At 45.3% G+C, this 72,089-nt stretch overlaps 1 protein-coding gene across 2 annotated transcripts; it reads right to left on the reverse strand.

Annotated features, from left to right (window-relative positions):
* Positions 1-2,091: 2,091 nt before the first annotated feature.
* On the reverse strand, positions 2,092-55,294 carry GATA3 (GATA binding protein 3). 2 transcript variants are annotated; one of them, XM_063308574.1, is made up of 5 exons: positions 54,993-55,294; positions 46,903-47,439; positions 14,641-14,783; positions 5,927-6,052; positions 2,092-3,478 (listed from the first exon to the last, which is right to left on the reverse strand). In XM_063308574.1, exons 1-5 carry the CDS (start codon positions 55,231-55,233, stop codon positions 3,194-3,196), a joined length of 1,332 nt encoding a protein of 443 aa, XP_063164644.1. In that variant the 5' UTR covers positions 55,234-55,294; the 3' UTR covers positions 2,092-3,193. The 2 variants fall into 2 exon arrangements, with proteins under 2 accessions (XP_063164644.1, XP_063164643.1); XM_063308573.1 differs by having other exon boundaries at positions 14,641-14,786.
* Between the last annotated feature and the right edge of the window lie 16,795 nt (positions 55,295-72,089).

The following is a 72,089-nucleotide window of genomic DNA, read 5'->3' on the forward strand; positions in this document are numbered from 1 at the left end:
ATATGAAATATTCATTCAGACCTTCAAAACTCAGTTGGTACCCTTGGTGGGAGGACAACAATGATATATAGCGTTAGAAAACTAGTCATCATTAATAGCCCAATTTTTCATGGATTTATTTGGAAACATCTCAAGTGGTGGCCATCATCACGTCTGAGGGCAGCAAATTTGAGTTTAGCGGGCCCTTGGCATAGATTCCAGAATGAAGTATAGTGCATTGGGCACACAACTGATAGAAAATACTTCCAGATTATGTCCCGCCATTCCAATCATCCTGCAGCTAGTAGCCACAATGATTTTGGGTGATCGAAGTCATAGTGCAACTCAGCAGCAGAACACCAGGTTGAAGAATGCTGTTCTAAATAGACCTGATACGAAGACAAGAGGAGACTTATTGGTTCAGCTGACAGGCCCATCTAATCCAGCATTCTCTCTTCATGCGCCTAACCAGATGCATTCAGAAAACACAACCAGGAGAATAGCAGCCTTCAACAGTTGCTTCCCACAGATTGTTATCCCACACCTTCAAAGTAGGTTTCTGACAGGAGCAAACAGCATTTTTAATTTATTTTCTCATGTGCTTTTATGCTACCTCAATCAGTACAAACTGAATGAGTGAAGGCTTATTTTACAGCTACCAAGACCACTAACCATTGATCTAATTTTGATTATATCCAGTAAGTTTCCTTTTCCCAATTCAAAAGCATTACCCAGGAAGAAATGGTATTCTACAGCCCTGCCTCTCCCTCTTTCCACCTATAGAAACATGTTAGGAATGAATGATCATTGACAGGTTGACAGTTTCTTCATTAGTCAACACTCTTTGAGAACAGGCATGTGATCCAATACCACATCATCTTCAGCAGGAATACCTTCCATGGGTTCTATACATAGCATGATAGCAGAAGAGCAAGGGGTGAGCTTGATGACCCTAGTGGCCTTTTCCAACTCCATGATTCTAATTTGGCAAATAACTGACCTGTCCCAAAACCACAGGCAGCTGATGGGGTAGTCTCAACATTCCTTGATCTTGACAGAATTAATGTCAATTCTACAGTGTATTGTCTTCTCTTAAAGTTTGCAAGAAGCCAAGTCAACTAACAAATGCCTTATCAAGTGCATAAAAGAGTCGTTAAGAGAGAGCACAGAATGTAGCAGTTCTGGGATCCATGCTCATCTTGATGCCAAAGATCAAAAACCTGTCATTCTCAGCCAAGGGGAAAAAGTCCTAGAAAGCTATGCAGCAGTGGTCTTGGGGAACCTGAAAGGCCAGTGAAATTGCTTCATTAAGAGCCTGTTAGCTAGCTAAGACTCAAGATGGGTCTGCCAAACAACTGAGGGTTGATTTGGAGGGACAAGGTAAACAAGAAGAGCTATCTGTCTAAAAAGGCCATTAATGTCCACATACACATAGATGTGCACGTGCACTGGACACAAGATGTATTCCCTTCCTGTTCCTAACTTCTTACACATTCCAGAGATAGAGATGAATGAATGCTAGGAACTTGGAACCTGTCCTTCAGTCACGATTGCCTGCACAAGGTTTCACCTGGCGTGTTTTTCCCTGCCTTGCAAAATTTACACACTATCCAAGCCAGGGTTTGGCACCTGGAGGAATTCTATGTTGTGCTTTACTGCAACTCCTGGAATCCTGGGAAATATGCAAAGGGATGCTGGGAATTGTAATTTGCACATGAGCTTATTTTTAGCAAATCTTCCCCAGCCAAAAAGACAATAAATGTTACTTATAAGGTGCAAGGACCTGAAAAATAGGGAATTTATCCTACCTGGGCACAGAGTTTGAACACGGGGTTTAAATGCTTCTTATGGTCAAAGGAAATTAGCACACATCCAATTATTTCATAGAATCGTAGGCTTGGAAGGGACCTTGGAGGTCTTCCAGCCCAGCAGCCCCCTGCCCATTTCAGTGGCCCCAGTCGCTAAACCAATCTTGAGACCCTTTCGCCAGGTAGCAAAGGCCGTGTGGAATTGCCACAGAAACGGAAACCCAGAAAAGACTTCCCATCACTCCAAACCACAAGCTGACATCAAATCAACAGAATTTAATCTAGTTTATTCTCCAAAAAAAAAAAAAAAGAGAGGAGGAAAAATATGAAAACGAAAACCAAAGCGCAGTTCTTAACACTAGCAGTAAGTAAAATTTGTACAACCATTCAATCTGCATCATAGGATGAAATAAATCTACATCTTATCTTATTTGAGAGCTTTTGAGTTATACATACAAACAACAATTACAGGAACTGGTTCACAACGCGGACAGGCCTTCGACAAACTGGCTGCGGCAACGAAGCTGCAGGTCACACCAACCGCCCCGAAACCGTTCAACCGCTCCGTTGTTCAGAGGCCCCTCGCCTGGAATGGATGGTTTGCTTACAACTTGGATGTAATTTATCTTTAACGCATCAAAATAATCTCAGCCAGTATGTGAAGAGAGAGAGAGAGAGAGAGAAACAGCAAAAAAGCATAACTGGCAATTTGTCCATTTGCCGGTTTGACCTCATTCTTCTCAGACCGTACCATAAAATGCTTCGCATGGTACTTGACTTGTACTATCAACATCTCCAAATCTTTTCCTTTCCTGTTTTTTCCCCCCTCTTTTTTTTTACAGCTACCCAGTCGTCAGAGTCTTCCTCGAAAATGTACAATATTTCTTACAATATAAGTTATACAGTGTTCAGCAACTATCTGCTTTACTTTGGGCAGGGGGCAAGGGGGGAAGAGGGTGGGCGGTGTGGTTTTATTATTATTATTATTATTATTAATATTAATATTATTTCACAGCACTAAAAACCCAGTTCAACAATGAAGTTGCGTTGCAATGATTTATTCACAAATGGGATCCCGATTCGGTGGTTGAGAAGCACAAAGACGCTTGAGAAAGCAGCCAACAGTCAACTTTCCACATTAACGTTTGCTCGGTTTCTTTTGTTCTGAGGACTTCAGCCAGCTTTACAATTTCCATTTTCTTTTATTTTCCTGTCCTGTTTCTCCATCTGCAGCCAAGAGTTTTGAAGGGCAAGAATGCTTGCCTCAAATGAGGCAAGTATATAAAGGTACCTCTCATTTTGAGAACATTAAAAAGGGGACTTTTTTTCTTTTCTTTTTTTCTTTCTTTCTTTTTTTTTTCTTTTTCTTTTAAGCAGGAAAGTCTCTTCTCTCTGAGATATGCTCCTTAGCCCATGGCGGTGACCATACTCGATGGGTGGTGAGGTCCGAAAGACAAGCTGGAAGATGGGTGCATGGGGGTGGGCGTGGTGAGCATGTGCCCCGAATGGCTGAACGGCGAAATGTGGCTGATGGAAGACATGTGTCTGGAAAGGGTGGCCGGGTTGAAGGAGCTGCTCTTGGGGAAATCATCCAGGCTGTCGTGAACCTTTTTGTTCTTTTTTGACTTGCTAGACATTTTTCGGTTTCTGGTCTGGATGCCTTCCTTCTTCATGGTCAGGGGTCTGTTAATCTAAACAAAAATCAATTAACTTTTTGTGGGCTGCTCACGTCTCCTGCTTTTCCAAAATCTCTCTCACACACACAAACACACCAAAGTTCTAGGGCAAGGACTGGCAACCTTTTCTGTGCTCAGGGACCATGCTTTTCCTAGCTACATCTTCACCTCTATCTACATTAAGCTGCAGAAGAAGAAATCCCAAAATACAGTGATGTATTAGTTGGAACAAGGTCAACGAAGTTTTGTCTTTGGATGACTAAAGTTTTAAGAGTTGCCAAATAGGAACTAAGAGCCGTTGGTGGGCTACAGGTTGTATATCTTTTTTTTAAGGATCTATCAACAAACCAAGACTGGCTCCAGATTTGATAGACTTTCAACCAAACCCCCTCTCTGGAGCCCCTTCTCCTTCCCTCTCCCAGCTACAGATATAGAGCACCGCAAAGATTCTAATATAAATACACATTGTAGACTTTAAATTGTGAGCCCCATGATTGATTGATTGACTGATTGATTGTCCTGCGTTTGCTGCAGCTGCTTAGCCCGATAACTGAGCTGACACAATATACTAAATCATAAACCAACCAACTCTTCAGCTGCTTTCGCACATCACACCAACCCAACAAAAGAAAAACAAGCCAAGATAACTGTGTTGTGCTAATACAGTCCCTAGATCTTCATCTAACCTATTGACAAGGTTTGGGTGAATTCCGGGTAGCTGTAGGGTGGTGGCATTTCTTTAGGGTTTTTAGGGTAGAAAATAATAGTAGTAGTAATAATAATATGGCTTGGTAGCATCTTCTTTTCTCAAAAGGGACTTGTTAATGGAAAGTCCTAGGTAATTTCAGATCCCTGCATTAAGCACTAACTTTGATGGTCCAGTGGTGGCAAAGGTAGTATCTTCTACGAATACAGGAGTGGCACCCTTGCTCAGACATTTTGGATCCCCCTTGTACATGAAGGAGAATATTGGGAGAAAAAGGAGAGAGTGGTAATGAATAAACAAGTGGGACCTGCCCTGAGGATTTCTTTCTTTGCCAGAAAAACATGCCATCATTTTTTTAAAAAATTAAATAGCTAGAAACATTAATGTCTATAAAGATGTATACTCCAGTTTTCTGCTGAGAAGGACCCAGGATGGCTTCCGATCATGCAATAAAACTCAAGTGTGCCTTCATCTTGCAGCTTCGTTTGATCAAACCTGCATATTTTCGCTATGGCATACAACAGAATATTGGGAAAGGCAGAGAACTGACAGAAGTGGAATGGAATCTCCTTTCAGGGGCATAGCCAGTTGGCTGGCACACTGTGCATGATTATCCTACACTATGAGATTTTTCTTTCAGGCCCCTTTGGTGGCCTGAAAGAAAGATTTAATTTCTTCCTCTTTCCTAAGATTTGATAGTTTCAGCAAAAGTATAGCCAAGTTATTCCTTCTGTAAATCAGATCAATTTCACTTCTTTTGAGTCACTGCTGGTGCCATGTAAAGCCAATGTAGTACTGGTAGTCCTTGCTTAACAACCAATAATGTTGGTTCAAACTTACAATGGTGCTGAAAAAAATGGCTTGTGGCCAGTCCTCACACTTACGACCATCTCAGCATCTCTGCAGTAACATGATCGTGATTTGGGGACTTGCCAACCAGTTCACATTTATAACTGTTGCAGCATCCCATGGTCACGTGATCACCATTTTCAACCTTCCCAGCCAGCGTCTGGCAAGCAAAATCAACGGGGAACCGCGTGATTCGCTTAACAAGCACTGCAAAAAAGATTGTAAAATTGGGTCGGATTTGCTTAATGACTGCTTTGCTTAGCAACCGAAATTTTGGTCCCAATGGTTGTTAAGCAAGGACTACCTGTAGCTATTTTTCTTTTTCACCCTTAAAAGGCAGGGACATATACCAAGGCATAATATATAAAAGTCTGTGTGTTGCTCTTGAAAAAAAAAAAACCTTTGTGAAAGTAGGTTGCAGACTTTTTCCCCAGTAAGGCTCTTCTGCTGGTGGTAGTTATCTGATGTGGAGACATTTAATAGATGACTTTATTCTTCCTGCAATGAAGGTCTTGTGATAACAAGGTTTAGCCTGCCTCTTAGCTCATTCTGCGTCAGAGAACTCTTACATGCGTGTGTGTCAAAACCTAAAAGTTTCTCTGTTCTCTTTCTGAACAGAGGGGATTTACTTTGAGTTAGGTATGGTCAGTGATGATGGGAACTGTAGTCCAGCTCTATCTGGAAGGACAGTGCTTCCCTTTCTTGAGCTAAACCTTGTTAGCCCAGCTTGATTCAGGATGCTTCACAGGTCATCAGACAGCGTCAACATGTATTGAAATGCCCTGCCTTCGATCCAAAGAGTCTGCAAGCTGAGTTTGAGCAGATCGAGAACAGTCTATCTAGCTTTGCCATGTCACACAACCAAACCATCTCTGAGGATCAGCTGAGAGTGTGACTAGCTCACTTACATTGTGGAGCTTATAATACAGCCCACAGGCATTACACACTGGGTCGCCATTGGCATTCCTCCTCCACAGGGTAGTGGTTGTGGTCTGGCAATTTGCACACGATGTCCCAGCCCTCCTTGCAGCTGACTGGGGAAGAAGAGAGAAAGCAAAGTCACATCACCAATACATTGAAATGAGGGATTTTGAAGACCTTAAAACATCGGCGTGTATCCAGAGAAGCAAAATAAAGCCAGCCCATTAGAACAAACCGTGCACCAATTCAAACAGTCCTTCAGGGGTAAGGTCCAAACGTAACCATATAGTCACCCTTGAATGAATGGGTCTTACACTAGCCCAGATCCTGTGGATAACAGTGGGTGTTGTCTATGTAGGATTGCATCTTTCTCCAGCAATTATGCGTGTGACAACATCAGATCAAAGTGGCATGATGCTGATGATGAAACACACTAGATTATAATAAACAAAAACCTCACTTGCAAAAGTCATCATCTGTAACTGATAAGCCACACAAAAATAGTATTTATTCATTGTGTTTGTGTTTCTCATGGCAACTAACCAGAAGCCAATGAAATTGAATCCTTGACAGACAAAACGAAATATTTTTTATATAAAGCCTAATTAAACTTTGGAATTTGCTACCACAAGATGTGGTGCTGGCTACCAGCTTGGGTGGGGTCAACAAAGGGTCAGACCAATTCATGGAAGTCATGAGGATCAGTGGCTATTATCCTTGATGGTGGTGGGACTGCCTCTGAAGGCCATCTGCTGGGAGACCGGTGGGCTTCCTTGTGCAGTTGGTTGGCCACTGGGAGAACAGACAACTGGATGGGCCAGGGGTCTGATCCAGCAGGGCACTGCTTATGTTCTCCATCCATAATTTTTCAATTTATAAAAAAATAGAGTCTCCAGCTATGAACAGTCAAGGAAAAAAAATACAGATGAGCAACAATCCTGGATACATTATTATTGGGGCTCTCTAGAACCAGTGAGACTATTAATCATTTGTATCTCAAATGGCAGCATCATCAAGCCAGAACAGATCCACCTAGTTCAGCCACTAAGCCTTAAATCAGGAATTAAACTTGAGCCATGTTAAGAGTTTAATCTGAGCCTGGTTTATCCCTACAAACCATTTACAGTGTCCGGGACTTTTGATCCTGTGCAATGGGTTTTCCTACCATTCAAGATCCAAGAGATAGAAGTCTTCACATATTGGGGGCAAGGGCCAAATTTCCATCCTACTCAGTGCTTATGATCAAGTATCAGTGCCCATCCACCTTTCACTTTTGACACTTAAACCTTGAAGTCCTTAGCCAAGCTCTCTCCAACACTAGCCCATCCATCCTTTTTCCTACCAGATACCTCACCCTCATCAAACGATGGTCCATATTAATAGAAGCACATTTGCTAAAATTCCCAGAGAAGCATATTAATGTCTTTGCAAGATTAAATGAAAACATTATGCATAACTGATTCCAGTAAAAGTAACGTATTCTACAAATGGCTAATACTGCTCTACCATTTTGTTTATGTCCTTAACTAAGGGGGCATCAACAAAATACTTTGCGTTAAGTGCTTCTGTTCAGGTTACTTTACTGCCCTTGTCCAGTTGCAAAACAGCCTAACAAGAGGCTTGGATCAAAGTACAGGTACATCTGAAAGCACATAGCGGTGTCCTACTTCTTTCCATCAAGGTCGAGTAGCTGTGAGGCTTCACTCAGTAAAAGCATCTCTCTCTCTCGGATCCCCAACCTTCTTATGGAATTTTGAGAGCGTGGCACTCTCTCACAAAACGGCTGCCCTCATAAAACCCCATAATGTGGGGTTTCCTATTCATAAAATGGCAGTCAAGATGGCTATGGGGAGAGCCAAAACGCACATTTAGCAGAAAGCAAACCAGCAGGCCTGCTCCACACGACCTTCTTAGTCCTTCAGGGTCCTCCCTGAAACTCCAGCTTAGCTTTGCCTTCCTTCTCTGGGTAGATGGGCAAACATCCAACCAACAAACCAGGCTATAGCCCCCACATCTATTATTTCTTTAAAAGGCCTGCGGGGGGCTGGAACATTCTTTTGTAAAGGGTATTGAGATTGGCACTTTGATTTAAAGCTTGCCCAGTTTCCGCTGTAATGTATTTTTACAAATTAAAAAATGGAAACCGGATGGACCAGGGAGCCTGACGGATGCCAAGGGAGGCGTCCCTTGCACGTTTTGACCACTCAAGGGTAGTTGGATGATCTGGGTAGGTAGAAGCACTATCCATCCACCCACCTACGCTTCCTTCAGTTGAATTTGCTCCTCTTATGGACAACCTGGCCTTTATCCCACCAACCACCCCAGGACCATACATTGCCTAAGATGGAGTTAATTAAAGATGCTAGGCATTCAAAGCTGTTCTCCTTGACATCCCTCTGCATGTTCATCGCAGGCTGGAGCCATGTGTTATGCAGACAGCCTGTAAACAAATGTTCAACCATAGTCCACCCCGAAAGATCAACCAAGTCAAGTTCTTGTTGCAGCACACCATGACTAATAAACGTCATCAGCAGCTAATGCACTTAGTCAGGCCATATGCATCAACTTTATCCCGTAGAAAATGCTAACATTCTGTTCTCTCGGACGTGGTTTTTCCCCGATCCTGCACAATTGTTTCTAAAGCGTCTTCCCAGAAAGCATTAATAAGATTTTCGTAGTTGTGTGTTTTAACGAGCACATGCAGGAATGAGCGTGGTACTTTGTAGCTGTGAAATAATGTCAGAGCTCAACAATTTAGTTATGATCTTCTGTCCAAACAGAGTGTCCAAACATCAGGATCAGATTAATTATGATGCTGTGTTTAAACACATTATTTCTTACGCTGGCAGGAAAGGAAACAGAATAGAGTTATGTATGCCACTGAGGTCCTTTTGCCCAAGAACTGGAAACCCTGGGCACGCTTCCCAATATCTCTCCTTCGTGATTTCCCAAGGCACTGCCCCAGTAATATTAAAGCTTATCTTTCTGACTTTATGGACTAGCAACATGCTTTTTCCTAATGAAATCTGAATGTTTAAAAGCACTGCCCCAAAGTATCCCCCGTTTTGCTGAAGTAATCAGATAATGATAAAAAGGAAACCTACATTAAATATCTACATCAAATATCTTCTTTATTTTACTTCCAGGGAATAGTGCAGTCAAACTATGCCTGAGCTGCAAACAGTGATAACTTTCCTGCTGACAGCAGTAGAATCTAAACATGTTTCACTTTGACTAAACTGACTCTGTGGTGCCTGCTAATGATTGTTGTGTCAATTTCGAGCTGATTCATACATCTTTTTCTCAGTGGATTGTGCCGTATCTTGGAATTCTCAAATGCTGGCTTCCATTCCTCACCAATGTGGTCCAATGTGCAGTTGATAAAACGCCTGCATCTGGACAGAACCACCGAAAATTGGCAAGCCTGCTCAAGACATCCACATCACTCCATCAGAATTAACAGTGGTGCTTTTGTGTGGCAGCACTAAAAGGAACAGGTGGCCAACTGGAGGGGCAACAGAGAGCAGATTTTTATTGCAGAAGTCTGGAGCTTATCCTCTGAATGTCTTTTAAAAGCTAACGCTGTATCCCTTGAAGAGAAGTAATACCCCCAACGAAAGGGGTGGAATAAGGTAGCAAACAACCCATTGGGTAAGGATTCAGCAAGTGATATGGACACCAGAACTGTCAGCAATTCCCTAGCAAAATGCCCTTCAAGGATGTTGGACTTCAGCTTTTATCATTCCCAGCCAACTTGAGAGTCTAAGTCCAAAAACGACACTTGGAGGCTGTCGTTTTGACTTGCTCGTGGAGAATCTGAGAAGGTGAAACCACTGAAACATCAGGCTCAAATCCAGAAATCAAGCACCTAAAGAAGCAACTAGATTCGTGGGACAGAGAATTTAAAGATGTTCGAGGCATGGGCGCCTGTTGTAGCCCCTGGAACAAGGAGGGAAGGTTTTTGACTCTCAAGGGAAACTTGTATCCAGGACCTTTCATTTTAAAAATTTAGCAGGAGCTCAGTGGAAGCCACCAGAGTGTCCAACAGGATATGTTCTCAGATCTGCTCTATTCGTGCAGAGGGAGACTTAAGGACCACTGCTATGCTTTGGGTGCCCAACAAATGCTCATCCCAGCTATGACTCCCAGATGGGTTAGAACTACCACCCAACTCAAGAAAATACAGGAGTTGTAGTCTCAACATATCTTGAGTCAGGAATGATCACACCTCTAAAAATAAGTGGCTTTGTTGACTCACATTCAGTGACTATTAACTGTGCAGACTAACTGCCACACACAAGGAAAAGACCACTTCTACCCCTGCTCTCATCACTCTTCCGGCATCCAGCTGTGGAGCAAATGCTCAGTAAATGCTGGAAATGAAGGGAGAGTTTAGCCCTGTTGCACCTCTGCTTGGGAGGGATGCACATTGACACACTGCCACAAGCAGCTAGAGATGACAACGTTTGGCCTATGGGTTGCACACTACAGCAGCACTGTGAACAACCCAGAAGGTGGGTGGGCTAAATTTGCCACCCACTGGGGCCAGCTTGTGGACCCAACTAATTAAGGTATAATAGAGTCTAACCAGAACATCTCCGGTAGAGGCCATAGGGGTGATCTTAGTCTCACAGCTAGGAGATCTTGAGTCCTACCTTTCTACAAGACTGTTGTGTTCAGAATCAAGGTAAAAGCAAAAAAACACACCTCTACATCAAGCTCAACTCCTGATGACTTCAGGGACATTTCCATGTAGTTTTCCTGGCAACAATACAGGGTGGTGGTGGTTGTTTTAACTTCCTAGTCAAGCTTACTATCCTAGGATTTCCCAGTGATGCCCAGCCTGACCTCTCCTATCTTCTTGAGATCAGCCAAGCTCATTGAGGCTCTGCCACATAATTGGAAGGATGCCTCTGTTTGATGGGCTCCTGGTTCAAGTCCAGCACTAAAGACAGAAAACAGGTCTTAAAGCACTCCTACGCATGTAGCACTTGAGCAACAGACTAAACAGACCGTTCAGACAACCAATTTAGAGGCCTCCCCATCACGATCCCATGCCTTCCATTCCCATTCAAGCTCCAGCCACCATTTCCACCCGTGCATGTAGTCATATAAATCAGCACGTGGACACTGTAGAAACACCTGTCTTCTCTTGCACTGGGGGGCTAAGGGTGGTGGTGATGCATAAAAGGCTCTCTTAATTTCTGAAGGCTTCTGGCTGTCCACTGCTGGAAACCACATCCTAAACCAGGAGAACTCCTGATATGCACTGAAGGCATGAATGAAATGTTCTTTCCCAGCATTGCATGCAAATGTCTTCTAGAAGTCGGTGTGAGGATGGGGAAGTAGCTGTTGATTATACATTCAAATGAAAGAATTTTCATGAGTAATTAATGTGTGTGCATGTGTGCTGTTGTGAGCCGCCCAGAGTTGCTTAAGATGGGCAGCCATATAAATCAAATAAATAAATGAATGTGCATCTGTGAAGTCTGTCTGTCTGTCTGTCTGTCTCTCAGTCGATCGAGCGATCAGAAAATGCACCAGATCTTCCCCTCCCTTGAAAGCAGCTGTGGGTTTTATTAGTAGCAGCAGTAAAAGATTTGCCGTGTCTTCCCAGGAGAAGTCAAGTCACAGTTTCCTTTTAAAGGAAACGGTATAAATCAAAGTGGCACTTTGACTTTGTATTACGATTGTTCTAAAAGGAAAATGGAGCAGAGCCGGGAAAAGTCAGCCTCTCGTTCTCCAAAGGGAAGCTAATAACATTCTTTTTTTATTACTATTTTCATAAAAGTCTAGCTTTCCTGGATGTAAAGTGTGCCCTTAGTTTTGTGCGACATGCAGAACTTCTGGGGAGGAGATGGAAGAAACTCAGGTGTTGGGGAATCTGGTACATAAGAAGCTGCCTCCTGGCTATTGGTCGATCTAGCTGAATATTATCCATCTGATTGGCCGGGATTTTCCAGGCACACAAGCAGATGGGTCTCTCTGACTGCTGGCTTACCTGCTCCAGCCATCCTGACTTGTCTTGGTTGGGGGTCACACTGGGCATTTGGGGGGCATGGCCTGGAAACCCCTTCTCATTTCCAAGATGGCTGCCAAAACAAGGTGTCAGCCTTCCCAGGTAGACCAGACAGGAAATACGACCAGATGAGCTAATTCTACTTTATTGTAAAGCTACATTAACAGAATCTTGCAAGTCTGCAAGTACATCTCTCCCCCCTTGCCTTTATGCTCCAAGAAACTAGGGAGTGTCCCTTCTGAGCCTCTTTCTCCTCCCATTATGCAGCTATGGGCTATGCCCTCTCTTATCTGACTGTTCCCTAGGCAGCATCTCTTCCCCGTCTCCCAAGGTCACTCCCACATACCATTACACAAGGTAACCAATCACAAAGCAAAAAAGTCAGATGAGTCTAACAAGACTGACCATCAAAGCCTGCTTTGTACCCCCTCCCCTTTAAAAAAATAACCAGGCCGTTGCTCTAAAAGCAGTGCCATGAATTTTGGTCTATCCACCATTTAAATTCCCACAATACCCCTTGGGAAGCAATGCTCTGAGGCATTGTGGGCAATCTAAAGGGTGGCCTTCAGCTACCAAGCCTTACAGTTGGCTATCACTAATGCTAGGAAAGCTGGCCAGGGCTCACTGGGCTGCACTGCCAAGGTGCCTTTCAAACTCCTAACCAGGGTAGTGTTCCTCACATCTAGGTTGCAGGAAAAATAAGAGCACATCCGGTGCCACCGGGAAGCCTTTCAAATTCCTTGCCAACCCTTAAGTATGATGGCATAAAAACCCCAGGATTACATGGTATAGCACAGTGTTTCTCAACCTTGACAACTTTAAGATGTGTGGACTTCCAGCTCCCAGACTTCACCTTCCAGCAAGACTGGCTGGGGAATTCTGGGAGTTGAAGTCCACACATCTTAAAGTAGCCAAGGTTGAGGAACACTGGCATAGCATAACCCAACAGGAATGCAGGTAATTTACACTGTGCAGATGACTAGAGACTGAAAATTAACATCACCTCCTTCCGCATATGGACAGCCCACCCTCACCTGAAAAAGGGCTTATATCAAGAAGGGGAGAGAGGCAGAATTTCTGCTTAGAGATGCCCAGCTTCAGCTCTACTCCCCCTCCTCCAGAAAAAAGTAACTCAGCTCCCCCTCTCTCCAATACAATTTAAAGGACTAACTTATTTACCCAAACAGCCTTGTAAGCCTTCCAAAACATTTAGAGAAACAGATGTAGAAACCAAAAAAAAATGTCCTATTTCCTTAGGGCCAAACGACACGGTACACGCAGTCATATGGAAGTTTCCTCCAACTTTTATTTTTCTAATGAAAAGCAGCTTCAGCAGGATGCATGCTTGGATAGGGCACTGGCAAAGAGGAAGGGGCTGCCGAATTTTTTTTTCCCTTGGCCCCATTTATATCCCCTCCTCCTGCCTTTTTTTTTTTCCCCTCAAAGAGGAAAAAACACAGGGGTCCTGATAAGAAAAAACCCAAGTGGGCTGAAAAGACCATGGGAAAAGACATTGGTAAGTACAGGAGAAAATGTCTTTCTTCTTACCCAGTCACCTTCCATTCTAACAGTCAAACCCTGTTAGGCATGAGAATGGCACAAACCCAAGATTAGGTCAGACCCAGGGACCTAGCACTTCCCTTTCTATATCTCCTGACCCAGAGTCTGGTTATGCCCCCTGCTTATTGTGGAATTGGCAATCCGCAGCCTTCATATAAGCCCTAGTCTGATTTTTGCAGTCCCCAAAGCCGCCACACCACATGTCACCAAAGCTAACAACCAAGTCACAGTTTTTCAATGGCACAATGTTGTAGGCCTGGGGCAAAAGGAAAGGTAAAGTGTCCCAAGTGAGGAAACATGGGTCAAAAACACCAGCCCCATTCAGCTCAGTGGTTCTCAGAGAGGCCCCCAGTATTTAAAATCCTCAAATTGTGGCCACCTCGAAAAGGTTTGTTTAACCATGCACTGCGTGGATAATACTATAAAAGCAATCATTTCAAACTCAAATGAGAGAATGGTTTGGGTTGTCAAGACAATTCATAATTACCCCAGGTTATAGGGTTTTCTCTCTCTTTCAAGTCTCTCACTCATTTTATTGCAGAGAAAGATGACATAAAAACACCCAAGTTTTTCAAGAGCAGCTTCTGAAACCTTGCAATGCTCTAACAAACCCACCTTGGAGGACATCCAGTCCACCATCTTTAAGCCCTCAGGACCTTTTCAACTTTTTCAAACAATAAGCTTGAAGACATTACCCCCACCTCTCCCTTTCTCCCAAGCTATCCCTCCCCTCCCATACTTTTCTGCAGCTCCTCCACCTTCAACCACCACCACCCTTGAAGAAAAACCATCCAAGATCGTGACCCTACCTTTCATTTAAAAGCAAAAAATCAAGAACTTTTCGTTTTTAAAAAAGACATATAGAGAGAGACAGAAATGGTACATAACTTGGCAGTCATAGTGAAAAAAGGGGAGTGGGCCCCCTCAAAAACTCTCTTCTGTACAGACAGATAAGACTTTGGGCGGATTGGCCCAGTTCTACTCCCTCCAGAAAGTTCTCCATCTTGGGCTGAGGAAATCAAAAACAGAAGAAAAAGAAGAAGAAGAACATGACAGGGAGGGAGAAAGAAAAGGAGAAAAAGAAGAAGTTAGTGCAGTTTTTGAGATTCAAGTTCAACTTACCAGTCTTCTTTTGGGCTTTATCAGCGGCCGATTTTGCCCATTCATTTTATGATACAATCCACAGGCGTTACAGAGGTAATGCCCTGTGCCATCTCTCCTCCATAGTGGGGTTGAGGTAGCTCCACAGTTTACACACTCCCTGCCTTCTGAAAACAAAAGGGGACACGATTCATTGAGGGACAGCAGAGGGACAGCAAGGGTAGGGAAGTTGGGTTGGAAATGGTTAGAACAGGGCTTTTCCCCACCACCACCAAGCTCAACATTCAGGTCTAACCACCTCTGGTCAAAAAGCCAGAGGTGTTAGAAGTCAGTAAGACATCATTAAATCACAGGGATTGATTTATTACATTTCTATACCGCTGCATCTCGGGACCCTTGGCAGTTCACAACCACGATAAAATGCAAAAATAAAATAAAATGGCTGTCTTCCCCCCACACATACACAATTAAAACCATAAGCCTAAAACACATTGACGTGAGAGAACAAGAGCTGTGTAGCAATTCAAAGGGGAATCCCAGGAAAACACCATTGGTGCTCTGACAGGTGTAACAGTGTAGACACCCACACACACACTGAAACACCTTTCCCCCTTTGAATTCAGATCATGGCACCATCTAGCAACGACATCTCTCTCTTTCTTCAACAGGGTAGGATTATTTTCTGAGTAAGTCTGCCTAGAACTGTAGAGCCGTTGAGAAATTCTGAAGTTGATTTCACATCAATACAAGCCTACTCAAAAGTATGTCCCATTGAGTTCAAATGTTGAAAAGATGTTGCATAGTGCAACAATCAACTTCCATGGATTTTCATTCATCTGGTTAACACTGCATATATTTGCCAGTGAATGGAGCACTGGCTCAGATCGAGATTTGATCATTCTCAGAATCAGTAAACCTACCAAATTCGAAAGGAACTTGCATCAGCCTTGACCAACTTAACTTTGAGTTCAGTGGGTTTGTTTCACTGCATAACTAACATTATGAGTGCTTTCCTTTTTGGACAAATGGTGTGTCACGTCTGTTACAACCTTAAAATAATCTAAACTTCTTCCAGACTGAAACCCTGACACCTACAGCTTTAGCAGTAAAACTAATTAACAACAATTTATAACTATAAATTGTACAGCTGAGCAAAGAGACATGCTGCTTCATTATTGAGGAACTATACTTTAGCCAAGGGAGAGATTCTATTAATTAATTAACCCAGCCAATTAAATGTTGCAGCTCCATAAATGATTAGAACCTTTTATTTTGAGAAGACTGTTAGTATAATAAAGCTAATGTCCTACTTAGTTTTGTGCATTTACTCAGAAGTTCATCCTCTCAAATTCAGCAAGACAATCCCTTAACAAAAAGGTTTATTGACCTACTATTCTCTTTTTTTTTCCATCCCATAACCACTGAACTGTCCAGACAGGAGTAAAAGATTTAACAACATGTACAAAAATCTAGCAATTTGAAATAACCAGTTTGAATGAACTAGTCATGTACATACAAACTGGTTAGGACTGAATGACCGTCAATAGTTGATCCCCCATTCCCTGAATTTATGAAAAGCAGCAATAATCTAGATGATGATATACTGTATATATATATGCTTTCTAACATGTAAAGTCATGCAGCTGTAAAGAGAGGTGAAAATATATGGCAATACTGATAAATTTTCACAGGCTGGCTGTCTTCATACAAACCTCTTGACAAAACCCATTAAAGCAGATGCAGTTGCACAAGAAGTTAACCTTGGTTTATGATAGCCTTGGTTACACATCTGTAATTTAGTGTGGTGTGCAAACCAGGTCTGTTGCTTAAGTCAGTGCTTCCCAAACTTCTCCTTCATTACCCAAAACTGCTTATCAGAGAGTCCTTTTTACCCAAGGTAGGTAAAACACTTTAAGTCAATTTAAATGTCGCTGTTGTGCATGGATAATGGGTTCATGTGGTGTTACCCAAAGAAAAACCACTTTTGCCCAATTTGGGGTAATTTAACCAGGTTTAGGAAGCACTGGTTTAACTTATGGGCCAGTATACTGCAGGAATCCAGAAACTGTTATTTCAGTAGCCAAGTTCAGGGTGTACTAGAAGCAGAGCCAATGGATCTCAATGTTCTCTGTTAATTTCGGTAATTTAAAGTGTTAAAGGTTAACTAAGTTATTTATAGGCATTTGATCCAGGTGCACACTCTTTAAGCATGAAAAAGCTCAGGTCCAACCCACTGCTTTTTTTTTTCTCGTATAGTTAGGCAACTGTAGATCATGCATCTATTAATATTTACTTTTTAAAATAAAAAAGTCAGCAGAAAGAGGCCAGTTTGGTGTAAGTAAATATCCATGGCCAGACAAATTATACCTATTAAAATTAACCCATGCCAGAAAGTGCCCACCCAGACCTCTAACAATTCCCGTATGGAAACTATTTCCCATTCATAGAATCAGCCATTCCTGCCATTTATCCAGAATCTGCCAACCTGTAACCTGTTCCATATTCCAGGCCCTGAACTCTGGGATGAAAGAGATGATCTTCACTGAAGCTGATTTTTCTGAAGTCTAAACATATCCCGTTCGTTCAACCACTCCTTGTCTAACTCAGATTCCAGTCTGCCCATCATCATTATTGTCCTGCTTGGAACCTGTCCCAGTTTCCTTGAAAACTTCCTAAAATAGGATTTCCAGAACAAACACAACACTCGAGGTATCCTCTGACCAAACCAAGGGGAGCTTTTGTGTCCTGTGATACTTCTCTTGATGTCACTTTTGTAGGAGCCATGATCAACACAATCAACCACAAAGCCAGGTCCCATTTCACGTGTACTACAGGTAGTCCTCACTTAACAACCATTCGTTTAGTGATGGTTCAGACTTACGATGGTAAATCTGGTAAAGTCTGGAAAACTGACTTGCAACCGGTCCTCACACTTACGACCATCGCAGTATTCCCCTGGTCACTTGATCACGATTTGGGCACTTGGCAACTGGTTCACATTTATGGCCATCACAGCATCCCGTGATCATGTGGCCACCATTTTTGACCTTCCCGGCCGGCTTCTGGCAAGCACACTCAGTGGGGAACCAGGGGATTCACTTAACAACCACATGGTTTGCTTAACAACCATGGTGATTCACTTAATGGCCATTGCAAAAAAGGTCATAAAGTTGGGTCAGATTTGCTTAATGACCGCTTCTCCTAGCCACCAAAATTCCAGTCCCAATTGTGGTCGTTAAGCGAGGACTACCTGTATTACCACGTGTTCTTCAGCTGATATTTGTACTTTCGGATCCTTCCCCCACCTGTATCTAAATATGACCTAAATATGTTCTGGCAACCTCTTTTTCTGCCTTCAGATCTTCCTCAGCCTATAACAAGATTATCCTGACCTTAGCAACACTACTGTCAAATGAAGGGGGGGAAAGTACTTTTTCCCCCTTCATCTGACACCATCTGTGGGTAGCCTCAAAGTGGGTCAGATCTGGTAAACTTTGCCACCTCTAAAGACTGCAGTGACTGGAAACAAAGGCAGGAAAAAGAATGACAATGGGGACAGCTAACTTCATGCCAGGGCACTTTGCTACCAATCTGAGAAAGGCTGGAGAGCACTTTGATTTAACAGCAGAACCCGGATCTTTGCTTTACTTTTCCCAGGCAAAAAACACAGCATCCATCTCTGCTAAGGTCCCCTTCCTCTTCTCAAAATCCCACTGGCACTTCTGATAGCACCTTTTCCTCCGTTGATCTGGGTGCAGATAGCAGCGTCCCAGAAAACAAACAGGCTCCCTAATCAGCTGCCCCTGTGCTATAATTAACACCTCAGTGAATTAAACCATGAGACACTCTTAATAAGGTGTTCTGAACTTTCTAACACGCTAAGCTTCTACAGTGTTCCTGAAATGAGTATGTACATTTTTATAATGTCATTATTTTCCCCTGTTCCTGTTGAAATTTAGATTAGAAGTTCCTCAGAATAAAAAGGTGTCTCTCTCTTTTTCCCCCCTCTCTAATCTCATTCTGTAATACATTTTTATAATGATGCTGATACAGAACAAATGTAACGATGATGGTATAATATTTTTATTGCTGCTCCTGCAGTAATACATCTCGCCATTTCCCTAGGTAGCTTTCTCGGTGCAGCATTAAATTATGACACTCAGACCATTTTTAGACCATAAGGAGGAGTGATGCTGCCCTTCATAATCTAGCATCATGACCACAGCTTAAAGGCCAGACACCATTTTTTTTTCTACCTTGAATAGATGTATTCCAGCTAGATGACTTATTTGAAAAGCAGCTTCGCTGGGGACACATTTTTTATGCAAAATCATGGGGTTTGGGGGTGGGGTGTGGATAAGCAGCCATTGTACTCAGCCTTTAATCTCCATCAACCCAGCCATATTTTATTGCATCTCATCCTGTTTTCTGTGGACCAATCTACCTCCTATAAACCTGAAACTTATTTACAGATTAAAAGTGTACTTTTCCTACGGACCACTTCATCCTGAGGGAGGCCACCCCCTCCTCCGTTTCTTCAGCTGTTTAAAAGGCAAACTTGCAAAAACAATAGCATAAAGCAACTAGATCAAACCAGAACTTCATGCAAGGACTTATCTTCCCTGCATACTAATTAATATAAATAACTTGAACTTTGCAAACTTCAGCAGCAGATGTTAAAGGCAGGACCAATAAAGCCCAGGCAGTTTTCACATGCAAGATTAAACAGCACTTATTGGTGCCACATGTTGATGTTGTTAATAGATGCAGAAAAATGTATACATTCTAATGTCGGTTTTATATTTGCATTACCAACCAATTGGTGTGCAAAAGTGCCTGCACTTGATTCAGGCCAATACTAAGTATCTTCCGGGGGGGTGGGTCTTTGACACACATTCAGGAAGAAAGGAGGGAAAACATTTTTGGAAATGCATATGCTAGTAATTGTTTTTTCTTTGAACCTGGGTCAAAGGAGCCAAGGCTTCTAAACTAATGCCTAATCTAATCCTATGTCACGTTAACTCAAAAGTAAACTTCATTGTGCTTTTACTGGCTTCTCAGGATGTTTAAATCTGCATCCTTTGTGGGCAAACTTCTAAACTGATGGAAAGCATCTTAAATAAGGCCCAGTCCCTACCAGAAGGCAACACTTGAAAATCACCATTCAGTCTTAATACAAAGTAATTAAAATAAGAATGTTTCCCGTGAGTATATACAATATTCCCCAACCAGATGCCCAAGACAATTCCACATTAGGTAGAGCAGTGCTTCTCTACCTTGGCAATTTGAAGATGTGTGGGCTTCAACTCGCAGAATCCCCCAGCCAGCATTCAAGGGCTTCAACGCCCAGAATTCCCCAGCTAGCATGTCGACAGATCATGATTCTGATCATGTAAACCCAGACTGAGGAAACTGTCAGGCCAGACTGATTAATTTAATTATATCCTTTTGTAATTCAGGGTTGCCTTGGTTAGTACAGGGGAAAATGGGCTGAGATTGGTTTTGTAACTATTTCAGAAAAGGCTGATGTATTTTTTTTTAACGTTGGGGACAGAGGAAAGCATACCTCCATGTCCTGAATGTTTGTTATCAAAATTCAGCAATGCAATTTGGCAGGGGGGAAAAGGGGGGGCAGGGGGGCACCTGTGGGCCAGAGATAGAGATCCCCCACCTCCCACCTTGAAATATAAGAAGAGCCCTCTTAAAGCTGAAAAGCCAGCATGTAGCGTGGTGCTGAACGAGCTGGACCGGGAGAGGAGACACCCGGGTTGCTAGTCCCCAAGTAGCCACGGATGATCCTTGGGTGTCTCTTGGATATTCTCCCTTGGCCCAGCCTATCTCACAGGGTTGTTGTTATGGGAGAAAAAAAATAGGATGAGGGTGCTAGATGGACCACCTTGAGCTCCTGGGAAAAAGGCAGGCTGTTAAATCAATCAATCAATCAATCAATCACAAAAACCAAGGTCTCCCTCCAAGATTCTCTAATGTGGTGCTTCCATAGATAGGTTAAAATCCAGCGCACCTAAAATGCAGACAACTAATATAGTCCAATATCCTGTTACCCACAGAGGCGCCCCTCCTTCGCCATTGCTTCGCAGCTCTTCAACCATCGAGGTGGCTTCCCAACATTCAAAAGCTCAACTAAAACACCGATACAGTGAAAACTGGCCCATGCCTCTGAAACTCCGAAAATACTCTTTAGCCAAGCAGGTGGACTCCCTACAGAAGCTCACTCCCATCTTCATCAACAGGACTGTCCGTATCCCTTTGAAATGCCGACAGTGTGGATAGATCCCCTAAACACCCCAGGTTTAAAAACAAGGCTCGTGTCAAGCTTAACAAATCACAGGAAAGGCTTGAAGAATCTGGCTTCAGCCATTCTTCCCAACACCTTAATCGGAGCTCCGTTCTGGGTCATGTGACCAGGAGGATGGAGGGAGAGGGCTTAGAGTGGAACAATCAGCAATATTCTGGGCCATTGCCCAACTGGGCTGCACTGGGGAATTTGGGGAGGGGGGATTTCTTTCCCCAAAGCCCCAGCCAGACCCAAGGCATTTTCAAACTCAATCTTTCTTTTGCCAGCTTCTCTGCCCACCCCAAATATGGCCCCATTCTGTCAAATGCAACTTGGAGGCCCACAAGCAGACACAAAATCGTTATTCTTCCTCCCTTGTCACTCCCAAGGAAAGTATACTTGAGACTTGTTTGCTGATTCTTGTAGAGCATGCAGCTTTCGGGACTAATGGCCACCACAAGTTCAACCCTCCATGAACACATCTGTCCCTCCTTGACCACTGTTTACTTTGACAGTCTTCACTACACTGGATAGCAATGCATTAATGCATTCAACAGCTTGAGTTATAGAAAGGAACACATCCTTTTATCGGCCCTGAATTTGCCTGGATTGAATTCCAACAGATGATCCCAGCACTCTCTATCCGCATCCTCCATGCTATGGGTAATTCCATGCGCCTCTTGCATTGCCTTCCAGTTATGTAAAATCCTTTTGATCAGCTGCAGGTTTTCCAGCTCAGTCCTATGCATGTTGACTCGGAGTAACTTGCTCATAAGTAAACACGCATAGGTTCATTTGTTCCACCGAATCGTTCATGATCCATTGGGAGCCAATGTTAACTAGCAGAGCTTTCAAATGACAGCCCTTCTTTCTTATTTTAATCATAAGAGTGTTTATATGTTCGTAAGAAATGAAAAAGGAAGTCTGAATGTTGATCTTTCCTTCAAACAGTAAATAATTCTCTTGAGCTGAGGTTAACCCTCTCAACTCAAATTTATTTCAGCTGATTTCTTTTTATTAGCCAAACAAATCTGATTGATCCTATGGAAGTTCAGCTGTTTTTCTTAAAACTGGCTGGGAGTTTATTGGTTTATAATTTTTTTCTTTTATTGTATATAATAATAAAATATTATTTATATATTAATAAAATATTAATATTTTATTGGGCCTTTAATTTAGATTAAAGCATTTCAGCAACTTCAACTTTTTCCAGTATTTTATCATTAATATTTTATTTCCATTTTACTCTTATTTTAATATTTTTATTACCTTAAGGATTGCAATTATACCTTTTACTCCACCTGTGCATGTGTTTAATCTTTGTTTCTTGGTTCTTAATTTTTCTTGTATTTTATCATTTCTCTTATGAAATTGTTCGAATGACTGGTAAATAATTATAATGAATTTGATATTTTTTAACAGAAAATAATGTGAAGTTTTCTGAAGTTTTCTTATACCTTGTTTGAGGAAGTGGGAAGAACCTAAAAAGGAAGGATCATTATAGGCAAGTTCTTTGTTTAAAACAAAAGGTCCCAATTTATCTATTAAAAGGCAGGCAGATAATCAATTACAGGAAAAAAATAACAATCTGTATTTCTATTAATGACTTGGAGGAAAAGGTAGATAGAAAGCTTCAACAGAAGAGATTATTTGTAGAAAGCTTACCAAGTTTGCAAATGACCCAAAATTGGGTGGGATGCCTAATGCTCAGCAAGGCATAAATAAAAATCAAAAATGATCTCAACAGATTAAAGAAATGGGCTGAAGAACTAAATTTATCTGAGACAAGTACAAGGTTCTTCACTTAGGAAATAGAAATTAAATGCACAAGTTACAGGAATATGAGGCAGAAGTGTGATGTGGTTGCAAAATGTAGTTTTTGCTTACATCAGCAAATCATATGAAGTAATTGCTCTACTTTATTCTTCTTGGGTTAGACCCTACCTCAGGTTCTGGGCACCATACATAGAGAAGGCTTCAGAGAAACTGGGACAGGTTCAAAAAACGGGCAGTGATTAGAGAGTAAGAAACCGTGTCCTACAAAAAGAAGTCAAAGGACCTGGATTGGTTAGCCTTGAGAAGACAGGGTAGAACTTAAAGGTTGCCACCTACAAGCAAGGTAGGGAAACCTGCAGCGCATGGCTGCTGCAATTCCTTTCAATTTCTTTACCAGCAGTGGCCAGAATAGGCACCTTTACTCTTTTTCCTCTGCAGATGGGAAGCAGTGTCAAGGAAGACATATACTGACAGCAGAATCAAGGTACATTGTCAAGGTACAGGACAAAATAATAATGTTCTGGTGCTCACATCAGGAGACCATGGACCAGCTGAAACACATGTCTTAATAGTGCTACCTTCTACCTTGGCCAATGTTCTGCCAGTAAGGACACAGACCATTTCTTTCATCTTCCCCACCCCAAATGAGGAGTGCCACATCTCTTCTCAGCAACTTAAAACAGAAGACCGGTCTCCAACTAGCCCCTTCCGCTCAACAGGCAACTAAGATGCAAGATACAGTAACTCTTTTACCTATACTGTAGTTCCATGTACGCGCCTTGCACACCCGCTTTATTTATGAGATCATTTCCCCCTTTGGTCGAAGGGGTTAGGCTTGGTAAGTAAGGCTGAAAATACAACGGGCCGTGCTATACTCTAGCGACTGGGGAGAGATGGCTCTATCCAGAACAACCATTCCTGAAGATGAATGCAGAATTCAATTCTTAGCATATCCTTAGCCTGGGAATTTGTTTTCACTGTTAGCAGCAGAGCTCACACCCAAATCTATTCATATTTCCCCTCAGGCTTTCTTTTATTCAGCAGCCTGAACTGGAAGGGTGAAAGAAGGGATTTTCCTTGTCACTATTATTAAACTACTGGGAGTTGGAAACTGCTTGATTTGTCACAAATCATTCAGAAAACTAAGACACCATCCTCGTTGACCTTGTGCCAACCCCAGCATCTAAAAACTTCCCTCTTGACTTCCCTCTTCTCTCCATTCATCTCCTTTTGCAGGTCATCCTCTTCCAAATATCTTGCCCAAAGAGATTTCCCCCTGCAACAGAATTTACTTGGCCCCATTCCTGAAAAGAGGAGTCCACAAGCTGATCCCCCACCCCAGAGGTCTTCCAAAACAGTCAAATTGACATTCTGTTAACATGATAGAACGGGAGGAATATTAAACAGTCATAGACTTAAGGCATTAACTGTATTTCCAACATCACAATGAAACTTTGATTTTGGCCTACATTCTGGAGGGCGGTCAGACCCTTGCCACTTAAAATTTAATATCTACATGAGGCCGTTGGGGGAGGTGATCCGACGGTTTGGGGTGAGGTATCATCAATATGCTGACGATACCCAGCTTTATATCTCCACCCTGGGATGTCTGAGTGATGCCGTGGATGTCCTGTCCCAGTGCCTGGAGGCCGTAAGGGCCTGGATGGGGCGCAATGGGCTCTGGCTCAACCCAAGCAAGACTGAGTGGCTTTGGGTTTGTGGGCCTCCAGTTGACAAGGTCCTTCCATCATTGGTCCTGGATGGGGTCGCACTGCCCCAGACAGACCTGGTGCGCAATCTGGGGGTCCTCATAGACTCACGGCTCCTGCTGGAAGAGCAGGTGGCAGCCGTGGCTAGGAGGGCCTTTGCACACCTTCGGGTTGTGCGCCAGTTGCGTCCATTCCTGGACCAGGAGGCTCTACTCACTGTCACTCATGCCCTCGTGACCTCCTGTCTGGATTACTGTACATGGGGCTGCCCTTGAAGAGCATTCAGAGGCTTCAGCTGGTGCAGAATGTGGCCGCACAGAAAGTAAGTGGAGTCGGATATTCAATGCACGTAACACCACTGCTACAGGAGCTGTGTTGGTTGTCGGTGTGCTTCTGGGTGCAATTCAAGGTGCTGGCCGTCACCTTTAAAGCCCTTCATAGCTTGGGACTGGGTTACCTAAGGGTCCGTCTTCTCCCAGTTGTTTCTGCCCGTCCAATTCGATCTGGTATGCTACAGATCCCATCAGCCAAGGAACGTCGGTTGGCGGGAACTAGAAGGCGGGCCTTCTCTGCCATAGCGCCTGCCCTCTGGGATGTTCTCCCTTCAGAGATCAGGATGTGCCCGACCCTGTTGGCCTTTCATAAGGCCGCGAAGGCCTGGTTATGGGCCCGGGTCCGGGGCCCCAAACGTGTGAATGGTCCTGTTTCCTGGTTGTATTAACACCTATGCGCTGCTTACTTGGTGGCCATGTCTATTTATTCTGTATTTTAATTGTTTTAATTGAAATGGTTTTAATTGTTTTATGGTTTTTATTGTTGTAAGCTGCCCAGAGTCACTTGCTGAGATGGGCGGCTATAGAAATCGAATAAATAAATAAATAAAATAAAATAAAAGCGGCCCTTACACCTGGCAGATGCTGCTCTCAGACACACCCCAAAAGAGTATGCCATATCAACTTCACATTACTAAGCTCGACATCACGCATGAGGGCATTGCTATGCTAGGATTTCCAAAATGGCGCTCGTAGACACCAGCGGGCCTACCCTCAAAACAGTCTTCTTCCCCAACGGACGTCGAATTAAATTACATAGCTTTTTGTTCAAAATGAAGGAAGTGGGTATACTTCAAAGCAAAGCAGTAAGCTCCAGCACGGTATTTCCAAGGGATACTCTGGACCCCGTAAACATATTTAGAAAACAAAAACATCTAGGTATTACTGCCTCTTTCTCCTCTGCTTTAAAGCTATTTAGTGTTGCTGCCACTGACACATCTTGTGCTGGAAGATTTAGGAAACTTGTTACACAAACTCTCTTCCCGCAGAAAACGTGCAGCCAGGCTTCTAATTGGGAATTGTCCTTGAAGGAGGGGAAAAAACAACAATAGGCATTTTCTTCTAAATGTTTCCAGTATGAGTTCCATCACGGAAATGATTCGAAAAACATTCCCAAAAAGAAAAACGGTGCTGGACCCCGTCTCAAGTCTCCTTCCAAATAGATGTCTCTTTCTGTGCCTTCATCCGCTATTTGCTTCCAAGGACAAACTTGTAAGATTTTTCAGATCTGTCCCTTTTCTTTCTTCCTTTTCTTTCATTTCTAAAATGTTTTAGGGGCCCTGAAGTGCAAACAATGGTCACGTCTAGTTGGGGTGAAGCAGCAAATATTCAGGTCAGAATTTCAATGAGGCTAACTGAATCTTTTTTTATTTGATTTAGAGCATCCAACTGGACGCATCCAGATCGATTTTGACGATTTTGACGGAGCCTTTTTTGCCAAATTAAATGCAAGGCATTCAATTCGGCACTCTGCACCAGTTGAATGATTTGAATTGGTTTCCCAGCTGACAAACTGGATCCAATCAGACCTGATTCATACAGATCTAAAATCCGACAGCTCCATTTCTCCAGGAGTCCTCTAAAGACTGGGAGAGAGAGAGACAACTGGATCCCCACACAGCTGTCAGCAGCAGGAAGAGGAACATTATACTGTACATTCAACATGGAACCTTTCCATCTCATGATGCTTGTAATCTTTGCCCAACAGTACCACTGATTAAGGAATATGTTACAAGCATCCAAAAGGCGGTGTGTGAAAGGCTGTAAAATCCAAGATCCAAAACTACTTACTACCACTGTAGAACAAAAGAAGATAGATTTCTTCTAAATTCTCCAGTCGTTCCTTAGGAATCCATAGGAGACCCTTCACTGCATTAGATTTCCCACTATATCCAAACGGTTATCCTTCCTCTGTTTTCCCACATCCTAATTTGATTCCCCCAACAACCTGCAACTCTTTTCCCCCGTCCATAGCACGTATGACATGGAAACCGCTGCCAGGAGATGGCTCTACTGAAATTTAGCAAGGAAAGGGAAGGACATCTGTGATTCCGCGTCTTGTTCTCATTACAATGTCCTCGTGAGGTGCATTAGGCTCAGAAAGCGACTGGGACAAGAGAACATCTTAAGTGAGACACTTAACAAACATTCTTTGGCCCCTCTATGATGGAAGGAATGCTAGTAAGGAAGGAATGCTAGCTTGCTAGGCATTTAGAAGGCTTACCCAACATCCCTTTAAATTAGCTAATTGGTGAGTCTCATTTGACTCCTGGACAAATGGTCTGCTTGTTGCAAGCAATATCGGAGCTTTTCCAAGGACAGTCCTATAATCCAGTGTTTCTCAACCTTGGCAACTTTAAGATGTGTGGACTTCAACTCCCAGAATTCCCCCGCCAGCCTTGCTGGCTGGGGAATTCTGGGAGTTGAAGTCCACACAACTTAAAGTTGCCAAGGTTGAGAAACACTGCTATAATCACTTTGATCCCATCCGCCCTCATCTGATGTCATCTCCTCATTCCCTTAAGCTTCCCAAGCATAACTGATTTTTCTTCTCTAGACCATCTTCCTCTTGAATCCCTTGCCCAAAGTATATGTGTTTCTCCTTTGAATTAATCCCCCCACGCTAAGCCACACAAAGCTGATCTGGAAAACATTAAAAATGTTATAAACACCTGAAGCAGCAGCCTGAATTCTGGAAGTCTTCTTTCTCTCGGGATGACGTGAGTGAAATCACTTGGTGGGGCTACATCTCTGGCCATCAAACCTGGACCTGCAAATGCAGTCCTCAATTTGGATTTGAGTTGTTCAAATGTTGGCATCAGTTGTTCTACCTTGATCTGGACCTGCCTTTCTCAGTTCACTGTTCCTCAACTGTGATGGGCTTCAATTCTCATGATCCCTGGTCATTTTAGGTGGAGATGACGACCACCAAGTCCAATGTATCTGAAGGATTGTTCTGAATCCCTAGGAAAGTTCCAACTCCCTTCTCACTAACTGTTTTATCAAACCATAGCTGCTATTAAGTACAGCATACTCTTCTTGAAAACAGGATAACCAGTCTGAGGGGAGGGTGGAATCAGATCTCATCTAGACCAGTCGATCAACTCAGACAGCAGCTATTCTCAATCCAGGGACAATATTGGCAGCTCAGACTGTTCTCATATCACAGATATTCTTTTAAGAGGATACCAATTCTGTCCAGGTCTGGTTCAAACCACTCTTGGGTTTTAATTATCCTAGAAAAGGAAGTGTCTTTCAGGACAAAGAGCTGGATGGGAAGGACAAGATCTTTGCATCCAATTTCCACAACCGTATAAAAGTACAGGCCAAAGAACCTGGTAATTCTATTTACAAGTGAAACTGAAACGCATGTTAGGAAACCACTGCCTAATTGCCACATTCATTTCTTACCTGACCTAAATAAACAGCAGTCAAGATCCTCCTCTGACGCAGCCTAGAGTTGCCTCCTATTTAATCTTGTCGTCCTCCACCCAGTTTTACCAATGCTTATTAGAATTAAAAGATGAGTCAGGTCCTCTTCTATTAATCTTGTCTCCCTCCTTTAACATAAGGGACCCCTTTTATCAAAGTAATCAATTAATGAGTAATACATCATCTCAGATTTCATAGCCCATGTCCTTGGTTCAGTTTTAACAGTACTCAGTTCAATGGCCCACATTCTATGCTTTCTACAGCTCCATATTTTAAGGAGATTAACTGCATCCTTGTCCATCCAAAGGTACCCTGTTGGAATCATCTGACCAAAGAAAGTTAAAAGTGATTTAAAGCTGGATCCTCCAGCCCCATAATTCTCAGCCAGAAAGCCCACTGATTAATCATGCTTAATTTCTAGAACAAGACCACAGGAAGTTGTCTCATCCTGAGTCAGACTCTTAAGTTCATCTAGCTTAGTCCTACCCTGCTTGGGAGATGCTAGGGGCATGAATCCAGGATCCTTGGCATGTATGACAGATGATCCACTCTCTTCCAATTTGGAAACCCTTTTCCCCCAGCCCTTTGGTGTTACCTGCAGCTTACTAGGTATTCAGAGCAGTAGCTCTCTGCACTTCTGCAGCAGTGCCTTCATTTCTTCTGCTTTTGAATGTTTAAAATATAAGCCAGAACCATCCCAAGGTTTCTTGCTTGAGATGGAGAAGAAGATGGTCTTCCTTCAATTTCTTTCATAGAAGTCAGTAGGACTAGCAGATGGATCTAACTAATAATGACTGGACAGTCCTCTCCCCTGGACCTTCACAGCTTGTCCAGATAAGCCCTGTAGGGTTCTCACATCTATCCCTGGACAATCTGGGGTGAACCTTTCCCCATCATGAACCCTGGAAAGAGTAGACACCCCTGCGCATATAGCATGGGTTTACTCAGTGTACTAAACCTGTAAGCACAAGTTAACCAAAGAGTGTTGTCATGTTTACTGAACAATTTTATGCCCCCAAAGAAACTGTCATGCTCCCTGATCAAATGTTCCCAGAACATCTGATTGAACTCGCATGCATGAATAGAATCAACACAAGTCAAACCTTGCAAGTTGCTGGAAGTGGGCGGGGGGGCGAGCCAGAAGTGTGAAACTGTCTTGTTTGGACAGTCTCTGGCATTCAAGGTCAGACTGCCAAGACCTGTTGGAGACACCTGCGCAGAGCTGAACGAACTGGCACGGGAAAGCGGGGCTGCATACCTCAAGGGGGAAGGGTTGGTTTCACTGGACTGTTTAACCTGGGGAAAGCGTGGGAATTTCTGTTCTCAGCTTTTTCACTGTACTGCACACTACGCTCCATTAAAGAGATTTCTACTTTGACCATGTACAAATCGAATTTAATGGGAAGCTGAGTAGGGCAGAAATCACAGAATCCATATCAGTTTAATACGATGACCTGTTTCATACAACATGGTAAGACAATGACCGGCTTCTTATAACCTGATGACTGACAAACTACCCAATAGATTTATTTCACCTGTCTAGCATATTATCAGAATCACCCATTGAGTCCTAGCTATTCTTCAGAGATGATGTACTGATTATCATGGACTCTGCTTGAAATAACTGGTTAGAATACTTAACATCTCCTACTGTATTATTATAAGGCCCTCCTAGCAATAAAAAAGCTAAATTAAAATAAGTCCAGCTTTTAAAACATCCAAAACAATTTAGAAAGCCACATACAGTGTGTTCAGTTGTCCATTAATCCAAACCAGCAGATGAAACAATACTACATTTTTCTCTTAGGCGTTACATTTTCAAAAGCAAGTGGACCATAAGGAGTTCCACAGTGTAGGAACAGCAGAAGAGCTTCTGTGCATATGTGGCCACCAGGTTAGCTTCAGAGATACCTGAAGTATTAAAAAAGTCCATTTCATACAATTACAGAGTTGGAAAGAGCCACTGAACCCACAGTAGGCCCTGGAAGTGGTTGTGTATATGGACTACGGGGTTTTTTTCAGTGCTTGAATGAGCTAATATTGTTCCACAGCTGTGTTTTTAGTTTTTAATCATATTACAGTTTGGAAGTCTTAAGCTGCTCAAACTGAGACATGATTTGAGCAGTATATAAGCCAAGTAAAATATATAAATACATAAATAGACCAACCCTCAATACAGGGATACAAATTAAAGCACCCAGACCCCAACATAGGACTGTCCAGCCTGTGCTTGAAAAGATCCAGGGAAAAGTAGCCCACCAGCCCACCTGTCTATGGGTCATTGGCCCCACTGTCAAACTGCTCATACTGTCAAGAAGCTCTTACTAATATCCCCTTGGAATCTGTGTTCCTGCAACTTAAAACCTTTATTCCATGGTCTGCACTCTGGAATGAGAAAGAGACATTTCAACCTTCTGCTCCATAATACCATTCCATGAATTTGAATTGTATCCCTCCTCTTCTCAAAGTTAGACATATTCAGTGCCTTCAATGTCTTCTCAGATGACCCAGTTTCCACTTCCTGGTCTTCTCCCTATCCTTCTCCACATCCGCTTCAGTTTCTCCAAATATTTCTTAAACGTTGCTACCCAGAATGGGTGTCAAGCCTGGCCAATGCAGGATAAACCTCAACTATTAAGTCCATTTGGAAACAATATTTCTAATGATGCATGATGGCATCAATTAAAATTCCAAGACCATTTTCTCAAGTACAATTACCAAGCCAGGTACCCTTATATTAATAAATGTTGGTTTAAGTGGGAGGAAGAAGTATTTAGAGCTTTAAAGGCTGTAATCAGTACCTGGAATTGCACTGGAAAACAGACTGGTAATCAATGCAAGCAAAACAGCCAGAACATTGTGGCACCTGCATTTTGGACTGACTGCAGCTTCTAAAGAGTTTTCAAAGGCAGATCCAAGTACAGATAATCCATTACCACAACCTACAGCAAATGCAAGGGAGGGTTTCTAGATTAGGATAAAGGCTTGATTCAGACACAGCTGGTCATAAAGTTAAAACGAATGAAAATAAACGAAAAGTAGGATCATTGCTGCTAATTTTTCACCCTGAAGTCAGCTTTCTTTAGATCCAGTTCCAAGTATTCTTTGGACTTGACCCAGTTTCAATTCATAAGGAAACTGACATCGGCAAAGTCACTGTGCCAGTAAACTGTATCAGGATAGATATGGCTCCCTATTTACATATTGTATTTTTCCATTTTTGAAAAATGTGTCTCTGGTTGAGAGACTACAATAGGGATTGGTCTTGGCCTCCTCTTTCTGGTATGTTCTAAATAAAGGCGGCATCAAATTCCATCCCAGACAAAACTTAATGTGAACTTGAAATGTCCTGTTCACACTAAGCATCCAAAGGAATTTTTGCTTTGGGGTTTTATTGTTTGCTCTCTTGTTTATCTCTCTAGATATTGCCAACAAATTTTGCCTTCAGCAAAATTCACAGTGAATGGGGAGGACTGATGTCATGAAAGATCCACTGAAACATTTGGGGACATTCAAAAGATTTAAATCAATGAAGTAACATCTTTCAAAACACCATTCCCACCAAGTTTTAGTCTGGGCACAGAGGGTATAGCTTGGAAGGATCCTATTCATCCTGACGTGAGAAAAGGTGAAATATAATGATAACGATAATAAAAACACTCCCCATAATCAATACCTAATTCACACATGCAAATATAGCTCCTCATTGCTGCCTACTTATGACCCTGTGCGCTGGCCTTCTTGAAAAATGTTGGCTAAGTTCACCCACTATAACAGAACAGAATTTGGGGAAGGAAGGGAGCAGGGCCAGATTGTTCCTTGTGGTGGCCTTCATCACATGGAACTGCTCCACTCTGGAGCTAAGAACGGCATCCACCTTGGCAGTCTTCTGTGGGGTTGCTACGGTCGACCTCTCTTCTGATGTCTTTGAGAGTTGAGCTGCCTAGGTTAGGTGGGGTTGGTCTCAGGATTGCCTTGTTAAATTTATTTTGGACATGTTTCAATTGGGATTTTGCTCTGAGAACTGTGATCTCCTGTACTATGAATAGTGCGCCGAAAAGTACGAGTCCCTTAGATATATGGGCACAGTAAACAAATGGGAGTCAAATGCATTTGGCTACACTACTGGGGTGGGGTAGTGTGTGGTTGAGCAGGCAGTGAGAAGCCCGGCCCAACTTGTCTTAGCAAGTTGTGTAAACCAGGGCATCGGATCTGTTTCTGGCACAGTACATTATATGGACACAGGAACTTTGTTCTGCTCATCTGGATTTGGGGTATGAATCCAGCCATGGAGGTGATGTGTTATGCTGCCTCTCGTGTGCAAGACATCGCTTAAAGTTTCTGACATCAGGGATGGACACCTGGGTCCAAATCCCACTAAAAGGCTTTGTAATTATGAAAAAGTATCCGTTTTTCTCTGTCCAGATCACCTCTTGCCATTCTACTCAAACGGATGGTCCCAAATCCTCATACTAAGAAAGCTTATATATAACATGCACATACATATACATAGCCATCCCACGATTGCCTTTTGACTGGGCTGAGGAACATTATGCAGGGTGCAAAGAGGAATAAAAAATAGCAAACCAGAGAAATTGAAGGAGGGAGATAAGAAAAATAAAAGGAAACATAAGCTAAATCTAGTTATAGCAGCCCAATTAATTGCCTTCTATCTTACAAATGATCTTTGCTTCCATCTCATCCGCACACCACTTCTTACGCTGCCTTTTGTTAGTTACACGTCTCACTACTCTGAGAACCTTGTCAGCTCCATACCACTATTTTCTCAGTCTTCCCCTCCTCTCAACTCATTCACCCTGCCTTCATATAACAATTTCATAATTCAATCCACATTCGTTTTTTCTATGTAACCAGTACTTCTTTTATACTGATCATTCTTTGGTATTCAGTTCATATTCACTCAGTACCGATTTATTCTTGATCCCATCTCTTCCTGTTTTTACTGCATGCGCTTCTAAAGTAACCCATTCCCCTAGCATTTAATTTATTTTTACCTTTCTCCTGACATACTTGACTCTTACTTCCATGTAATAAAGTGGGCCGAACTACATTCTTCTATTGCTGCTTCATTCTTTACTACAGATCACTCACTATCTTTTTACACTATTTGCATGTCCTAAAATTTCTCAATTCATTTGCCCATCTTTAGCTAACATTTTAGCAAGGGACACAAATCCATCTATTTGCTTTAGTTTTTTACCATGTAAGTATCACTTGCAATTGTTCATTCTGTTTTCCTGTCAAATACTAGTTCCTTCATTTACGAAGCATTCATTTTCAGTTCCATATTCATTGTTGCATCATACAATCCATTTAACATTTGCTGCAAATCATTTGGGTTCTCAGCCAGGATAGCATCATTTTGTTCAAAAGAACAGATAGATTCACATCCCTAACCAACACACCTCTAACTTCATTATAAGCATTCTTTATACAGTTATTCATAAATACATTAAACAGATAAGAGGGAGTCGCAAATTCTTGTCTTACTCCCTTCTCTATACTGACCCATTCACTAAGCACTCCATTGATTTTCACACATTTTGCTACCATTGTAATTCACTGGTGAGATGGGCGGTTATATAAATTTGATAAATAAATAATTTCTATCACATTCAGCAATCAACTTTCAACACTGTCCTTGTACAAAATATTCCATAATTCAAGCCTATTCACTTTATCAAAGGCTTTCTCTGAATCCACAAACATACAATAAGCTTTGTTTTGTGAATATAAGTGACCTGCTGAAGAGTCACTTATATATGTGTGTATATCCTGTTTATACACCCTTACCCAGTATTAAGCCACACTGCACTTCTCAAATTTTTCTCACTAACTCCACTTATACCTTTTCAATCACAATTCTGCCAAACACTTTCCCAAACACACTCAACAAACTAATCCCCCCCCCCACCAGTTAATGCATTCATTGTCACTATCTTTCTGGTTGTGTAGATTGGTGTTTCTCAACCTCAGGAACTTTAAGATGGGTGGACTTCAACTCCCAGAATTCCCCAGCCACCATGGGGAATTCTGGAAGTTGAAGTCCACCCATCTTAAAGTTCCTGAGGTTGAGAAACATTGGTGTAGATGAACAATAATGGTAGTCTTCCAACGGTCATACATAAGAAGTCCTCAAGTGTAAGTTGATTACAGTCAATGTTCTTTCTTCAGTCAGAGAGTTTTTGTCATTGTTTTTTGGAGTTTTGATGTATCCTCTTTCTTTCAATCTCTGTTACTGCTTTTTCAAAGAAATCTGTTTTTAGAGCTCTTCTGCATCTAACATCCGCTGGCAGGGAAATTTGGATTTAAGCTGTAATTTATAGAGTCTTATCTTCTGCGGTGGGTTAAATACGGCAGGCAGATAGAAAAGTCTAAAAGAATTGCCAGAGCTCTTTATGACGTCTGCTGCCTCTTTGCCATCTGCCTTCCCTGCCCCCATCATACGTGGATGCAGTTTTTACATACAGAGTAAACAAGTTGCAAAGCCATTCCATACATCCATATTTTAACCTTTCCCTAGTTATACCATCTCCACTTGCAGCCTTACCATTTTTCAGCATTCTCATAGCATTTTGACCTCCTCTTCATCAGTTTTTTCTTAGACACTGACACTTACAGGATTCATTTCAATTCCACTTCAGTATACAATTATAATTCCCGTACAAATTCTAAAATATTTCTTCCTGAATTCCCTCAGTTCAGTTTCACCCCAATTCGTTCCATAACTTTCATGTTTAATTCTGTCCATCCACTGGAAGCTTCTTCTTCAGCCCAGTTCACCACTTCCAAAATACATTTTTGTTTGTCTTAAATTTCTCTGTCCCTTTCCTTGTTCTCTACAAGTGTCTTTTTGTAATATATTTTTGATATACATTATTACAATAGCTATCTATCTATCTATCTATCTATCTATCTATCTATCTATCATCTATCTATCTATTCTTTTACATATATTGGTTTCTTATCCACAGCCTCTTTCTGTTCATCATTCTACCAAATTTTTTTTCATACCTTCCATTAGAAAAACTACACATACTTCCAGGCCACTCTGCAACACAGTACTTTTCTCTATCCCAACCAGCTTCCACATCCTATTTCCTCTGCTTATCTATCTTCTAACGCTTTTTCATACATGACTTGTACTTTCCTTTCCCGTAGCCACTCTAGTTCCTTTAACTTCTTTCCTTTTCTTCTTGTCCATTTTACTTCAAGATCCAGTTTTGACACTACCATCCAATGATATATCCCATATTCACATCCCTTCATTGCCCCCTTATCCTTCACTAAATAATTCAACCTTTAATGATAAACAGTCAAATCCATAATGCTTTCTTTGTTCAAGTTCTTGGCCATTTGTTTGTATGGATAGGTTTACGCTTAACCCGTGTATTTGAAACAAACAGGCCATTTTCTAAGCAGTTATTCAACAACTGCCATTCTCATTCCTTCTTGCTTCTTCAAATGGCTCAATCGTTTTTCTGTATTCTCTTGTCTCATTTCTACCCATCCATTCATGTCACCTAGCAGAAAACCTTTTTTCTCCTCAATTGCAGAATCTTGCACTTTTTATTCCAAAACCCCATCCCTGGTTCTTCCATTATCACCATTCACATGCAACTATCACTAGCCTATGAATTCCTACTTTCATATGCACCCACAACCTAGATGGCACCAATTTATACTTTCTGACATACATTTTAGCTCTCATTCAGTTCCTGCATGTATTCATCAGCCCCAATAAACAAGATCCATGAAATTAAGGCTGCCACATAAGACGTTTCAGTAAAATAGAAAAATAATGGGTTATCAGTCTTAATCCTATCCATGCTACAGGTAGCTTTCCCTGTTAATGGCAAGAAAGGACTCTCAATTCTGGCATATTTTGCACAAGCACAAGCACAACCAAAGTCCAGATTTGCTCCAAACACACTCAGATTATTCTACACAAGCTAAGATCACTAACCTAGAGACTACATTACAAGTAATTATACTTGTATAATGTTGTTGTAGTATACTGATGCACACTCAAGATTGCTGATAAGAAAGAGGAAGGTAAATAACTGCAGATCTTAATCTTTTTCACCATACTTTTCTACTTACAGCTGCATGAATATTTGACCTAGAGGTGTGATGGAAATTCACTCTAAGTGTTCAATCCAAATCAATTTGTAAAGATTCAGACTGATTTGGAGATTAGACAGACATTTATGGATGTGCAAAAGTACTTTTCCAAATCAGTGCAAAAGGCAGAATCAAAATGATTCACAAATTCAGATCTCTTCAAAGACAATTCACACACCCTGTTCTCATGCATCACCATCATTTCCTCCTGAAATCACCTTTCTAAAGAGAAAAGCTTCAGACCTCAACAAGCAAGGCCAAAATATGTATTACGTCAAAGCAGCTTTCCCCAACTTGGTGGGGAATTCTGAAAGTCATCATCCAGCTCACAGCAGGCTGAGGAAAGCTCTTTTTAAAGACTTTTCTAAAGAGGCCCCCTTCCCAGTAAAATGGATGGTGCTTGTATTCTACAGAATAGAAGACATGGATCCATCTCTGAGGGTCTTCTTAACAACTCTTTTTTTTAAACATCAGTGCGCCCAACCTAGGATATATAGTCTAGGACCCACTCAGCAAAATGAGTAACCGATGTTCCTGAATGCTGCTGGGTTGGCTTATCCCATATTAAATAATTTAAGGTGGTACACACTAGCTGTGATTGCACAACATGTTTGTCTGTGGCTGGCTCATATTTTTGTTAGTTATTCAACATAGTCTCCTGGGTTCCCATGATAGACTGAACCATAAGCTAATCACAAGGCCTGGGTTTGCACAGCACAGTAAGCTGAAATATGATTGCCTAGTTTGTGATTCAGTTGCCTTGTCCCCAGTGGCAACCAATAGCATCTTCTAGCCTCATCTAGCTATTATTGAGGCACCCTAAAGCTTGCCTCCATTTATTTATTTAGTTAGTTAGTTATCATATTTTATCACCGCCCATCTCCCTCCATTACTGAAATTTTGACACAACAATGGGTGGATGACTCTAGAAGACACTATAAGTCACAAGGGGCGATATGCCCACTAGTGACTTAAAGTAGGCATTGTGCAGCACAGACAGTGGGTTACCAGATCTTACACTTATTCTAGCTGACCACTGAAATGAATGGAAATAAAGTTAGACGTGGATCACACATTCTCATGGATTTCAGTAGAGCTATTCTAAGAACAGATCTATTGGGTAGCACCTATTCTGGATCCTACCTATCCATTTCCAGTGGGACTATTATGTCCAGAATCTAAAACTGCCCAATCAGGCCACTGCGGAAAGTTGGTATCTTCCTTCCCTGGCCTGCTCATATATCTGTAACCGCTGCCTCCCCATCGCTCTCTCTTATCTGTCTCTTTCACACACCCATTTTAGCAAGGAAGGTTTCTGTAACTACCTTTTCGCCTATCAACAAAAACCTGCAAGACGTGTTTGAAACTTAGGTTAAGCACCGAGTAAGGGGGAAAGTGCGATTACTCTCACGCACAGAGGACAGAGTTTAGACTTCCTATGACAACATTACCATCATAATTTCACCTATGAGTCTGAAAATATTTTTGCACTCTCACTTCCTCTCTGCCATCCCTCCTCATCCAAAACATGAGGATAGTTTGGTATAATGCAATACAGAAAGGAAAACATACCAGTATATAGCCTATCCACATACAACTAAGGACCATGTAAATGTGAAAAGGTATAAATAGTATTTGCAGATGGCTCCAAAGAAGGCAGGAAAGGAAGTTGGGGCCAGAAGACTCGGGTGGAAGAAGCTGACACTTTGTTCTTTGACATGTTTTGGGCTGACTGTTCAAGTGGTCTAACAATGACCAAGAAATCATCTTAGTCTGTCTGAGCCACAATTCAAAGGCTCTCCTTGTTATTCTTTTCCCCTGTGGTCCAAGTTGCAGCCAAATGTGAAGAACCTCAGAAACAACAAAAGACAAGGAGTGTTTCCTATCCGAAACCATCTGATATCAACCTCCTACATTTTCCCACTGCCAGGTATCTATTCAACCTAGTTCCTTAAAACTGGCAATTGGGTTGCCTGAAATAGTTATATGGAAGAGACCTCAGTCTTAAAAAAAAAAAAAAAAAAGTAGGATTTCTCAACTACCCACCCCTCAACAAACTACAACTTTTTTCAAAGCCTTTGCAGGAAAGGTCTGTGAGGACAGGTCACTTCTGCTCCAGAAAGCTTTTTAGCAACTCCCTGGCAGTATTAATAGGTAATAGAGATTAATATTAATAGTATTAATAGGTAATAGAGAGCCAGTTTGGTCTAGTGGTTAACTCCTGAAACAGGAATCTGTGAGTTCTAGCCCCACCGTAGGCCTGAAAGCCGGCTGGGCGACCTTGAGTCCCTCTCTCAGCCAAGAGCCAATCAGGCGTGGTATGAGAGTTCTAGTCCCGCCTTAGGCACGAAAGCCAGCTGGGAGACCTTGGGCCAGTCCCTCTCTCTCAGCCCAAGAGCCAATCAGGCGTTGTAGGAGAGTTCTAGTCCCACCTTAGGCACAAAAGCTGGCTGGGAGACCTTGGGCCAGTCCCTCTCTCTCAGCCCAAGAGCCAATCAAGTGTGGTAGGAGAGTTCTAGTCCTGCCTTAGGCACGAAAGCCGGCTGGGAGACCTTGGGCCAGCCCCTCCCTCTCAGCCCAAGAGCCAATCAGGCGTGGTATGAGAGTTCTAGTCCTGCCTTAGGCACGAAAGCCGGCTGGGAGACCTTGGGCCAGTCCCTCCCTCTCAGCCCAAGAGCCAATCAGGCGTGGTATGAGAGTTCTAGTCCTGCCTTAGGCACGAAAGCCGGCTGGGAGACCTTGGGCCAGTCCCTCCCTCTCAGCCCAAGAGCCAATCAGGTGTGGTAGGAGAGTTCTAGTCCTGCCTTAGGCACGAAAGCCGGCTGGGAGACCTTGGGCCAGCCCCTCCCTCTCAGCCCAAGAGCCAATCAGGCGTGGTATGAGAGTTCTAGTCCTGCCTTAGGCACGAAAGCCGGCTGGGAGACCTTGGGCCAGTCCCTCTCTCTCAGCCCAAGAGCCAATCAAGTGTGGTAGGAGAGTTCTAGTCCTGCCTTAGGCACGAAAGCCGGCTGGGAGACCTTGGGCCAGCCCCTCCCTCTCAGCCCAAGAGCCAATCAGGCGTGGTATGAGAGTTCTAGTCCTGCCTTAGGCACGAAAGCCGGCTGGGAGACCTTGGGCCAGTCCCTCCCTCTCAGCCCAAGAGCCAATCAGGCGTGGTATGAGAGTTCTAGTCCTGCCTTAGGCACGAAAGCCGGCTGGGAGACCTTGGGCCAGTCCCTCCCTCTCAGCCCAAGAGCCAATCAGGTGTGGTAGGAGAGTTCTAGTCCTGCCTTAGGCACGAAAGCCGGCTGGGAGACCTTGGGCCAGCCCCTCCCTCTCAGCCCAAGAGCCAATCAGGTGTGGTATGAGAGTTCTAGTCCTGCCTTAGGCACGAAAGCCGGCTGGGAGACCTTGGGCCAGTCCCTCCCTCTCAGCCCAAGAGCCAATCAGGCGTGGTATGAGAGTTCTAGTCCTGCCTTAGGCACGAAAGCCGGCTGGGAGACCTTGGGCCAGCCCCTCCCTCTCAGCCCAACCCACCTCACAGGGTTGCGGCTGTGGGGAAAATAGGAGGAGGAAGGAGTGTTAGTTATGTTCCACACCCTGAGTTATTTATATAAAAAAATAATAAAGGCGGGATAAAAATAAATAAATAAAAATAAATAAATAAATTACACACATCATGGGGAAAGACCTGAAAAATAATCTCCAACTGTTTGCCTGCTATGGGTCCATCGCTCGCTGAGGGGACAATCTAAAACATCTTCCTGTCAAAGTTGAGGAAACTTAACAAGGTCTTAATCTGGCCCATACCATTTCCAACTAATGGAGGTTGGAACACTGAGGTGGGCCTCTGTGAGCATCTTCGAATCGGTGTATCTTCTAGAGGGAAAAGTGAGCAGATTCCAGGCTTACAAAATGGATTATTTTACTAGAACCCTGAGATGTTACGATCCAGGCTGTAAAAGAGGCACATTTAGGATAAAGGAACAGGACACTTCTGAGCACATAGTTAGTCTGGAAGTTTTCTTGCCGTCCCAGAACTGACCTCATGGTCTTTTCTATTTTAAAAATCCACTCCTGGCTTTCCCTCCCACAAATGTCTTTGATTCAGCAGCCTAAAGTTATTTCCCCTGAAGGAAAAGAATGAGCATCCAGTGTCTAAACACTGGGAATCAGATCTTCTACCAGCCAGCAATGCAACATTGGCCCGGCCAATATTTGCATAGGTCCACATACTTCTTAAGAGGGTCTTGCTGAGCATCAGGGGAGAAAGAAAGAAGAGTTCAGAAAGAGAAACAGAAGCTTAGGTCTCCCTATCCTGTCCCTCTAGGCCACAGTTTCTCAACCTTGGCTGGCTTGGGAATTCTGGAGTTGAAGTCCGCACATCTCAAAGCGGCCAAGGCTGAGAAACACGGCTCTAGGCTGAGATAGGACTGGTGGGTAATCAACAGCAAAATAAAAGTGGGTGATCCATCCAGGGAGCTGGTGCAGTCTGCTTGTGGAAATCACTCTATGTCCTACCAGGTCCAAACCTAGCTTCATGATTGGCAGCCAAGTCTACTACCTGGCCCATGCTTCTCCTTTGAAAAAGGGTCTGAATTGGAAACCTGCCCACATAATTTTCTAGAGTAGCATTTCCTTGGAACATTGTAGGGAAGTGAAAACTGGTAGGGAACACTGTAGAGAAATGTCTTCTAGTCAGGACTGGTTCCAGTTTGAGGGGAACCCTGGCAAAAAATCTCTGCTTTGTCTATAGTTGGGTGGCAAATTGCAGATGGAGATGGGGCTCCTGTACCTTGAATAGCTGGCTAGAAGAAAGGATTTCAGCCACTGCATATAAAACACATCTGCTGGAATATTCGCTTCCATGTCACTATTAAGGATACAGGAGCCCCATTTTCCTTTGCATTTGGCCTCTGTGATTAATCTTGGTAGGCTGATGTCAGGAGCCCTCTTCCCAGATCTGGAGACAATCCTGAGCAGAACTCATAATACTCCTTCCTGAGTCATCCCTGGGCTAAACTACCTATTGGTGTGACTTGGAATAACACCGCTCCTGCCCAACTAACTTATACTTGCACATTAATTCCCACATACAAGATTCATACATCACACTAAGCCATGGTTTGTTTAACCAAGCTTTCTGGAATAAGCTGCAGTTGGTTGAGTTCATACAACCTACTAAGCTGTAAGATATGGTTGACAAACCACAATGCTGGTTTCAGGCAACGTAAGCAGAGCCAAGCAAACTGTAGGATGGCTATTGCAAGATGCGAATGGGATTGCAGAAAGAGAGAAGTGCCATGTCCAACTATACATTTCTTCAATTTACTGCTTGAAAAGGGAGAAGTCTAAAAGAAGTCTCCTCTCTTTTCCAGCAGTAAATCAAAGAAACTTACATGCTAAACATGTTCATTCAGCAATAATAGAGTGAAGCACCCCAAATCACATCCCCAAGGCTGCTCAGTTGCCTGGTTCCAAGTTGGCCTTAAGTCATCCTGTTAATTGGCTCAATCTGGCTTATTGCAAGGGCTATGTTCACACCACACACTGCAGCAGCTCCGTTAACAATTCAGCAGCTGTATCCTTCCCCCCAGCATGCTAAGCTCAGTGTCAACCATGCTTGCTTTTTGCTACTCAGAGGGTTGTGCAAACCAACCCCATTTGGCTAGTTGACGGTTCCAGGAAAATCAGTATTAATTATTTTATTAGCTTTACAAGGCCGCCCAACTCCAAAACTGAGCAGCCTGCATCGTTAAAAAAGAAAATAGAAGAAGCAATAAAAAGAGAAAAGGATGTGTAAAATGGTGAATTCAGTAACCCATTGTCTGAAATCCAACCGGTGTGTGAATTCAGCCATGGTGATTGGCAAACCACATTTGGATCACTTTGGGTGATTGACAAAGCAAGTCATTATGGCTTGTTCAGCATGCCATGGTGAAAACAAGCCATTGCTCTCCCTAATGTAGAAGCCAAAACATTCACATGCCCTCTGGCAAGACACCCATGGTGATGCCCACCTCCCCAAGCATGCATGTAAGTGGATGAACCAGGACTATGTCCAAGCTCTCAGCAAGAGAGTCCCTTCCAATGTCTGTGGGCCGTAGCAACTGTCCACCAAGCCACCCTGGGACATTTTGCTGCCCCCAGATCAGGAACCAGCAATGCGTGTCCCCAATGCCTCCCCAGAAGCCACCTGGAGAGCGTGCCAAGATGCCACCTCCCCTACCCTCAAGGGCACAGAGGGCACTTAGAGGGTACTTGGTCCTTCAGGGCTGTCCCCGCTCTGCAGCATTTGCTGCCTGTCCTTGCCGTGATCTCCGTGCTGATACGGCAACGACGACCGGAGGATGAGAGGACCAACGGCTTTGCTTTCAGCCAGAAAAAAACCAGCAGGCGCCGTCACCAGATAAACCAGTTTGGAGACGGAGTTTGCCTTCTTTTCTGCTGTTTCCTCTTCTTCCCTCCCCCCCCCCTTTCTCTCTCTCTCTTTTTCTCTTTCCTCTAGTCGACTTGCATGTACAGAAAGAGGCTGTTCTTCATTTGCTTTTTTTTTGCTTTTTTGTCACTGTTAACCGCATCCGGACTCTATTAAAGTTCCTGGCGCTGGATAAACAATGTAACTGTCGCGTGCAGCAGTCTGAGAATAATTGGATTAGCTAAAACGTATCAGCTAAATAGAGACAGTCCCCTGCTCAGACAGCGAGGAGTAAATGTCACCCTGGAAAAACCCTGCAAGCTGATCTGACTCACGGCGGACAACTCTCCCTGCAGCCAGGGACACTGATGGGAGAAAGCAAAACTAAGGGAAAATAAAATTATCGCGCAAACGGAGGTGGGTTTTGCTCCCCCTGGATCCTCGAGACCTTTGCTGTCTGGAAGGGGAGGAAAAAGCAGGCAGGCGTAGGGTGCTGAAGGTTGCCAACTGACTGCTCCTGTGCCTCTGGTGGCGGCTTGATCTGCAGATAAAGCGTTAGATGGCCCCGGTGCACACATGACAAACTTGTGGGTGGCTGGAGTTCAAACATGTTAGAAGCCACAGCTGCAATGGCTGGTTGAAATGTGGGCAGCCCTGCCAAATCTAGACTTTCAAAACAAGCCAGTGCAACCCCAACCCATCTATTATAAACTGAGTCCTATCAGACTTAACAAGATCTCCTTGTGAGCAATGGAGAGGCCTCCATGCAGATCGTTCTGCACCGGGGCGGGGGGTGGGGTGTTATTTACATACATAAAGCAGTTGCCCCCAAACATGGTATAAACTACTTCCTCATGCAGGAGACTCATTTGGGGTCACTGCCTTTGTAAAATATCCTCATGCAAATCACAAAAATATTTGGGACAGGAGCCCAGATCAGCCAGTCTAAACAAACTTCACTTTTTCTATTTAACTTCTCCCTCCCTCTCTCTCTCTCTCTCACACACACACACACACACAAAATCTTTAAAAGGCCAGACTAAAATGAACTGGTCCTTGGGATGTGAAAAAGAATTGGGGGAAATTCAGACAAAGTTCTCTTTGAAGGAAAGTAATGCAATTCTATCCATTTTCCCTCTTTGCTAAGGGAAGTTACTGAACCAATAAACAAAATTTCCGGAACACATTAGGTTTTTGTGGTTCCCCCCACCCCACCCCCGTGACACCACACTTTCATGTACAAAAACATAAGAATACCCCTTGAATCAGGTCTCCAGAAATATGTGACTTAGCAACAGGTTGCTTCAAAGAAAGAAAAGGGGGTCTGGGGGTGGGGGGAGGCTAAACTTAGCAAACAGGTTGGGAATGGGGTTACAAGAGAGCATGGGAAAAATCAGGGAAGGGAAGGGAAGGGGAGATCTCCCCAAGTGGATTCCCACATGAACCATAGTTTACTGAATTAACCCAGTTGCTATGGCTCCTGCAAAATTCTGAACCATTAACTAACCACATGGGCCATGTAATCACAACATACAAGGCTAAAAATCTACTTGGCTAGTTTCAGCTGGTTGCGCATACATGCCAGCGTGCCACTTCCTTGCCAGATGCCGTCCTCTAGGATTGCCAACTCTCCAAAACAAATAGACCACCTTGGCCTGCCTTTTGCGCCCTGGCCTTCACCAGCGCTCTGGTACACAACTTGCCCATGAGGGAGCAGCTGCACGAGCAGAGTAAAGGACAGGCAACCCTATGGGTAGTATGAAAATGTTCGTGTTTACTTTGTTAAACTTTCATATCATGAGTTTTACATCTATGCAAGGCAAAATACAAATTATAATGTACTTACAGCAGTGTTTCTCAACCTTGGCAGCTTTAAGATGCGTGGACTTCAACTCCCAGAATTCCCCAGCCAGCGATGCTGGCTGGGGAATTCTGGGAGTTGAAGTCCACGCATCTTAAAGCTGCCAAGGTTGAGAAACACTGCCTTACAGAGAGTGTGCCATTTTTGCATGGAAGTGGCATCTGCTTATTAACCTCAAGCATGGCCCATCAGTTCTGCATTTGGCTCTCTGAAATGTGCCTCTTCCCTCTCCCATTCATTTCAAGGCTGCCCTGCTTTTTGAACGTGGGGGGCAAGAGATGCCTGCAGGAGGTGCTTAAACTTAAATCTGACTTAACCCTCTGTTCCCACCTCCCATGAAACAGGAAGGAAAGAGAATGCTCTGTAGGATATCCACAACTTTTTTAATAAGTAACACCTTGCATAAAACCTCCTGGGAACGGAAAGCAGGTGCATCAGCCAGGAAGAAGAATGCTTGCACGGGATCATAAAAAGGGGAGCTCTGCAGCTTTTTTCAGCACCTGTTTGCAAACATGACTCTTACTACATACGTTGTAACTCCACATGCGTGAGCCTTCCACCTTGCCTTAAGCCAACGCTTGCCAGTGAGCGAATCCCACTGAGTTCTCAGCGTTGCCATAACGTGCTGGAGGGCCCTGTTACTCCACTCTAAAACTGATTTCCCAAAAGTAAAAATCACCTAAACCCATGAGGGTTGCTGCTGCTGCTGCCGCTGTTCTCCCAAACAAGCATGTCCAAATAGAGTTTGTTGACATGGTAGGAGCCGTGTCACGGGGTTTGATGCAGGGAGAGGAGAGATTTGAGACTTCAATATCAGCAGAGATCCTAGATGCATTTGCTTGGAAGGAAGTTGGTCAACTAAGTTATTTTTCAAAGAGCTCAAGGAAATAGTTTTGGGGGGTGGGGTGTCTCTCCTAATTTATCCCCACAACAAGAACCCCATGAGGCTGGCCGGACAGTCCATGTCTGAAGGTGGGCCTCTCTGGCCCTATCTGTACCCTTAACCAGGCTAAACTGGCTTAGAGAAAACCCATCAGTCTTTCCCCTGGCTTCAGCTGCATTGTGGACAGGGATCACCGTCTACAAAGGGTTGATTGCCTATTGCAAGAGCACAGAACAACAACTGAGTCTCCTTGTACATGGAATCTTACTCTGTTCTCCAAGCCTGCTCAAGGAAATTCTGTTTCCTGCAAACTGAAGAATGAATGTAGCTCCGCATCACAAGTTATGTCCTTGCATCGGCTGCCTTTAACGTTCTGGTATAAGCAGAGGATTTATCTAACAGTCAGGGGAAATACTATTTTATTTTTTTCAATTTCAAGGCCACCCAACTTCACAGCAACTCTGGGTGGCTTCTGATTAAAAAATTAAAAAGAGAAGACCATACATACAGCAAAGGAAAAGAATATATCTGACCAGGAGACAGAATCAAAAAGCCAAAAAGGCTCAACCACCATCCTACCCCAAGGCCCAGGATAAAAACCAGGTCTTTAACAATTGGCAGAAAATCAGAAGGGTGGGAGCAGGACAAATTTCCAGAGAATATCATTCTAGCGGGCAGGAGCCATTAACAAAAAGGCATACTTCCTGGGTCCTGAAAGGTGATAGTGTGCCCACTGTAGCTGACCTCACTGGATGGGCAGAAACCTTTGGAGACAGGCAGTTCCTCAGACAGAAGATGCTATCCCTTCCCAACCAGATGTCCTTCAGAAGGCTTGGTTTCCATCTTCCTGAATTCCCAGTTCTCAAGTGGCAGTAAGTATGCTCGCTGGCATCCATAGAAGGACACGTGACGTCATGTTCATCCTTGTGCAAATGATGCAAATGAGCTAAATTGTGTCATTAGTGCAAGGATGTCACAGTGCACATGACGTGGCTTCAGCTTGTATCAGATGCCTAGAGGTGTGCTGTAACATTGGCCAGCTTCACATATTGCACTAAGGCACAACTTTATCATTGTGGGTTTCTTGAACAAGACTGAGTCTGCTTGTTCACAGTGAGTCTCAGCCCTAAACCATGGTTGACAGACCAGGAGACCAAATAGACTCCCCAGAATCTTTGTTGCCAAAACAAACTGACTTCCTGATGCTGTAAGTCCCAAGGGTGAAGCAGCTTTGGGAACAAAGATTCTGAGATACCTACTGGATCTTCTGTTAGTTTCAGTGAGTCTAATCTTCCTTTTTTTACAGCTCTCTAACCTTAAAAAAAATGAAAATGTGACTCCCATTACTCTGGTAACATTTGTTCTCTGAATGTGTCCTGAAACACCATTCAATCTTCTTCCCCACCCACCCAACTGCTCCTCCAAAACAGAAAGAAACCATGAAGGACCCTACCTGTGCTGGAACGAGCTTTGGGTCTGGATTTGCACCCAAATCCAGTTGGCGATCCCCCTAGGAGACTGCTTGGGGGGAAAAGTCCAGAGCCATATTCAGGAACGTAGGACGGGTACGTGGCAATTGGATGGTGACCAGAAGAAGAGGCTCCTCCTAAGGAGGCCATGTTGCTCCGAGAGTGAGAGGATTCCAGCTTCATGGTTTCAGCCAAGGACACCTGATATTTAATGCACTCCTTCTCTTCTTGCCGGCTGGATCCAGTGGAGCCCGGGGTGGAGATGGAGGGATCTGGAGACACATCTTTAGGAGGGGTCGGCGGGAAAGTGAAAAGGTGAGGACTGGAGTGGCCGGCAGACAGAGTGGAGGTAGAAGCTGGAGGGTAGACGGAAAGAGGTCCCGGCGAGCTGTGATGGATGGGGGCTTTGGAGAAGGGACTCAGGTTCCAAGGAGTAGCACTGTGATGGCCTCCCAAGGTTTTGCTCCCATCCAGCCAAGGGAGAGAACCGTGCAGCAAAGGTGGGCGGCACACCTGACTACCTGCCAGAACAGAAGAAGAAAAAGGAGGCCTCCGTAAGTGGACTTCTCCTGAACCAGCCTCCGGCAAAGATCTGGTGAAGAACCCAGCACTTACAACATCCCAAAGAGGCAGCCTGAGACATTTCATTTTGCATTTGCTACAGCAAAGCAGGTTAAAGATCTATCAACATGGGGAAAGGAATTTTACAGATCATTCTGCTGGTTTCTGGAGATCAGAAAGGCCTCCATTCTGGCTGGATTGTACCCTTATCTCTGCCCTTCACCTGAGCTTCGTCGTTCTCTGGCCAGGATATTATTTTGGCATTGTCACCTCTTCATTTCCTCCCCTTTTCAACTGTTCCCGCACCGCAGACAGCTTGTGATGGTGAGTTGGCTCTCCAGAGTTTCCTCTAGGACAGCAGATACCATCCAAACAAGGAAAAGTTTCCTTCTTGGCCTCTTTCAAAAACCTAGGGAGCTAAATCAAGAACCTTGAGAACAGACAGACTCTGGTGCTGTCTGAGTTGCGGTCCATAAGTACATTCACCCTGCACCCCTAGCAAAGGCATATTTCAACCTGCCAAAGCAAAGCGTAAGAGAACCTTCTACACAAGTCAAGGCCACACGTTGGACTAAATCACAGTTTAGGGGGTTATAGAGCTCCCACCAGTCTGGTTTTAGGTAACGTTAACAGGTTGTGTGAACCCAGCAAATTGGGTTCACAGCATGGCTTTTAAGCACATGGGGTGAACACTGACAGAGAACACTGATCCTTGTAGGGGGTCTCCAAGGCAGGCAGGGGAGAGGGAGGAAATGTTTGCCTTTGGACAATGAACTACAATTCCCAGCATTCCTCACAAGCTGGCTAAGATTGCTGGAAATTATAGCTTCACACCATCTGGAGGGTCATGTTCCTAATCATGTGCCCTTCTGAACAGTAAACAGAATTCTCACTCATTGCACACGCACAGCAGGATTACAGGAAATATGCGCTTTGTCTCACCAGCAAAGTCTGCTAGTTTGCCTCCCAAGTGGTCCTCCTGGGTGTACGATTTTGACTCCTACAAACCCACCAGGAAGAGAGAAGAAAGGAGCTGTTTCTGCCCATAGCGTTGGGGCAATTACCTACACCGCCCTCTGTATGCCTATGCCAAAGTCAGTCTAAGTCCAGTGACAGCTATACCAGATTACAGTCTGTGTGGGGAAGGGTCTCTCCCTGGCTCTGTAAGTGCACATCGAGCAGGTGTCAGTCATACAGCACAGGAGATATTCAGGTGCCTCCCCATCTGAGACTGAGGCCAAAGCAAGAAGTTCAACTATACCATTTCTGAGGTACCTTAAAAGCTTTCTTGCGTTTCCCCACCACTACAATTCCCATCATCCATACACTCCGAGCCTCCTTCGTAAGGACGTACCCTCCAGGTCTCTGGAACTAAAATTTCCATTTTGTCAACCTGTCCCTACCAGCTGAGGAAGATGGGAATCATAGTTACACGTATCTGGAGAACTTGGGAAGAGGCCCCAGGATCTAAACAATCTCTCTCTGTACTCTATAGATTAGTATACTCCTATACACTACAAATATAGGTTTACACACACTGTATGCCAAAGCAGACTAGTTTGATAAAAGATGGTAGCGGAAAATAAAAACAAAAGAACTATCAATTTGCTATTTCCTGCTACTCAAAATATGCCATGTTCTAGTTGGAATTTAGTAGCTCCAGATATTAGATTCTTTTCTCTGAGAAATACTTTAGAAATTGAATTAAGCTGTTTGCATATATGAGTAGCAACCACGTTGTCTTCTTTTTCCGCAAAAAAAGGAGGTTTCACGTCTTTCCCTCTCAAAATAAAACCTTCACTTCTCAGTCCCCTTGCTTGGAATGATACTCTGTTGAGGCCAACGAACAAAAAAGAGAGAAGTGTTATATGATAAACATATTTAAGGGTTAAGGAGTATTTGTGAAAGAAACTGAACTTCTGAAGATCATTTAACTAAAAGAGAAACTCATTTCATTCTAGCGAATGTATCATCAGTTAAACTATGCAAAGATAGGCTGTTAAATTCAAATAAATGGGCTGGAAGTTCTTTCTTGGTAAAAGCATACAGGACCAGGTCTGAGGATACAATTTTCTATACTCATTCCTTCAGTTCATAAACTGAAGGTCTGTTTTACTGGAATAAATGGGCTAACTCCTACTTATTGCCATAAGATTTGCAAATGGGGGGCTCCAAACTTCTTGTAAAGCTGGTAAAATGTTGAGGCCTTGTTTGGATGAAAAGTTGGTTGTCAGCCACCCAAGAGTTTGGTACAAAGACGGGCAGTTACATAAAAATTTTAAATAAATAAATAAGGAAGAAGTTGTGTTTAATATACTTCAAAAGCTAGATATGAGTAAGGACCTAACCTATTTACTTCTATGATGTTGAGTATCTGTTGAGAAGAACCATTGAATTCACTGGAATCAGCCACCTCGTCAGATGCGTTCCACATCCCACTAGTAGCAGTTTTACTCAGAAATTCTCACCACAATATTCAAGGAGGTGATTTCTGCTTTGAATCATATCCCTAACCAGAGGTAGTCAGTCCCCCTGAAAATACTGTAGATTTCCATAACACCCCGTTTAGGGGGGAGGGGGAAAAAGTTCAACTTCTTCAAAGCAGATTCCACAGTTGTCAAAAGAAGTTGAGAATGTTGCTGACTTTTTGCTTGAAGTTGCTGCTTGAAGGGGGGTGAGATTACCAAGATCACCCACCTTGTAAACAGAGGCCTCTCGCCAGCCCTGCCAACTTCTCAGCTGGGTGCTCTAACTATGCCACTCGACAGCAGTGGATTCCGTGGGTGTGAGTGAGCGACCGTGACACTTCCCACCATGCCAGGAAAAAGCTTCACCTACTGAGCACTGCCAATTTTTTTAAAATGAGAAGAGCGGGCCCACCCACTACTTGGGTGATCATTTGGCAACCCTACTAGGGTTAGAGAGCCAAGACTGACCAACCAACCAACCACTTTCCAAGAAACTCTCTGACTTTTGAAAAAAGCTGAAAGGGGGGGGAAAAGTGATACTCTTAGTACATTAAGCTGGAATCCAGCAGTTCAGAGTAAACAGGTTAAAAGCATCACTCTGGTTGCTGTTTCCATTTGAATTCTCATTCTGCCTGGCCTAATCCCTGCTACACCCCCCCCCCATCGATTCCTCGGTCTCTTAATCAGCACTTAAGCGGATCGAGTCCTTGGGCTTTGAGTTTTACAGGGGAAAATACTTGTCCAGCTCTATTTTTTGGCCCAGTCTGCCTTCCCCTTAGGCCAGAGCGCTAAATTTAAAAGCTTGGTCTTCAGCTATAAGGATTAAGCACCTCTATCTATCTGCCAGATCTGAGGAATTGCTCTCAGGATAAAAAGGCGGTATGCTTTGCTCCCTAGAAACGGCCACTGGACAGGCAAGGAGGGGAACTGAGAGCAAATTCATGGAGCAGTCTTAGGATCACGCTGCACCCACAAAGTCTAATTTATAATCCTACGCCTGGGTGAAAGCCCAGGAAGCACCAAGAATGGATAATCAAACGGCAGAGAATTGAGCTGCAGACCTTAAAGGGATGGGTGAATTCTCGATTCTTGACTAAATTCTGGCTTTCACAAGAACAAGCGTGCATTCACTCCAAACCAGGCCTTCGTAAAAGGCAGTTCCTGATCACACCAGGACCTAAAATGCAGCAAAACCAGCTATGTTGGTGCACTGCACTTAGTGCTAGGGTCAAACTAAAGGCACGAAGGATCATGGCCTTAGGGCTGTCAGCGGCCTCCAGATAAAACTAGCCATTCATATTCCCAACCAGTGGAGCTGCCTTCACACACCATATTTAATCAAGTCAGTTATAAACTTAGCAGCCGCGCCAGCCCAACAGGTTAACCAAATGCAGCCCATCGGGTTAAATTAATGTACTGTGCGAACCCAGGGAGCGGGTTAGTTCAGGAACCAGGCCAAGGGTGCTGCGTGAATGCAGCATCCATGCATGACTCCGTAGCAACTACCGCTGTGTTTAATTGGGGCAAAGCACCCTCAGCCCACCCCTACAAGCATTTGTGTCAAATATCCAGAGTATAGGATAGCTACAGGGGAGAAAGACAGCTTTTCAATGCAGCTTGCAGAGAACCACCACCTGCATGAATGCAATTTTATGTGTATCTACTCAAAAGTATGCCCCACTAATGGGCCTTAACTCTTCATAAATAGTTACATTGAGGACGGACACCTCACTCAAATTTATTTCATCAGAATTTTGCAGAAAAGGCGGTCCATTCCTTTCGAAGCCTGTCGGGTAGGTTTGGGCGTGCGTGTTTTTAAAAAGACCAACTGCTCCATCCAAGCTGAAGGCATGCGTTTACTCAGGAGTTTACTTTGTAATTTTCAGCCATACTAAGGACTCCTTCCAGATCTGGCTGAAAGGTTTAAGGGGCCTCTGATCTTTCTAGTCAACCTCCCACCCACCTTGGGAAAGGAAAACCCCTTCATTTCAATCATCTCTCCTCTTTTTCGCAACACCATCCTGGTATGCAAACTGGCTCCCCCTCCCAACCCATTTAAATATATTTAAATTCCAAAGACTTCTTTCCAAGTAAAAACACACTGGAATGAGGCTGGAATCAAACATTCATCGATGCAAGTAAGAATTCATTATTCCTCTAAGAAATGCCTATGAACGTATTTTTAAACTAGTGGCTGTTTGGACAATTTTTTAAGCCAGGCTTCTAAGGTTATAGATTTTGGGAATTATTTCCCTTCTCAACGGGTCTGACGGAGCAAAATCCTTATTGGAGGGACAGGAGACAAGAGAGATTTCTCTTCATTCAGATCTTTGTTTTCTCTCCCGGACATAAACAGACCCCAATCCAAAACAAATTTATTTTGATAGCTAGTCCCTACTGAAATCAAGCATAAGCCAAGTCAGTCCCATTCCTCATCTCCTTTCTTATGAATCCAGTTTCAAGCACGGATTGAACTAGTGGGCACCAAGGAAAAGCACCAGAGTTAATATTCTGCTTGTGCGAACAGGGAACTTAAGACAGACTTTTCAGAAATAATAATAATATGACTGGATCTTTTGTAACAATGTACCATGCCTTATGAGCAGCATTGACACGATCCTGCCTGCCTGCCATCTGGCTTAATCCTCACCTGCGAAAAAGCAGGAATGATGGGAATCAGTCCTACTTATAGTAGTTCAAAGCAACGGCTTGCGAGTTAAAAGGAAAGGGAGGGAAGGACTAATAACATTTTGTAAGATAGAGTGAAAAGTCTAATAATCAACCAAGGCAATTACTAATCAGAGGTTAATTCTGGTTGTTCAACTGCTGGATTGTAGGTGGCAGGGGGAGGCTCAGTTTTCTGTCTTTTAACTAGCACATTATATTCTGAATATCGTGTCTATTTTTCCTCCTCTCTCTCCCCAACACCCCGTACAACTAATTTCTGATTTGGAAAACAGCTGAAAAGCACCTTTACAACTCTCTTGCAAGGCAAGTTGAGAAGAAAGGGAGAACAGATCAATTTCTGATGTTGTCCATGTTTGCATTTCCACCCTTTTTTTAAATATATGTATCCCTCCTAGGATAGAATGCTCTGAGAGGAAAATAGAGCTTCAGATAGGGAGGGAAAGCAATAACGTTTAGGTCATAAAGGAGACTGGGATGCAAGAATCAAATTCTAAAACCATCCCATCTCTCAAAAAAGCAGAAAAGTTAAATTGTTTTGGTTCTTAGGGTTTTCAAAGGAATTGTTAGGCTAAATTGCCTGGGTAAGATTACACTCACACTCAAGAGAGGAAGTCAATTGGCCAATTGGGTTTGCTTCGGAGTAAATTTGCAAAGGGCAGCCCTAATAGTACTTAGGAATTCAAGAGCCCTTGGGTTATCTTGCCTTTCTAAAATTAAAATTACACACACCCTAATCGTGCCTGAGCGACCTTTGCAGGCACCTATCTGGAAGAAGTGTTCTGTGACTCCCCAGAACTGCCCACCGAGGCAAAACGCTTTGCTAAATCATAACACGTCTTTTTTGGCGTGAATATGCAGCCAGGATCTTACAAGCTAAGGGAACACAGACCCACTTGAGAGTATTTTTTTTTTCGTCCCCGTAACAACTTTAATTCCACATCCCAGGCCAGTCTGTATCTCTTTTCTGGACTTATACTTTAGAAGGCTTGCAGGCATAATATGGTGTGTATTTTCCGTTGCCCAAACTACAAGGTTGTCTTTTCTCAGTCCAAAATGAGTGCTTTCAAAATCAGTGTCCAAAAGCAACCTTCAGAGTTTTCATTTGGCATTGTTATTAATATTAGGAACGCGAAAGGACACCCAAGAGAGAGAAATCGAATCAGCAATAAATCTCAAGCTTGTTTTTATGGACGCTTGGGAGAGCTGCATTACTGGGTGGTGGATTTCATCCAACAGGCCTACTCCTAAAGCTGGGTTAACCGTAGGCAAGCTTGTGGTGCTCAACCAGCCATATTAAGGCTTAATGGAATTGGTTCACACAGCTTGTTAAGCCAATGTCTATCTGCAACGCACCCAATTCCACTGTAGCCTAGTTTAACATGTGCAGATTTAGAAGGAGATCCCCCCCCCCCTCGAGCGGCGCCCCATTCTTGGGGCTGGCTGTCACTAACCTGGGTATCTAAAACTCAACAGCCCCAAGTTATTGGCTTCTTTCTCTCTCTCAAATAAGTATGAAAGAAGCCCTAATTCGTTCCTAGAAGCAAGGAGGGTCCCCACTGCCACGGAAACACTTCAGGGGAAAATAGGAGGGAAAGCCTCTCCGATTCAGAAGCGGCTGCCCGCAATCCCACTCGCGCCTCATCTGCCCGCAGATCCCAGATCCCGTCGCTCAACGAATTCGCTCTTCGGCTAAGTTCTCCAGCGGATCAAGACTGCCTATAAGCGGGGAAGGGAGGCCCACGGCGCGTCCTTCGCCCGATTGATGAACGAACTGGCGGCCGCTTTGGTACGGTAGGCCAAATTGGGTGAGCTTAGGCAAACCCAGCCGGTTGGATTAGTTTAGGATTCGCCAAGTCGGTACATTCAGCCCCCAGCTGAAGCATGCCGTGCGGACGCAACCAGCCCAAAGCCGAGGGTGAAAGACCCAGGATCTTTCACTAACCCGGTAAAGCGGAGGCGGGGGACGCACCAAGAAAGAAAGAGGCTGCGACGAAGCCCAGCAAGAAAGAATTGAGGACAGGCTGGGACCGCTGGATTAAAGAGCCTCGGCCCTGCAAGCCTTTCGCAGAATTACTTTTCTCTTTCGGCCGCCTAACGGCTCGACCGGCTGACGCCGAACCCGCCGTTGGGAAGCTGACGCGTGCAAAAGCGAGAGGGGAAAATGCGCGCTGTTTCTCTCCTGTATATACAGACAGACAGACACACCCTGCACTCGGTTTCCGGAGCTTTCTGCTGGCTGTCAAAAGTAGCAGTGGGGTGGGTGGGGGAGATCGGAGGGGGTGTGAAAAGCCAAAGCAAGTCCCGCTGGTCGCCCCCCCCGCCCCGCCCCGCCCCGCATCTCTCGGCAAGGGACTCACCGTGGTGGGTCGGGGGGTACCGCTGCACCGTGGCCCGCACCGAGTTGCTGTAGTAGGAAGGAACGTGGTTGCCCTGCCCGTCGATGTTAAAAAGTACATCCATTTCCTCCGCCAGAGGATACTGCGTGGGGTCCATGTAGGAGTGGCTGAGTCCCGGGTGGTGGGAATCCGGGTGCTGCCCGTTGAGAACGGCCGGGTGGTGGTGGCTGACCCACCGGGGCTGATCCGTGGTGACCTCCATGCTCTCCGCCGCGGGATGACCAGGCGGGGTGGCCGCGGAGACGGCTTCCTTTCGGCTGGTGCCCCCGGGCGAAAAAGGAAAAAGGAGAAAAAGGGCAACCAGGTCCGGGGGTGCGGGGAGCGGAGCGGGGTGGGGGGAAGAGACTTTGACTTAAAAGAAGTCTAACTGAAAGTTCGTCAACGCGAAGATCCGGAGAACCTAAGCGGGGAGAAGTCTGCAAAAAATGTCTCGGCGCCGGGAAAAGCGCTGGAAGGTGTTGCTTTGAACCAACGCCTCCCTCCCCCCTCCAAACCGAAGCGAAGGGGGGGCAGGAGAACGAGAGACCCGGAAAGTCGCCGGCAGAAGTTCCCCCGCCGCCGCCTTCCCCGTATCCGGCAGCTTCTGCTTCCCTTCCTTTGATCACCTGCGGAGAAGAGAAGGGGGGGGGGGAGAGAGAGCGGAGAACTCGGTTAAAACCGCCCAAGCGACCCCTCAGCCGCTCTGCAAAGAGACCGGCGACGCCCCGCGAAACTCGCGCGTCCCGCAAGCCTCCGCGGCGCTCGTCCCCCGAAGCCCGGCCGACTCACCTCTCGCCGCGAGGAGAGCGCCGCGCTCTTTCGCTTTCGGGCTTCTCGGGGCTCGGCGGGCGCAAACGCGAGCCGCGCAGCGCCGGCTCCTAGCCGCGCCGGGAGCTGCCCGGCTCGGCGCTGGGCGCTGGCCCTTCCGCGGCTCTCCCGAAGCCCTGTCAGCGGAGGAGCGGCGGAGGGAGCTCAGGCGCGGCTGGCAGGCGGGACTCGCGGCTACTCTACGGGGCGACTGTTCATTTCGGGCCGGCCGTTACTGGGAGGCCGAAAAGGGCGAGCGCGCGAGAGGGAGAACGGAGGGCGCCGCGGGAGCTGCAGAACTGCGCGGCTGCTCAGAACAAGTTTCGCGTGTGTTTGGGGTTAACGCTCGCAAGGACCGGCATCATTTTGAACGCAGCTGGAACGAGGCAACTCAGAGGCAGAAAAATAAAAGCGTGAAAGGAAAGCGGTTTTTGTTACAAAAAAAAAAAATGGGGAGAGAAAAGAGACGCAGCACCGGGAAAAAAAAAAGTTGCAGAGGAGAAGAACTCGGCCGGCTCAAATTGTCTTCCTCCGCTCCCTCCTCCACCTCTCTCGCTGTCTCTCTCTCTCCCTCCCCCTTCCTTCCTTCCTTCTCTCTCTCTCTCTCTCTCGCTCTTTTTTTTTTTTTAAAGGGAAGGCATTATTTCTGAAAGTATCTGGATGGCGCCAGCAGGCTCCGCATTTAGAGACAGCTGTGGCGAGACGCAACTTAAGGAGGTTCCCGTATCATCAGCGGGGAGGGGCCTGTCCTTGAACAAGGGGAGGGGGAGGAAGCAAACTGCCGCCGGTCCCCTTCCCTCCCCCCCCCGAAACAGCGTCTTTTCCTCCCACTCCTACCGGGGGCGGAAAGATTGCGCAGGATTGCCAGCTTGAGAGAGAGTTAATCATCGCCGGGCAAGTTTAAGCGGGGGGGGGGGGATTTCATCCGTGTTTCCGCCTATTTTTTAAGAGCACTCCTCCCCAATCCCGCACAGGCACACACCTCCAGCACGACCCGCGCCCCAAGTTTGCCATGTCAGGAGAAAGGTGATGTACAAATCGAAGAAAGTTGTAGTTCGGTTAAGATTAGGAGATCTGCATGTGCAGGTGGGGTGTTTAACGCGGTTAAATATCTAGTGGGCTTCCCTAGTCCTCGGAGAGTTAACCGAATTCAGACACGGGAGAACCCTTGAGGAAACAGGTGGGGATATTTAAAACAATGGGTAATTTGGCCCTTAAAAGAGGAGGAGTGAGACGTCCAGCTCTGGCCTGGCCTCGCTTGCGGTTAGTGCTGAATGCCAAACCGTGTGTGTAACGAGAATTATTACGACCGTCGGGAAAGCGTTCACCGGTCGCGGGCGCAACCCATGCGGGGAAGTTTTAAGGAGCCTGGTGAATACGGCGAGTCACGTTTTTCTTTCCTGCGAACCAGAATTATCCCGTAAGAGTCCACGCCGTCCGAGCGGGAAAAGAATGGAGATCCAGTTATAGCCTTATGCAGAAGCTGTTCCTGAAACAATTGACTTTGGGAAATGAAGGGAGAGAGAGAGAGAGAGAGAGAGAGAGAGAGAGAGAGAGAGAGAGAGAGAGAGACGAATGGATACTCTCGGAGCCAATCACCGCCCTCTGCTCGCCGAAGCCTTCGGCGATTGGCTGCTCGGCCCGCGTTCGAACTTTTAACTACTCTCGGCGCTCTGTCCATTGAGCCAGGGCATCCCCTAGTGGCCCATTCACACGCCAGAGCCCAGAGGCGCAGCCCCCCCCCCCCCGGCTCCTCCCAGGGCAGCAAATGGGCTCACCTTCCCTCCCGCGCCCCCCTCCCTTCTTTATCTCCGCTGAGACTTTACCCTCAACGAAACGAGAGGAGTCTGGCATGTGGCGGTCGGGCGGACTGGCAGGGGTCTAGGGCACGGGAGCAAAGGCGAGTTTCAAACCAGAACGCACGGGCGTGTGAACAGATAACTGAGTTTTGTACCGTTTTAAATACGGGGGGAGGGGTGCTATTCAATCACCGCTCCTCCCGCGCCCCTGGTTTGCGATCAGACGTTTTGCCTCGATCGCGACGGATGGGCGCGCACATCGCACGCATCAGGCGAAGAGAAAAAGGAACGCGGGTTAGTGGGTTTTCTGTACGACATGCACACGGAGTCCGCGACTTTGCATCTTAATCTAAACAGATGTCTCAGTCCGCGCCTACTCAAAAGCAGGTGCCCCTGTGTCCGAGGAACACCACGTTTAGCCCGCGACGCTTTCCATAGTATTCTGAATTTAGCTTAAGAAAGATCCTAAACGCTCCGGCTTAAATAACTTGTGGGCTGCTTCAACTAATTTCCACGGCTTATTTTTCCTTTCTGTAAAAGACCTGCTTTTCGATCTGGTTTTGGAGATGGGGGAATGAATCAAGTTGGATCCACCGGACTCCTGCGATGTGCAGAGACCAACCTGATTGCCCTCCTTAATTGTCCCAAAAGTTTAAAGATGACGACGGTGTGCAAGTAAGGATAGTAAATAAGGCTGTCACTCTCCTCAATAGGATTTGATTTCCCACCCTGCCCCCTCCAAATGCTTCTGTGGAGACTTCCTCCTTCAGTCTGTAGCAAGTAAAACAATCCACTTCATTTGTTTTTCCTGTCACTTTCCTATTCCACAACTATACATCTTATGGAATAATTGCTCCCAGACCCGAATCGTTTCGCACCACAATAACAAAATCCACAGCAGCTTTGATTCTGGCGAAGCTGTACTTGGCGATTTGTTTATTGAACAGGTGCCCTAAAAAATAAAGATGGGGTTGATTGAACCCCATTGATTGAGTCTGTGTAAAACCTAAAAAGGCAATGAATCGAAGGCTGGCTTTCCAGGTGTTTCCAACACCATTCCTTCAGAATCTTTTAGAGTCCAGTCCTCCCATTCTTAAAAAATAGAGTTTAAGAATATTTAGTCAACGATGGTCATTGGAAAACTTTACCTATAGCCTCAAACAAAACTTTTAAACAGGCGAGCTTGTTTAAATATTATAGTCTGGGGGCTTCTAAAATGCATAGATCACAACATCTAATCAAGGAACGTGTCTTTTTTTTCTCTGAAATTTTTCCCTGGAAAATTCCATTTCTGGTGTTCTTGGGTGGACAGTTTGGGAAACCAGAAACACTTTTCCCCTTCCCCCAACCCCAATTTTCTAAATTATATTTATCATCTGTATCATGTTTTCTCAAATTCCAAAGCATTAACACATTCTTCTCATTTTTAGCACTGTTGTGAGAACAAGGAGTAAAATCACAATTAGCATGTGCAATTGAGAGCTTCCAAACGCTATGTGATTATTAAAACCTGGGACTGTGTTCACACAACAAGCTAAGCCTTAAATGGCTTCCTTCTTTGTGGTTTAGTGTAAGTGTGAATCCCAAGCCATTATGGTTTATTTAATAAGCCACAGTGAAGCTTAGGATGTTGTGTGAACACAGCCAAGGAATAAGATAATCTCATTCTCCTTTCCGTTCAGTCTAAGACTACAGATGTGTTTTTCCACTCTTGGGGATGGGGGGCGTGAAATGGACTCTCTTATAATTCATTTGTAGCAAAAGTTTTGAGTTAAGTGGGAAAATCCCATCTCTGCCATGGGCAAGGTGGCAAGGAAGCCCAGTGGGGCTAAGCTGGATATTTGCATGGGGAGGGGGTTAATCCATGCATGCTTCTTATTTTCCAGTTCTGCCTCCCATTTTTGAAACTAGACCAACAGGTTACACATCTCACAGAGGTACTGTCCATCCAGGCACAGTCAAGGCGATGAGATGAGACCGTGTGTGCATGAAAGACGGAACTGCTGAAAAATTCAATCTTAACGCAACATTGATCACCTGCAGAGACAATTCCTCAGAAATGGCTGGTAGAAATATTCCCCTAGCCCTGCCTGGTCATAAAACTGGGAATTAAGTGTTGATTTCTTTCTTTTACTTGTGACACTCAGCCACCCGTGTTCTCTCAGAAGGGAATACAAGGTAGGCCAAGCTGAATTGGTGTGGAATATTTTATGATTCAGCGTGTTTTGCAAACCAGGTCATCTCAGTAAACCATGATGGGGTCCCTCACTTTGGCCATCACATTTACATGAATACAGGTATTGGGACTTGTTAATCCAGGCTTAGTGTGTTGTGTGAATCCTGTCTGTAAGTCTGATATCTGAGTAGGCAGACAGAGAGATACACAGTCAGCATACTGAAGACCTCAGTGGGTCCAGTGGGAGTGAAGCACCCGTGGGATCATTTCAGCTTGTATTCTGAATCCTTGCAAAGAAAGGAACAGACCGTGGTTATCCCTGGTGTCAAGGCACTTGTATGCATTCAGAAAGGGGCATGTGGCAGATTCGAGGGATCTGCATGAAAGTCAACCCAGAATAGCCACTTAGACTGCAGACATGGTTTGGCTTTAAAAAAAAAGCACACAAAACAAAACAGTAATCTGGACATCCAAATAAAAGAATGTGACCCAGAACTCTAGGCTATGCTCGCATCAGTCACGTGTCCAGGATGAAATGATTTTTGTTTTACTCCAATAACCCGGTTTCTAAGCTGGGGCCCATCCTGATCCATGTACTAACCACACTGTCTGGGCTTGAATAACACATGAGGCTAAAGTGTGGTTTGTTTGTGGCTCAGAATGTTGTGGGAGGCCCACAACAGCAAAACTGTTCCTAGGATGCCACCCTTCCCTTGATCTTCTAGTTGAGGTCTTCTCCTCTGGTGGGGCAGAACATAAATGGATCTGTACTTTCACCACAGCCTAATATTTGGAAATGGGCCTCAGATCATGTTTTCTTCCCTAAGCTAAACTCAACCATCTCTTCAACCTGTTCTTATTGGTCTCTGGACCCCCTCACAGGTTTTGTCTCCACACCTGGATTAATCCAACAAGCACTTTCTTCAACTGCATCACTCAGTGAACCAAACTGAAGTAGAACCACCAGATCTGGTCTGCAAAACTCTGAAAGTCCACTAGATGACAACCAAGAGTTAGAATTTGTGGTATCTCTTGGCTCTCCTCTAGTGGTTATCAGGATGTCTGCAGGGTAGATGAGGCAATCTTAGCTGAAGTTAAACTAAGTTAACTTGAAGTTAAAGTAGACCCGTGCTATTTCCTCTCCTGAACTGGATGGTCTATTTCTAATACTCGGAGTCAAAAGATAGTTGGTAAAATTCACTATTCAGTAGTTGTGTTACACAACAAGCATAACTCCTTTATTAAAGTAACCCATTTCCCAAGTTAATGCAGTAATAAACTGAATCATAAAATTAATTAGATGGGCTGGGTTCATACAACACCCCAAGCCACAAACAAAAGACTAATCAAGATTAAAACTAACCCAACTGAAGTTGTGCAAATGCTGTTTGCTAGGACTGGTTAAGCATGCTGTGTAAACATTGTTTATACACACACACACACACACACACAGTACACACACATACTATATTGAGGTCACAGAACCCTTTTAGTTAAAATGAGCTGAGCAGTTTTGTGGTTCAGCAGATTAAGGAAACCTAGTCGTCCTCTATCAGCAGGTTGTGTGAACCAAACCATTAGGCTGAGTCATAATATGGTTTCTCTGTTTGGCCATAAAAAGTTACAGGTACCCATCCACTGTTAACCTGCCTTTCAAGATAAGGTCTGTCAACTTCCCAGTTTAATTCTCAAAATGGTTAATGAGACAAACAGAGTTGTCACCAACAGAACTTTAAGGGACTGCTTACGGCTCCCTCTGCCACAACGCCTTTGCCCTTACAACTTGGCACTTTCAAATTCTACCTGTGGCTGCAGGAAGAAAAACTAATAGAGTTCCAATACAGGCTTGTTTCCTCAGAAGGCAATCTGACTCAGTTTGGCCATTATTCCTGGGCAAATTTGCAGAGCTGTGCACAATAAATAAAGATGAGGGCAGGCCCCCAGCTACTCTGTAGTTGCAGCTTGGTTTTCAAATATCCCTCAAGTCCGCTCCACCCTTGTTACAGGGCTGTTTCACCTCAAAGGGCATTTCACACAATTTAATCCGAATGGGTATGTCTGTATGACTGTCCTTTGGTTTCCACCAGAGGAACCACAGGGAGTTGGTTTAGGCTGGCAGTTCCATTGGGTTTCTTAAGAGCACAATCCTACAGGCATCTACTCAGAAGTAAACCTCACTGGATTTAACCAAACAGGGGTCAAAAAAGTCACGATGGTGGCCACAACTGCACAATTCAAGAGCTACTCTTTTTAAATCCCTGTTAACAGAACCGATTTTAAAAAATCTTCAGTGATTTTTTTTAACTTACTCTGAAGATTTCCAAAAGACTACAGTATAAACTGACCATATTGTAATACTACTCACCCCTAAGGTGGTTGTCCAATAGTTGACACTGTATGGCTTAGTTAAGAAACCATTGCTTATCACAACAGGTTAATCCAGCTATCGTGGTTTGTAAATCTAGAGCAGTGTTTCTCAACCTTGGCAACTTTAAGATGTCTGGACTGCAACTCCCAGAATTCCCCAGACAGCATATGCATTAGAATGTATGGTATGCTGGCTGGGGAATTCTGGGAGTTGAAGTCCACACATCTTAAAGTTGCCAAGGTCGAGAAATACTGATCTAGAGACTTCTCTCCAGGGACTTAATGTAGGATCATGCATGCCAGGTTAAGGATGCCATGTGAAGGCAAGCTATTATTCAATAAACTATGGTTAAGGATGCCATATGCTGTGTGAACACAGAGCTCAATGGAATTTATTACACCAAAGTAAGTGTATGTAAGTGTTTCCTGGGAGTAAGTCATGCAGAATTTGGGGGCTGGCTTTGCCCAACGCATTGGATCCAGCCCTAACGGAGTTGCAGCATTTGTACTTCAGTATGTTCTGGGAACCAACCCAGCCTGTTAAGCTACAAAAGGATGGTTTGCTTGGGCATCAGGATATGTGGACCCGGTAACCCAGGCTTCCTGTGATGTGTAAACACCACAGATGGGGCTTCCTTTGGAACATGAGGCCGCTTCACTCCAGAATTGTTTTTCTCTGGAAGGACCAACAAGAATTCCCTTGACTAGAGGCACATTCCTCTGGCAGAGGAATGTTCCTTGATACCGTGAGGAAAGGCGCCAATGCCCCATGCCAAAGGAAGCAAAAAAAAGAGAGGGGGTCCCAGGGCAGGTATCTCACACTCCCTTCCCCCAATATTCCTAGGCCCAAAAGCTAATGGGACTGACTCAGAGACTAGAGTGGACAAAGGATGCAGTTATTTTAACGTGAAATGTAACTCACGTGGGTCCATGAGATGCCCCCTGTTCAGCTCCAGGAGGAAAACCGGCAGGGAACTTTTGAATGGATCCAAAGCCGCTTTTGGATCCATGGTGGTTGGACTAAAGCACATTCAGAGGGAACACTGGAGTGCAACAGGATTCCTTTTGCAGAAGGATCGAACATTCAACTTACAACAGGGCACCCAGGAATTAAGCCATCTTAGACAACAATTGCATTGGCAAAAAAAATCCTCTGGTTCCTGAATTAATCCATTTTCTGGATTCATGCCCCCAACTAACCAAGATTAACAACCCAGCTTCAAACTTCAGTTAAAATTTAGCCAGTTGTACTGGGATGATCCAGCTGAGCCTGCTTCGTGCATCAATTTAGGGCTATCAGAATTGAGCTACAAACTTTTGGGCAATGTAAGTTGGGAGCAAAGAATGTAATTTTTATGCCTCTGCTTGCTGTTATTTAATGGCCAGTTCAGTCTGGCAACCCAAATATAACCACGGTCCTAACCCAGTTACACTTCCAAAGTGTCATGGGGGACAATTTCCAGGCTCCACACAAACGTTAGAGGGTCCCTTTCAAAACCTTCTTTGAAATTGCAGTTATTGTTGAAATATGCAGGACTTCACATGGTCGGACCTAATGCTGTTTTCCACTCACAGCAGTCACACAACCCAGTTCCCATTTTTTTGCAGACTGAGCTAAGTAATTTTGACTTCAGGGGACCATTGATACGGGAAGCAGCAAAAGAAAAAACTATAATCCAGCTAAGTTGAGACAATCAAAGGTGACTCTGAGATCTGACAAGAGTTGGTTGTTTTTACTACATAAGGCTGAAGGGGTAACTCCACTAGAAAGGTTGGCTGGCTAGTGAGGCTGCCAACTCCTGCTTTACATTCCCACAGCAGCTGCATCCTAAACCTACGTTTTACAAATTGCAATTGGTTTCCATAGGATGCAATGCTCAAACAAACCAGATCGTGGCTTCCCGATCGATCGTGGTGTCCTAATTCAAGCAACCCATTAGGACAAGGGCTGGATTCCCACAACCATCTGAACACCGTTTTGGTAGACTAGCACGTTAGGGGCCACCCAAGGGGAAGAAAGAAGGAAGGGGACGCTCAAGTAAATCCCCCCCCCCATCCGGGACAGGGCTCTTTCAGCATTCTAGAACCTCAACCAGATGTGACTTAAGCAACCTGCTTCCAGCATAGCAAGCCTGAACTCAGCCTCCCCCTCTTAAATTGCCCCAGCTCGCTGCCTCCTCCAAGCTCCCGCCGCAGCTCCCCTCCCCCATAAGTAACTTGCCTCCCCGTTTGGTCCAAGCTGCCCTCTGCCTGCAGGGGGAAGCCAGCCCTCTCGCCCCTGGCTGCTGACTTCGGCTCGGCTTGACCAGGACCCATCTGGGAAAGGGCCACCGGGCTGCCACTGAGCCCCACTCATCCCGACACTTCTGGTAGGCTGGATCCAGCTCGACTGGAGACTGCTGAGCCCCAAGGATGCCCTTCCCGAAGGAACGGGGTAGCTTCCCCTTCGGTTTCCGCGCTCCAGTCAGCCCCAGCCTGGCCCTTTGGCTTGGCAGCCCAGCTGAAGGCCGTGGCTCCAAGGGGGTGGCTGACTTGACCCAAGGCCCTTAGGCATCCCGGTCAAGACCCTGCCACTGCCTGCAGTTAGGCTTCTGCGGTTTAGCGTGTGATGCGAACACAACTAGTTGAAGGTTCAGAGCGTTGTGCCAGCCCCAGAAATTGGTTATTTCAGTAACCAGGTTGAGCGTGTCCTGTGAATGCAGCCACGGTGTAGTGTAAGGGTTGGAACACAGGAATCTGAGCACAGCAAAATCCAGTCACTGAACCTCAGCACCACTTTTCTGCCTGGTCAAGTTAGCATGAAGATAAAATGAGAATTAATCCCTTGGGATTGGGCGCTCGCTGGGTCACACGTTTTATTACAAGGCTGGCCAAGAGCACCATGGGGCTTACTTCTGAAAAAACACCCACAGAGTGGCCTCTACGTCTCATCACCTCCCTGCCCCATCACCTTGGCGTCCGATCCAGTGATTTTTGAGATGCCTTTTGTTCTTCAGCGGTTTCACAAGTGATCATGCTTTGAACGGGAGCACCCATGGATCTCTGGCGCATATACATAAGATGCTCTTTAGCTTGGCCTGGATTTGTCTCGCAGCCATCAGGCAATAGATCTTAAGCATCTCTACTGGGGGTTCTCGATCTTACCGAATGAGCAACTTGAGGAATCACGCCTAACATCAGGATGAGAGAGAGCTGGTGCGATATGCATTAGAAAATCCGGGTTCAAGTCCACTCTCAACCAGGTTTAGGGACAGTCCCTTCCTCCCTCTCGGGATAAAAGTAAAGGACTCCCCACAGGTAAACCTCCTGGAGCCCTCCATGATAAAGGCGGACTATTAATGCAATAGATTAATTGAGCTATCCGATCAAATAAACAGTAATACTTCAAGGCCTGAAACCCTTGATTTGCCAGCGGAAAACTAACCGTCTGGATTGTTACACCAAACCAAGGTTTCTAGCTTTCTGCTGTCTCCACTACAATGCACAGCATGCTGGTTCCTATGGGTGATGGGAAATGTAGTCCAATCTACATGAACTTTTTTTTTAATGGCGTAGTCCAATTCGCTCTGCACCACCCCTGGCCTTCCTAAAAACCATCTGCTTAAATCCCCGAGGATCAGCTCGGAAGATTTCTCGCCTCCACGATGGCAAACCGCTTGGGCAGCAGCCGCTCCCGTTCTCCCCAGGTCTGCCGACAAAAAGAGATCAAGAACACCCGGGACAGAACCGGCTTGTCACCGCACCTTCCAAACGCAGGATTGAGCAAAACAGCCTCCATTCAAGCAAACATCTGCCTCAACTTCAGCGTTTGCACCGGGCCGACTCGTATTTTAAGGGCCAGCATTTCACAGACGCGACCGGTCGTAGCAAAAGAGTCCTTTCGCTCTCTGCCCCATCCTACCACAAGACCGTATCTGGCTTCACCGGATTCCTGAACTACCCCATCTTTTGGGTTACCACGGTACACTGGGCTGCCAAGGAACATCCGGGCTGAGTTCCCGCAACAGGTTAAGTCACACACACACACTCCCCAAGGTCAGCTTGTTAGGCGAATGCGGCCGCTAGTTCTTTAACTGACCTGGTTGAGCGTGTTGAACGCCGGCGGTAAGTTAGAGCATCACTAATTAAAGTTAGAGCTTCGCTATTAAACTCCGCCTGGGTGTGGAGTTGAGGCTCTCGGCTTCTTTCAAAACGTCGGTGTGGCAGCTGCTCCGTGTACGTTTCAAGCGGTTGGGTGTCGCCCTGATCCCACCGAAGGTAACCGGCACTCAGATTCAGAAGAAAAAGGCGGTGCAAAAGGGTTGGGTGGAGCAGTCGGCTCGTACCCCGAAGGACTTGTTTCCAGAACAAGTAACACAACACGGGAAGCTCCCTCCAACTAACCAGGATTAAGGCTGACCGAGATTCCCACGTTGTGCACGTGCTACTTTTAGGCCTCGCGCTGATGTGGTTTAGCGGGTTGTGTGAATGCAGCCTGGAGGACGGACCACCAGAGCTGTTCCCCTTTGCAAGACAAGCGTTCCTCAAAGAACGGCTTCCTCCATCTTCCGAGGTTACTCGTGAGTAACCCTTTCCCGGATCACCGGCTCAAAACAATGTGTTTTTAAAATGTGCAGCCTCGGGGTCATCCCGGAAGCAGGACCATCCTAATTATTACTCGCCGGTCTGATTTTCGCTGCCTTGTTGCTGGTGGAGGAAGCTGGGGAGCAGAGCCGGCAAGACAGCCCCCTCGCCCCACCCCGATCTTCCTCCCGTCGCCTAAAAGTGGGAGGGGGGAGAGAGGATTGACGGAAAGCGCGGCAGGGATTAAGTTACCGGTAGTTTACTGTGCTGGGATTTTATAGGGAAGCGACGTAGAACAGGTAAAGCTGTGTAAACAGCCCGCAGCTACGCATCGGAGGGTTACAGAGGGGACACGGCCCAGGGCAGAGATACAGAGATTGACAGATTTCTCTTTGTATTCTCCCTCTGCTCGCTCGCTCGCTCATTCACACACACGCAGCGCGTGTAAAACAAGTGGCGCTCCTGGGAGGAGGGGAGAGCGCCCGCTTTTCCGGGCAAAGAGAGAGAGAGGCGAGCGCCAACCAGTTTTCAGACCTGGGTTCCCCCGGCTCGCTGCACACCCGGGGCTTCCCCAAAAACTAACCTGTTCCCGTTGGGGCTTGGGTGGCTCTAGGTGCTCAACAGATCGGGAAGGAAAGTCGCCCCTCCCCACGCCTAGGTGGGCCACAAGCGATCCACAAGCCGCTGAAGCCTGCGCCTTTAGTGTGCGACAGAAACCGAAGCGTCGGCTTAAGTGGTTGGAGGGCGGTGCTCTCCGAGTCGTCCCCACCCGCGGAAAGCGTGGCTTTGGATCAAGGGAGTTGCAGTGAAAAGTCGAGCGCCGAGTTGGTTCTGTCTGGAAAGTTCCCTTGGACATAACTTCTCTATACTACGAGGTCCCCAGACCAGCCTGGTCAGCCTGTCGTGTTAACGTGTTGTGCTAACTCAGCCCCCGATTTCAGACTTGTGGTCCCCTGGACGGGAGCAGAAAGCGCTTCGTTCTAGCCGGACTTTCTCTCCCCACCTCCTCATGGTTCCGCCGCCCCTCTCCACCTTTTCTTGAAAATTCCCCCCTCCACCTCTCTTTCGTTGATTCATCATTCTCCGAAGATTTGGGGGGGGGGGGCGGGGGGGGGAGGAGAGGCGTGGAAAGCACCCAACGTTTACCAGCCAAACTGGAAATTCAGCGGCAACTGGAGGAAGCCAATGAAGTCCGCCGCATCCGATCGCCTGGCTTGTGGTTATTCCCTGGGCTGGGTGCAAAATTCCTCTCCCCCACGTCAGGAGAGCTTTGAGAGTGGGAGGGGGGAAAGACCCTGCACGGGGGGGGGGGTGACGCGGGGGGGGGGAGAAGGAAATATCAAAGAAAAGGCTTGGGGACATATTGGGAAGGGGGGGAGTTGCGGTGGGTGGTAAACAGGAATGAAGCTCGCCAATCTGAACCCTCGCGGATCTACCTCCCCCAACCACTTCTAACGCTGAACACTAAACGCGCCCCCCACCCCTTTGCCCCCAGGACAGGCTTGTAAGTCAAACCTGCTACACCAGCTCCGAAGGGGAACTTTGAACATTTCCAAAGGGGGGGGGGGAGGAAGCGGAGGGGATGCGGGCCTCGAGTTCAAAAGCCTGAGCGCGGCCCTCAATACACCTCCATTCCGACGCGCCAGGAGGACCAAGGGGGCATTATTCCAGAAGGTAAGTGTTAAGATTTTAATCTTCCAGAAACTAGATCCTCCCCCCACGCCCAGATATTGCTTGCCGTCGATAGCCAAGTCAATTTCTCTTTTGGGCTGGGGCAGTTTTTTTTGGGGGGGGAGGGGGTCCCCGTTCTAAAAGTCTCTGATCCCGACAGACGAAGCGTTTCTGCGGGCTATTTTTTGGTCGGCCTGCGGCGAGTTTCTGCCCCAGCGCCGTGCAATGAACGGCGGGGCCCAAACTCCGCGCAAAAGCCACCGAAAGCCCCGGTCCTTGCAGCCGCTGGATCAGACCGAGCGAGCGGGGAAAGCGCGGCAACGGCACTCACCTTGTCAAGGGCACATTCACACGTTGGGCCGATCTCTGACACGCGTCTCAGCGCCGACTGCCGCCATCAAACTCCCGGGAAGAAATGCGGGGCGGGGCGGGGCGGGGCGGGGCGGGGCGGGCCTGCTGGCTTCCGTTCTCCCTCTCCCGGAGCCAACCGCGCAGAGGCTCCCACCCGCCCCTTTCCTCCCGGGGCCATTTAAACGGAACTTGAGCGGAACCCGAAAAATAAAATTACAGCTCCTCCACGCGCGTGCTCGGCCTCCCCGCAGAAGTGCCGGCCGCCGTGAAGTTTCAGATCACCAGCAGTGCAAAGGGAAGGCTCGACTAGATTCTGGAACTTCAGCCTGGTGACAATCGCCGCTGGCTCAAGGGAAGCTCCGGGAACTGACTCCGCGGGACTTGTTCCTGAGTAAACCAGCTAAGACCACCTCCTAAAGGCCTCACTCACCTTCCTCCTTTAACCTCCTTCCAACCTATTTGTTACTGCCAAGCGTTATTTCAGGCGGAAATACAGCTTGTTCCGTAGCTTCTCTCGGATTACACCTCAGCAGCTCTTAAATGACTGGTTAGTGTCTGGTATAAGAAGCCACCTTTTGATGCATTTTAATGCAGACGTGTTTACGTTTTGGGGAAATTTTGTATACAGTTAGAAGCAGGCCTGTTCCCTTAGGAACGGAATGCACTTCCGGCCTTTGCATATAGATATATAGATAAGGTTTCTAGAACTATGCCCGGTGTCAATCAAAAGGATATTTTAAAAGTGGAACTTTCTTTTCACCTGAACGTGTACTACTGCCTAGAATAATCGCATTCAGTATCTGTTTATACCGATACTTCACGCCATTCAGTCAATTTTAATGCAGATTTATTGGTAGCGGTAATAGCATTAGCATTAAGTGAAATGCAGTTATAACATTTTACGTTCAAATAACTTAGCATTTTGAACAAAGCAATTCAGTCTGGCATCCTAAAGAGCCTTCGATACCAGCCTGATAAAGAATCACACAAACACACACTTTTTCTGTCCCCTGAATCTGGGTTGTCAGCTAAGAGTCGCAGGGAGCGGGAGGGATGAAGCCACATATTTAAATAATTTCTCACAAAACTGCAGGCCTTCCTTTCTTCCGGCCTTCTTAGAGTCAGGGTATGCTGATACCTTCAAGCTACCACCTCAGCTTTCTCTGTTTTTGAAAGGACTTTTTGAGTTAACCAAATGGGCTCTGCTTCTCATAAAAGGACTGGGAGGAAGGAACTCCAGCCCAGCCACAGAAATGGTCTCCCACGCGAGGCGCTTAACTAGGCTGCCTCCAACCTGGGGACATGCACACCTGACCCCCCCGCCCCGCCGTTTCTGTTGCCTTCCCGCAGGCTTCAACCAGAGGGTTAGTCTTGGCACCGGATTAGTGCCAAGTGGCAAGATATTTAAAATGGCATTTTAGTTTAAAGCACAGGCTGCTCGTGTGGGAAGGAAAGGGAAGAAGGAAAGGAAAGTCAAAGGAAAGGAAAAGAAAGATAAGATGATAAGATGGTTAGATGCTGGCTTTGCTTTCCAAGTCAGTGGGTTGCTGGAACAATTCCTCCCAATGCTGAACACATCCCACCTCAACCTCCTTTTCCTTTTCCTCTTTCCCTTTCCTCTTCCCTTTCCCTTTCCTCTTCCCTTTCCCTTTCCTTTTCCTCTTTCCCTTTCCTCTTCCCTTTCCCTTGCCTCCCCCCTTTCCTTTTCCTCTTCCCTTTCCCTTTCCTCTTCCCTTTCCCTTTCCTCTTCCCTTTCCCTTGCCTCCCCCCTTTCCTTTTCCTCTTCCCTTTCCTTTTCCTCTTCCCTTTCCCTTTCCTTTTCCTCTTTCCCTTTCCTCTTCCCTTTCCCTTGCCTCCCCCCTTTCCTTTTCCTCTTCCCTTTCCCTTTCCTTTTCCTCTTTCCCTTTCCTCTTCCCTTTCCCTTGCCTCCCCCCTTTCCTTTTCCTCTTACCTTTCCTTTTCCTCTTCCCTTTCCCTTTCCTCTTCCCTTTCCCTTTCCTCTTCCCTTTCCCTTGCCTCCCCCCTTGTCAGCCGCTCATCACCTCTTCTTTCCGAGCCGCCTTACAAAGCCGAAAGCGGCTGGAGGAGGAGCGACCAAAGGACGACCTTCTCGAATGGGGGCTTGGAGGAGTTGAGGGTTGGGGGGTTGCGCTGATCACTATCCTGGAATCGCCCCCTCCTTTGAAGTCAGGAATAGTCACAGGGGGGACCACCTTGTTGGAAAGCGATCCCTCCACGCTCACCCGCCCCCGTTTGTTACTCTGCCGGCCCACTGAGGACGGGCGAGGGGGGCGGATAATTCGGGTCGCCTTTGCAAACCGGCGGCGGGAGCGCCAGGTCGAGCCGAGCCGCACCAAACCTCCCGTCGTATTTATGAAGAAAGCTCACAGATTAAAGCGAGGCAACCCATCCTCCTCGCCCCTCTTCCTTAAACTCCTTAAGTTAAGGCGCCGGACCGTCTTAACGAGACTGCCGACCGGGCAGTTGGGGGTGCGGGTTCGATCTCTAATTACACCGCGTCCCTCTGCCTAACCCTCCAAAGCACTAAACGGATGGCTTTCATTCAGGTAGACTGTTCAACCTAATCCACACGTTTGGTGCAGGCAATTTCGCTTTCCTGAAAGCTCCTGCCTAACTCTGGTTTCAGGCAGGAGACACGCGCAAGCATAACAACAATAAATAACAGTTCAGCAGAAAACAGAAACTGACTAGGAACAAAATGGTATTACTAAGGACACTAGAAAGAGCCCCCGCGTTCCCACAATAAATCTAAACTGGTTCCTGAATTAAGCTATTTTCCGGATTCCCCCGCTGAGCCACCCAAGCCCTCCGTACACGTAAACCAAGTTTAAGACTAGCCAAGCTCACCGCGTCCTGCGAACCCAGTTACTTCCGTTTGTAACTGACCTGGTTGTGTGCACCCAGGCAGGGACTAGCGCGCGGTTCTCAGAACTGTAGCAAGCAGGCACGGAAAGCGCCCTCGGGAGCCGCGCTGCCCGCCTCGAAGCACCCCAGACCAACGGACGCCTGCCCAGCAGCTATGCAAACACGGGACGGCACGGTTTATTCTTGGAAAGAATCGGCTGGGCGTCGAGGGAGAGCCGCGAAGTCGGGGGATCAACCCCCTTCACGGGAAAAACAGGCCGTGCCAGTAGCGCGTTTCACGCAAAAGCCGCGAAGGCGCTGTTATTCCTGCAGCGCAGCCCTAGCGCGTTCAGATGAACTGTGGATCTCGACCCGCTGACAGCAGAATTCCAGAAACACGCCACCTGGACATCTTGGTTGAAGTGACCTTTCTGCCCAAGAAGGGGTCCAGATAGTTACCAGGCCTCCGCCCCCTGCAGA

This window comes from Candoia aspera, chromosome 7 (assembly GCF_035149785.1).
Source record: "Candoia aspera isolate rCanAsp1 chromosome 7, rCanAsp1.hap2, whole genome shotgun sequence".
In the NCBI taxonomy this organism is placed as follows: Eukaryota; Metazoa; Chordata; class Lepidosauria; order Squamata; family Boidae; genus Candoia; species Candoia aspera.

Coding starts and splice junctions, on each gene's coding strand:
- GATA3 (XM_063308573.1), bottom strand. CDS start 55,233: ATGGAGGTCACCACGGATCAGCCCCGGTGGGTCAGCCACCACCACCCG. Junction 14,787..46,902: donor CAAAGCTCGTTCCAGCACAG/GTAGGGTCCTTC, acceptor TTTTGTTTTCAG/AAGGCAGGGAGTGTGTAAAC. Junction 3,479..5,926: donor TGTATTATAAGCTCCACAAT/GTAAGTGAGCTA, acceptor ATTTTTGTTTAG/ATTAACAGACCCCTGACCAT.